Source organism: Scyliorhinus canicula, chromosome 17 (genome assembly GCF_902713615.1).
Source record: "Scyliorhinus canicula chromosome 17, sScyCan1.1, whole genome shotgun sequence".
Taxonomy (NCBI): Eukaryota; Metazoa; Chordata; class Chondrichthyes; order Carcharhiniformes; family Scyliorhinidae; genus Scyliorhinus; species Scyliorhinus canicula.
In genome coordinates, this window is record NC_052162.1 from 104,959,598 (window position 1) to 105,031,686 (window position 72,089).

Consider the following 72,089-nt stretch of genomic DNA (forward strand, 5'->3'; position numbering starts at 1 on the left):
CCTGATTAGTGGCCCAATCAAGGAACCCCTTTTGTGTGTATAACCGGGAGTGTCAGATCCTCTGCACTGACCAGCAGAATGGTCATGGTGGTTCAGCTGTTGGGTTTGTAAATTAAAGGAATTCTGGTGACGGGACTTCTGCCTCCGTGGACTTATTACAGACCCAAATCTCCACTTTTTTTTTTGACCAGATCTTCTGCAGGGGGATCTGAAGAAGAAATTTTACAAACCGTGGTACTGACTGGAATTTATACTCAAAAGATCGCTGATATCCAGGTCCTGATAAATCGAGTGATATTTTTGCCAGGTTCTCATCTGATCATAGAATAGAATCCCTACGGTCCAGCGACTGGTTTGAGTTTCCATTTTGCAAATCCACTTCTAACCTCCTGCAAAAGAAGTTTACAAAATACATCACAGTAAGCGCAGGATAGAAAATAAGAGACAAACATTTCTCCGGTTTTGAGTTTTCTGTGTGTAAACGCTCCCCTTTCCAGTTCCCAATAAAAGGAGTTTCCAAAATCCATCAGTGTCAGTCCAGGATGGAAACTCATTCCCTCCTCCCTGCGGCCTCCAATTCAGGCAGCTGTTGCCGCGGCCCTGTTTGCTGCGAACACAGCACCGATCTGCTCTTATTTGGGACTTTAAACATCCCCTTGGTCTTTCTGACGGTTCCCCACCCACTCCGCCGCCTCCATTATCCTCTCATTATCGGCCGTTTTTCAACAGTTACAGAGTCCAAATTTTCACCATTCGACAGTTGCAGTGTTCACAGCGCGCATGCTCCATTTCTCCTCATCGCCGCTGCGTCTGCGCAAATTGCTCCTGTTGTGAAGATCGGGCACAATCTGACTTGCTTTGAACGCTGGGGAATTAACCTCCCATTGGAAATAGCATGTATTGTGATTCACCTAAGACACGAGAGAAATTATAAATACAGCAACCAAAATTCTCAAGACAACATAGTTTTATCCTGGATGTAATTGACAGCAGAATAAAGTTTTACAAGTAAATATGAACTCACTGGAGACTCAGCTGGTGTAACAAACACTTATTTTTTTTCTCCCAGACAGAGAACATTCAAACTTTGGGCGAGATTCTCCCATATGGGGAGAAATCGTAAGGCTGGCGTCAAATCCGGGCGGGTTTGACGCCAGCCCCCCCTTCCCGACCGGGAACCGATTCTGGTCCCCGGTCGGGGCTAGCATCCCGACGCCGTAAACTCCGGCATCGCGGGCTTAACGAATTTCGTTAAGTCCGCTTGCCAGAGTTAGCGCCGGCTGACGCGTCATATGATGTCAGCCGCGCATGCGCGGATTGGAAGACTCCAACCTGCGCATACGCGGATGATGTCATCGCGCATTTGCGCGAAACCCGCGCATGCGCGGGCCGGGATGCCCCTCAGCCGCCCCGCGAATGGATACTGCGGGGCGCCGGAAGGACAAAGAGTGCGCGGGCATCGGGCCCGTGGTACTGCCGTGCCAATCGGTGCCATGGTTTTAAAAATCGACAGTTTACGGCCGTTTTTACGAACGGCCAGACCAGGTGTGTTTGCCGTTCGTAAAAACAGCCGTAAAGGGCTGGGAACTCGGCCCATCGATTAGCTGAGAATCTCTGCCGGCCGTAAAAAAACGGCAGCAGCGATTCGTATCGGGAGTCGGGCGTGGGGGGAGAATAGCAGGAGGGCGTCGGAACAGCGTGGCCGTAAAATTTTACGAGCCACGCTATTCTCCGCACCGTCAGGAGTGCGGAGATTCTCGCCCGTTGTCTTGACAATAAGAATGCGCTGATTGTGGATTAAATCTTTAAACTTTTAAAGCTGCACTCTTAACAGATGGAGAATCTGAATGGTCTCTTTCTGGTGCAACTGCTGCTGTGTAAATGGGGTGACTGAGTGAATCTCTTGCCACTTTCACCTGGTGAACATTCATACCCCTTGATTTCCAGCTCAGACGTGGGTCTCAAGCATTCTCGTGATGGGTTCCACATTCACACCACACTGCATTTGGTACTGAACACTCTGGGCGCGATTCTCCGCACTCCCGACAGTGCGGAGAATAGCGTGGCTCGTAAAATTTTACGGCCACGCTGTTCCGACGCCCTCCCACTATTCTCCCCCCCCCCCCCCCCCCCACGCCTGACTCCCGATACGAATCGCTGCCGCCTTTTTTTTACGGCCGGCAGCGATTCTCAGCTGATGAATGGGCCGAGTTCCCAGCCCTTTACGGCTGTTTTTACGAACGGCAAACACACCTGGTCTGGCCGTTCGTAAAAACGGCCGTAAACTGTCGATTTTTAAAACCATGGCACCGATTGGCACGAAATTCGTTAAGCCCGCGATGCCGGAGTTTACGGCGTCGGGATGCTAGCCCCGACCGGGGACCAGAATCGGTTCCCGGTCGGGAAGGGGGGGGGGCTGCCGTCAAACCCGCCCGGATTTGACGCCAGCCTTACGATTTCTCCCCATATGGGAGAATCGCGCCCTCTATCTGTGGAAATAGAGAAACTCAATTTGTGATCTTTCATCAGAAATTCACAGGACCACAGCTCAGACCTGAAACGTTAACTCTTGTTCAATACACAAATGTTGCCACATCTGTGTATTTAAAGCATTTTCTTTTTTTTTTTTTAAATCTCTCGTTGCTCCTGAATTGTGCATTAAACTTATTGGTAACTAACTTACTTTTTTTTTCCTCCAGCTGCAAATGAAAATATCTTGCACATCGACACTGACAAATGCTTTCATTATCTGAAAGGTGGTAATCAGGTCATCCCACTCGCTCCAGAGAATGTGCTCAATCATTCTTTGATGGGCACAACCTTTAAATGAGCAAGTTTTGGTAATGTTTCTGCCCAGTTTTGAACTGTGCAATTTCTGAGCGAGGTGACCATGGTCCCCAGTCCCCTACTGAAACTCTGCTCTGTGAAGAACCCAATAGAGATGGTCGATAGCTTAAAGTTCGTTGGGGTTATCATCACCAACAATTTGTCCTGATCCACTCATGTTCATGCAACAATCAAGAGAGCCCAACAACGTATCTACTTCCTACGGAAGCTAAAGAAACTTGGCATGTCTGCATCAACTCTCTCAAACTTCTATAGATGTGCCAGAGAGAGCATCCTATCCGGCTGCATTACAGCCTGGTATGGTAACTGCTCGGCCCAAGATCGCATGAAACTGTAAAATGTGGTGAACTCAGCACAACGCATCACACAAGCTTGCCATCCTCCCATTGATTCTGTCTACACTTCCCGCTGCCTCAGGAAGGCGTTATCAGAGACCCCTGCCACCCAGGCTTTGCCTTCTTCCAGACCCTTCCATTAGGCAGAAGATACAGAGGTCTGAAGACCCGCACATCCAGACATAGGACCGGCTTCTTCCCCACAGCTACTAGATACCTCAACAGCTCTCCCTCGGACTGATCTGTTTCCCTGTAAGAATACTATTCACAACGTCTCTGGCTCATGTTTGGCCCATTGTTCCGCACAGTAACCAATCACTGTTTGTCGATGTACCATTTGTTAATGTACTTTGTTGATTTTATTCTTTTTTTTTGTCTACTATGTATGTACTGTCTACCAAAGCAGAGCTGTGTGGAATATTAAACTGTGATCATACAACAGCCCTTTGGATTTTTATTGAAGACAAACTAATTTGGTTGTTCTTATTACGAATGCTGGACGCAGACTTCCATGTAGTGAGTGGTCGCACATAGGGCGGCTCCTGTTTGAAGCTGGGTTTTTTTTTGCCATTTTGACCCCTGTTTTGGGTAGATTTCAGCAAAAAAAGTGGAGCGAAGAAGGGAAAGGGTTCTCCCCTGGATGGGCATGTTTTATGGGCTATCAGAACTGGCTGAAGACAGTGAAGGACCTGGCAAAAGAGTTGGAGGAGACTAGTGGTGCAGTTCCAATATGAAAATGGTGGAGGGGGGGGGGGGGGGGGGGGGGGGATCATCAATGGTGGGAAAGCTGCAGATGGAGCAATTGATGGGCTTCATTAAAGAGTGGTTTCGGCAGCAAAGGAAGGAGATGCAGAGCAACTGGCCATAGGAGATGGAGGAGGCAGTGGCACCTTTTCACGGGACCCTGGAGCAGTTGGGAAAAGTGCCTCTAAACACAGGGTATGGCAATCCGGGAGGCAAAGATGGTGGTGTCCGACCAGAGTGATTGTATTGTGTCTTTGGAAGCAGAGGTGACCTGGGGGATCTGTGCAAGTCACTGCAGATGAAAGTGGAGAACGAGGAGAAAAGGTCCAAGTGACAAAATTGATTTGTGGGTCTGCCGGAGGGTGTGGAGGGACCCAGCGCCTCAAACTACATCGCGAGGATGTGGGCCAGGTTGGTGGAGGTGAAGGCATTGGAAAAGGCCCCAGAGGTGGACCAGGCCCATAGGTCGTTGAGGAGCGGGAGAGCCGCCACAGGCAATGATTGTGCAGATGCTCAGGTTTCTGGATAAAAGAACCTGAAGTAAGCCAAGGAGAAACCGGTCTGTGAGTGGGAGGGAAATCGCATGTGGATTTATAATGACATTGGAGCGGAATTGGCCAGGATTCAATAAGACCAAGGCAGTGCTGTACCAGCGACAGATTTGATTTGTGGTGTTACACCTGGCCAGACTTTGGATAACCTATGATTGCCAGGAATATAACTTTGGGATGCCAGAGCAGGTGAGTGACTTTATCGGGGATCATAAGCTTTGCCCCACCCCTTGCTAATACCATTTATCGGGAGATCTTCTGTGTTTTTTTGATGATTTGTTTTTGTAAGGGTTGTACTGTTGGGGCTTAGAACATAGAACATTACAGCGCAGTACGGGCCCTTTGGCCCTCGATGTTGCGCCGACCCGTGAAACCATCTGAAGCCTATCTGACCTACACTATTCCATTTTCATCCATATGTCTATCCAGTGACCACTTAAATGCCCTTAAATTTGGTGAGTCTACTACTGTTGCAGGCAGGGCGTTCCACACCCCTACTACTCTCTGATTAAAGAAACTGCCTCTGACATCTGTCCTTTTTCTACCACCCCTCAATTTAAAGCTATGTCCCCTCGTGTTGGTCATCACCATCCGAGGAAAAAGACTCTCACTGTCCACCCGATCTAACCCTCTGACTATCTTATATGTCTCTATTAAGTCACCTCTCAGCCTTCTCCTCTCTAACGAAAACCACCTCAGGTCCCTGAGCCTTTCCTCGTAAGACCTTCCCTCCATACCAGGCAACATCCTAGTAAATCTCCTCTGATCCCTTTCCAAAGCTTCCACATCCTTCCTATAATGTGGTGACCAGAACTGCACGCAGTACTCCAGGTGTGGCCGCACCAGAGTTTTGTACAGCTGCAGCATGACCTCGTGGCCCGAAACTCAATCCCCCTACTGATAAAGGCTAGCACACCATATCCCTTCTTAACAGCACTATTAACCTGGGTGCAACTTTCAGAGATTTATGTACCTGGATGCCGAGATCTCTCTGTTCATCTACACTACCAAGTACTCTGCATTCCTGTTACTCCTTCCAAAGTGAACCATCTCACACTTTTCCGCATTAAACTCCATCTGCCACCTCTCAGCCCAGCCCTGCAGCTTGTCTATGTCCCTCTGTAACCTATAACATCCTTCAGCACTGGTCCTTCGTGTCATCTGCAAATTTACTAGCCCATCCTTCTACACCCTCTTCCAGGTCATTTATAAAAATGACAAACAGCAGTGGCCCCAAAACAGATCCTTGCGGTACACCACTAGTAACTGAACTCCAGGATGAACATTTGCCATCCACCACCACCTTTCTTCTTTCAGCTAGCCAATTACTGATCCAAACCGCTAAATCACCTTCAATCCCATACTTCTGTATTTTCTGCAATAGCCTACCGTGGGGAACCTTATCAAACGCCTTACTGAAATCCATATACACCACATCAACCGCTTTACCCTCATCCACCTGTTTGGTCACCTTCTCAAAAAACTCTAAGGTTTGTGAGGCATGACCTACCCTTCACAAAACCGTGTTGAGTATCGCTAATCAAATTGTTCTTTTCAAGATGATTATAAACCCTATCTCTTATAACCTTTTCCAACATTTTACCCACAACCGAAGTAAGGCTCACAGGTCTATAATTACCAGGGTTGTTGCTACTCCCCTTCTTGAACAAGGGGACAACATTTGCTATCCTCCAGTCTTCCGGCACTATTCCTGTCAACAAAGACAACATAAGGATCAAGGACAAAGGCTCTACAATCTCCTCCCTGGCTTCCCAGAGAATCCTAGGATAAATCCCATCTGGCCCAGGGGACTTATCGGGGAATGGGACGTTGCAGGTATGGAGGATGTGTGGTCATGGGCAGGGTGGGAGCCATCTTGGATGGGCCCGGTTCTGAGTGGAAATGGGCGGGACAGGCCACAGGATGGCCGTTACTAGAGGCGGGGTGGATGTATAAGTCTCCGGTGGAATTGTGGCATGAATGTCCAGAGGCAGAACATACTGGTCAGGCGAACCAAGGTGTTCGCGCACCTGAAGAGCTTGAGGGCAGAGGTGATTTTCTTGCAGGAGATGCATCTTTGAGTGACAGAACAGATGAGGCTGATTGCGTAATGGAGCTGAGGGTGGATTGGTCATGCTCTCAGTCGATGGGAAAGTCAAATGGCAAAAGAGCTGGGAGAACTCATGGAAAGGATAGGGATAGTGGATCCATGAACATTTAGGAAACCGGGAGGAAAGGAATACTCCTTCTCGCTTGTGTATAGGGTGTATTAGAGGATTGGGTTTTTTATTTTTGTGGTGAGCAGGGCGGTGCTGATGGGGATGATAGGGGCAGAATATGCATGGATGGGGCAATAAGGTGGCTCAGTGGTTAGCACTTTTGCCTCATGGCACCAAGGAGCCGGGTTTGATCCCAGCTCTGGGTCACTGTCGATGTGGAGTTTGCACATTCTCCCCATGTCTGCATGGGTCTCTCCTCCAAAACCCAACGATGTGCAAGGTAGGTGGATTGGCCACGCTAAAATTTCTCCTTAATTGAAAAAAATAAGATTTGGGTACTTTTAAATAAAAAAAGAATAAGCAGGGATTGTGAACTCAGACCATGCACTGCACTGGTTAGATGTGAGGTTTTGTTCGGGACAGGTGCAGAGGCCGGGGTAGAAGTTGGACTTGGGAATTTTGGCCGATAAGGAGTTTTGTGGGAAGGTGAGTGACAATTAAGAACTGTGAAGCTGAACCAGAACAGTGAGGTATCAGCAGCTACGTTTTGGGAGGCCTTGAAGGCGGTGGTATGAGAGGAAATTATTTTGTTCACGGCCCACAGGGATAGGATGAGGAGGGAAGAGCACTGGCAGCTATTGGATGAGATAGTTGAGGTGGACAGGAGATACTCTGACTCCCCATGAGGGTGCTGTTGGCAGAGAGGAAGAGGTTGTAGGGGCAATGTGATCGGTTGACGAGTAACGTGGTGGGGCAGCATAGAACATAGAACACTACAGCGCAGTACGGGCCCTTCAGCCCTCGATGTTGCGCCGACCTGTGAAACCATCTGAAGCCTATCTGACCGACACTATTCCATTTTCATCCATATGTCTATCCAGTGACCACTTAAATGCCCTTAAAGTTGGCGAGTCTACTACTGTTGCAGGCAGGGCGTTCCACACCCCTACTACTCTCTGAGTAAAGAAACTGCCTCTGATATCTGTCCTATATCTATCACCCCTCAATTTAAAGCTATGTCCCCTCGTGTTGGTCATCACCATCCGAGGAAAAAGACTCTCACTGTCCACCCTATCTAACCCTCTGACTATCTTATATGTCTCTATTAAGTCACCTCTCAGCCTTCTCCTCTCTAACGAAAACAACCTCAATTCCCTGAGCCTTTCCTCGTAAAACCTTCCCTCCATACCAGGCAACATCCTAGTAAATCTCCTCTGGACCCTTTCCAAAGCTTCCACATCCTTACTATAATGTGGTGACCAGAACTGCACGCAGTACTCCAGGTGCGGCCGCACCAGAGTTATGTACAGCTGCAGCATGACCTTGTGGTTCCGAAACTCAATCCCCCTGCTTATAAAGGCTAGCACACCATATGCCTTCTTAGCAGCCCTATTAACCTGGGTGGCAACTTTCAGGGATTTATGTACCTGGATGCCGAGATCTCTCTGTTCATCTACACTACCAAGAATCTTGCCATTAGCCCAGTACTCTGCATTCCTGTTACTCCTTCCAAAGTGAACCACCTCACACTTTTCCGCATTAAACTCCATCTGCCACCTCTCAGCCCAGCTCTGCAGCTTATCTATGTCCCTCTGTATCCTATAACATCCTTCAGCACTATCCACAACTCCACTGACCTTCGTGTCATCTGCAAATTTACTAACCCATCCTTCTACACCCTCTTCCAGGTCATTTATAAAAATGACAAACAGCAGTGGCCCCAAAACAGATCCTTGCGGTACACCACTAGTAACTGAACTCCAGGATGAACATTTGCCATCAACCACCACCCTCTGTCTTCTTTCAGCTAGCCAATTACTGATCCAAACCGCTAAATCACCTTCAATTCCATACTTCCTCAGCTGGGGTCGATGGGGATGCAGTATGAGTAGGGGAAAAGGCAAGTCGTATAATGGCCTGTGCAGCGTCAGACAGTGTCCAGGAGGTTTTGCCGGTAAAAGCGGAGAAGGGGGAGCTGGTGTTGCAGCCAGAAAGGATAAATGTCATGTTTGAGGCTTCCTCCAAGGGGTTGTATAGAGCTGAGCCAGTGGGCGAGGCGGAGGATATGGGACGGTTCCTGGATGAGTTGGAGTATCAGAGTCAGAGGCGGGGAAGAGGCAGGCATTGGGGAAGCCAATGGCTTATGGTTAAGGGAGGTGATGGAATGCATTAGTAGGATCGAGGAAGGCCCCGGAGCCGGACAGCGTTCCGGCAGAGTTTTACAAGCAACTTGCAACGGATTGGTCATTCACCTGGTGGATATGTTTAGTGAGGAAGTGGAAAGGGGGGGGGGGGGGGGGGGGGGCGCCGGCTACGTTAGAGCAGGCATCAATTTAGTTGATTCCGAAAAGGGGGAAGGACTCATTGGAATGTGGGTCCTACAGGCCCATTTTATTAAACACGAACGTGAAAGTCCTGGCGAAGGTGTTGTTGTGTAGGTTGGAAAGGTGCATCCAGGAGTTGGTTTCTGAGGAGCAAACTGGTTTTGTAAAAGTGAATCAGCTCTCAGGTAACATTAGGAGGTTGCTGAGTTTGCTGAAAGTAATTATGATTGCATCAGGGGACGGGAGCTGGAGGCGAATGTGTCCATGGATGAGGAGAACGCATTTTACTGGGTCGATTTGGAGGTATCTGTTTGAAGTTCGAGCAAGGTTTGGACCAATATTTATGGCATGGGTTCGACTGTTGTATGCATCCCCAGTGGCTAATGTTCGAAGAAACACCACAAGTTCAGGGTATTTTGGGTTGCATAGGGGGACAAGGGAGGGGTGGCCGCTGTTGCATTAGCTTCGAGACTTTGGAGTTGGCCCTTCAAGCGTTGGCAGAATGGGGAGGGATTCACTGGGTATCACGGTATGCAGAAGACATGTTGCTGTTTGTGTCGGACCCATTGGAAAGTATGGCCAGAATTATAGGCTTGTTGGAGAGTTTGGGACATTTTCCAGCTATAAATTGAACATAGGAAAGAGTAAGGTGTTCGCAGTGAGGGCGCTACCATTTCAGGTGGCATGGGAGCGATTTTTAGGTATCTGGGGATTCGGGTAACACATGAGTAGGCCACAGGTGGAATGTGACAGGCTTAATGGAAGAGGTTGAGGGGGACTTTAAAAGGTGGAATACATTTCACTTGATATTGACAAGAGGGTGCAGGTGGTAAAGATGAATGTGCTGCCAAGGTTCCTGCTTATCTTTCAGTCCCTCCTGATTTTTCTTTCTGAGGCTTTTTTTCGGAAGACAGAGTCGCTGGTCTCGGAATTTGTGTGAGCAGGAAAGTGCCAAGGGCCCTGCTACAAAGGCGGCGGAGGCAGGGAGGGGGGTTAACATTCCTGAACCTGGTGCATTACTACTGGGCAGCGAATGTGGAGAAGATGAGGCGGGAGGGGCAGAAGGCGGAGTAGATCAGGTTGGAGGAGAAGTCCTATAGGGGCTCAAGTTCGAGGGCCCTGGTGATGGCCCCTTTGCCGCTGGCAGTATACGGGGAGTCCGGTGGTGAAGTTGACTTTTAAGATCTTTTGATCTAGAATGAGTTGAGGAGGCACATTAAATTCGGCAGCATGTTGGTACTGACACTACAGTACCAACTGGGATGAACAGGCAGTGGAGAGAGGAAGGGTTGAAGTTGGCCAAGGATATGTTCTCGGAGGGGAATCTCACTGGGTTGGATAAGCTGTTGGAGAAGTTTGAGTTACCAAGCAGGAGTGAGTTTAGGTACTGGCACGTGTGGGACTTTGTGTGTAAGGAGCTCCCAACATTCCCCCAACTACCAAAGTAAACGCTGTGGAGAATCTGCAGTTCCCAGATGAGGTGAGGGTGAACAAGATAGAGGACATATGAGTGGTTGGAAGAGCAGCGTAAGGTGCTGCTGGAATGGGTTCTGGTGTGAGGCGAGTGAACTCAACCTCCTGCTGTGCCAGAATGAGCTTTGATTCAGTTTAAAGTGGTGCACAGGGTCGACATCACTCTGGCTCGGATGAGTGAGTTCTTCCCGGGGGTAACATGGGTGGGGGCTGGCGAATCATGGTCACATGTTTTCGGGTTGCGAGAAGTTGGAGAGCTACTGGGAGACTCTGTTTCATAGATCATAGCCTTTACAGCACAGAAGGAGGCCATTCGGCCCATCAGGTCTGCACTGGTCCTTGGAAAGCCCATACCTCCACCCTAACCCAGTAACCCCACCTAACCTTTTTGGGACACTAACGGCAATTTAGCATGGCCTGCACATCTTTGGACTGTGGGAGGGAACCGGAGCACCCGGAGGAAAGCCACGCAGACACGGGGAGAACATGCAGACTCCACCAAGTGACCCAAGCCAGGAATTGAACCTGGAGCTGTGAAGCAACTGTACCAACCACTGTGGTACCGTGCCGCCTAATTGGGACCTATTCGAGGATAGTGGGAGCCGCCAAGGTGAAGACGGACCCATGATGGTGATATTTGGGGTTTCGGAGCTGCTGGAGCTGCTGGAGGGGGAATGAAGGCTGATGTTATGGCCTTCGCCTCCTCTGATTGCCCGACAATGGATTCTTTTGAATTGGAAGTCAGAGACGCCACTAGGCGTTGCGGCCTGGCTGGGAGACCAGTACGAGTTTCTCCGATTAGAAAGAATTAAGTTGGTTTTCAACTTCTGGCAGGGGAGGAGGGCGGTCGCGGGCAACGGAGCTCCTCCGGCAGTCGTGTCCGGATCCACAGGGTGAGGGGAAAAGAAACACACAAACTGGCCGGGGGTCCCACACGGCAGGAGAATGCGGGACATGACGAGCGGCAGCCCGGACCAAAGCAGGGATAGAGCCAGCGGCAGGGACCGACCAGCGCCCCCACCCCCACAGCAGTGACTACAAGGCAGGCGGCAAATCAAAGGAGGACTCCCGGCACGACCGGAAGCCCCTCTCTCTCTCTCTCTCGCCCTCCTGACCCGCTGTTTGGGTGAGTGAGAGAAAAAAAGAACGTCCCCCTCTTTTTTCAGACTTTTTGGAAACTTTTTGAAAAAGACTCTTAAAGAGAAAGAACCCTTGTTGTTTTACTTTTTTTTTACCTTTTTTGAAAAAGGGGCTTAAGGGGGGGATAAAAAGGGTTAAAGGAGAGAAGGGAGGGAGAAAAAACCCCTGGAGGTTCACCCAGGAGAGGAGGAGTTCTCCTTCTTCTCCCCAGTGCACAATGTATACACCAGAATTGACTTCTTTGTGATGGGGAAAATGGTGCTTCCGGGGATAGACAAAGTGGAATACTCTGCAATTGTAATATCCGACCACGCTCCACACTGCATGATCGTGAGGCTGGAGATGGGCAGGGCCCAACGCCCCACATGGAGGTTGGACATCGCCCTACTAGCTGACAAGGCCTTCAACAAAAAGATATCGCAGGCTGTAGCAGAGTACACTGAGAACAACCAGAACGGGGAGGACTCGCCCTCCACGTTCTGGGAAGTGCTAAAGGCCAGAAAGAGGGGAAATTATCACTTTATCGCTTTCAAAGTGCGAAGAGATAGGGAGGAAAGGGCAGCTAGGCAGCAGCTGGTCGACTCCATACTGGAGGTAGACCGTAAATACGCCGAGGCCCCGACCATAGAGCTCCTGGCGGAGAGGAAAGAGCTACAAATGAACTCTGATCTGCTCTCCACCAGAAAAGCAGTGCACCAACTCCGCCAGGCATGTGGGACCCTATACGAACACTGCTGTTTACACCAGTGATTGAGAATGTGTTCCAGATTATCATAACTCACTAAGTAAAATAATCACGTCTCATCCCCATCCTGGTTGTTTTATCCAATTATTTTAAAGCTGTGATGTGTGGTTACCAATCATCATGGCAATGGAAACAAATTTTCCCGATGTGGATGAAAGCACCTCAGCAAATCCACACATCAATTAAATCCATAACTTTCTCTGCTCTAAAGAGACCAATCCCAACTTCTCCAGTCTCTCCACAAAACTGAAACCCCTCATCCCTGATATTATTCTGGGAAGTTTTCCCTGCACCCTCTCCAAGGCCTTGACAACTTTCGTAAAGTGAGGGGCTCAGAATTCAACACAATATTTCAGCTGAGGCTTAATCAGTGATTTATAAAGATTCCATATAACTTCCTTCCTTTAATAATCCATATCTGCATTAATAATCTGAGGACCCTATTAGTTTTATATATAAACAGCCTGATCAACTTGTCCTGTCAAATGCAAAGATTTGTGTCCATACTCCAAGTCACTGTGTTCCTGCGCTTTCTAAAATTGGACCATTTCGTTTATACTGCATCTCCTCATTCATCCTTCCAAATTACATCAATGATTGTGAATCACTTTGCAATGTTCTGAGTGGGTGAAAAATGCTGCATGAACGCAAGACCTTTCTTTCTACTTTAGTGCTGATTTAAAGTTGTAGATTTTCCTCCAAAGATTAAATTGGGATTGATATTCAAAGATAAACTATTTTACTGCAGAAGCAACTTCAGCTGGGAGTCAGTGAATGAAGAGGAAAGATCCCAGACAGCGTTTCTTCAAGGTACACTGCAGGCCTGGCAGCTCAATCAGCTCCACTCTCTGCTCAGGAGAGCTCAACAACTCCACATACTGTCCACAGTGGAGTTCTCCTGATGCAGTCGGACCAACATTCCTGTTTTAACTAACACCATCAAAACCACTGGATTATTTGGTTAGACTGTTTGCTGGTTGTGTAATCTTACTGTACACAAACTGGCTGTCATGAAACAGAAAGAACTTGCATTTCTAGAACCCGTTTAATGTAATAAAACATCACAAGGTGCTTCAGAGAAGTTTCAGAAAGAAGACATTGACATGGATGAGCAAAAGTCATCACATAGGATAATTGGACACAGCCTTGATTGTAGAGGCAGATTTTAACAAATATCTTTAATCAGGAGAGAAAGTTGAGGTTTAGGAGGGAATTTCAGGCTTCACACTGAAGCACAGCCACCAATGGTGGAGTAATCATAATCCGGGATGTTCAGTAGGCCAGACAGATGAGTGCAGATATCTCAAGAGGGTTGTGTGATTAGAGATAGGGAGGGATGAGGCCATAGAAGGATTTGAAACCAAGGATGTGAATTATAAAATCGAGGCATTGCTTAACCGAGAGCAAATGTAGGTCAGAGCACAAGGGTGATGGGTGAACAGGACTTGGTGTGAGAAAACACATGGGCAGCAATGATCTCCTATTTCCTTGCGTGGGTGTAGATGCCAGGTATTCTCCTGTGCAGCTGTATTCATCATTTATATAACATGCCAATGTGTTAAGTGCATCAAGAACTATTCGCTAAACGCAGGGGACCAACTGTCAGAATGGTTCAAACTAACCCAACTGCACCCCTAATTGATGAATTTGAGATGAAATACTATTGTTGAAATGTTACTGATCAATCAATTATATGACTGTATTATTAACATATTGTATAATTTATTAATACTGAATCAGTAGTATCACATTTGATTAATTTATTAATTGTTATTTTATAATTCTTTCAGAATTTTAATGATTATTGTTGAAATGCTTGTTGCAATGCTAAGTATCCAGTCTATTGTTTGAAACTGCAATGACAATATGAATAAGTTATTCTTTGCGCTTTTACCTATCCTATCGCATTAATGATGTCTTTTATTCTGATATATCTCACTTAATCTTTCGATTTATCAAAGGGCTGAACTGTAGAAGCCAGGTATTTCTAATACACCTAATATAGGTAAAAGATAGCTGTTTAAGGTAAATATTAAGTTCCAGTTTTAAGGATTAAAAACACATTCTGCAAATTCATGTAATCATTTTCTCCAACACAACTTTTAGATACATAGTTGAAAAGAAACACGGAAGGTTGATAAAACAAGCACTCTTCACTACATTTCTCCAAGGACAAGGGCTGAATCCATGGCAACGAGGTGACAAGAGCCCAATAACGTAAAGGCTCTATTGTTCTCATTTCAGGCCATTAGTGATAACGCCTGAATCACATTCCATAACTTATACAGGCTGAAACATTCTAGACTATGCTGGCTTGTTTTTAATAAATGGGCAGTTAGAACATCGAATCAAATATATTTGATTCCAACATTCTCAAAACATAACAATTTCATAGAAGCAGCATAATTCACTTTACTAGATTAAAACAGACAGTTTGATTTACATTTTCAAGTCATTGTCCAGCATTACATGACAAGATAACATGAAGTCTCCATTGTTACAATAGCCAAGTCATCAGAAAACCAGTTTCTGCTGGCCTTGATAAAGCACAATATCGCATTCTTTAACATACACAAGTAGGCAGAGACGAAACAATTAGAAGTAATGTTACATATTAAAGATGGACGGCATGCCGTCAAATCAGATGTCTTTGAGTCTAACCCAAACCAATTAGGATTATATTGGGGTGTGATTAGATGGCTTAAGACAGATATGAAACAGTATAACTGAAGAGTTTTGTTCTGCCATTTTGTAGGTAGGTAGATAAGTAGGTTGGTTAGTTGGTTGGTGGTGTTGGTTTGAAGCTGAAGATTAGCTGGATTTCTCTCTCTCTTTTTCTTGAATCGTCTATACTTTGATCTGAATTATTCACTGTCTCCCTGTATTCATATTTCATTTTCAGACTTTGACTTTTAAAATTATTGTCGAACTGTTTGCCGAAGCAAGAAGATAATTCATGTGATTCTTTGAAAGCGGCAATTTGTCTACAAATTGCCTTTTAAATGACTTTCAAACTGTAATCAATAGAAGACAAATAAAACAATTCTTATTTGCACCTGAAGTTTTAACTTAAATTTCTACTGGGTTCCAGTAATCGCAAAGTGCTGCTGGTAACCAAATGGTTAAATCCTTCAGGTGAATATGTGAAGTTGGCCAGGAATGCATTGGAATCGTCAAGTCTAAAGGTAACTCGAACATGCTTTAAGCAGGTGATGAGCTGGGATGGGAAGGAGACAGGCGACATCATGGAGATTGATATATCTGGTATTACTTATGGTGTGGATATGTGGTCAGAAACGCATACTGGGGTCAAATATGACATGGAGATTCTGAAGAGGAAAGTTCAGCCTCAGACAGTTCCCAGGGAGAGGCATGGACTCGGTAGTTAAGGAACGGAATTTGTAATGCTGCCCGAAGATAATGGCTTTGGTCTTCCTAATTTTTAACTGGAGGAAATTTCTGCTCATCCAGTACTGGATGTGGGATAAGTAGTTTGATTAATTAGTACCAGTGGAGGCATGGAGAGGGATGGTGGTGAGGTAGAGCTGGGAGTTGACCGTGCACATGTGAAAACTAACACGGTGCTTTTGCATGATGCCACCTGATGGCAGCATGTGGGTGAGAAAAACGAGGGGCCAAGGATACCTCCTTGAGGGACACCAAGTACAAGGACTTTGGAGAGAAAAGGGAGTTTTTTTTTAAGGCGAGTAATGATGGTGGATTTACAGTATCAGTAAATAAATGAAAATAAAAATCGCTTATTGTCACAAGTAGGCTTCAAATGAAGTTACTGTGAAAAGCCCCTAGTTGCCACATTCCAGCACCTGTTCGGGTAGGCTAGTACGGGAATTGAACCGTGCTGCTGGCCTGCCTTGGTCTGCTTTAAAAGCCAGCAATTTAGCCCAGTGTGCTAAACCAGCCCCTAGCTGGTTTATAAAAGAGAACCATTAACAACGTTATTGAACATGGGGAAGTTGGGTGTTCAGCAGTTTAGTGAGAAAAGAGTCAAGGGAGCAGAATGGGGACCTCATGGACAAGATGAGTCCTGAGAGGACATGGAGAGACATCTGAGAGAAACTGGAGAAGGATGTGGACTTCAGGCTCGGACAAGGAAACTTTAGAGATAATTTGGTCCGGTGGGTTCGTGAAAGGGGAGAAAGCAGCTGATCAGATTGTCTCAATCTTAGTGACAAAGAAGCTCCATGAGCTCCTCACACTTGTTGTTGGAAGGAAGGATGGAGGAGGTAGGGGAGAGAACTTTAAAGGAAACAAACTTCTTAGTGATATTGGAAAAGACCAAACACTCTGTATTTAATAGAAACCCGATTTATTTGATTTTCATGCAGAATATTAGTCACTGCAACCTGGTTGGTGTTTATGAACATCAGCAGAAACAGACCCTAATGAACACATTTCTGTCCTAGATTGGAGTAGCTACATAAAACCCTGTTCCAACTCCACGTGAGTACAGTGAACAGTTCTGGGTGCTGCATTTTAGGAGAGATATTTTGGTCTTGGAGGGAGTGCAACCTCGTTTTACAAATATAATACCTGGACAACAGGGGTTATGTTAAGAGGCGAGATTAATCAAATGAGACCTGTTTTCCCCAGAATTTAGACAGTTAAAGGGTGATCTGATCAAGGTATTCAAAATATTAACAGGGAAAGACAGGGTAGGTAAAGATGAACTATTTTCACTGGATGGAAATTCTAAAACTAGGGAGCATACTCTAAAAATTAGGGCTGGACCGTTCAGTAAAGATGTTCGGAAACACTTCTTCAGTCAAAGGGTGGTAGAGGTTTGGAATTCTATCCCACAAAAGCAGTTGAAGGTAGATCAGTTGAAAATTTTCAAACTGAGACAGATTTTTGTTCTGCAAAGATATTGAGCCTGCAACATATTTATGGAGTTAGGTCACAGATCAGCTATGTTCTCATTAAACGGCAGCACAGGCTCAAGGGCAGAATGGTCTACTCCTGTTCCTCTGTTCCTGTGACATCCTGTTCACTCGGAATCCCAGGATGGAGAATGGGGACATCCTGGCCGGGATTCTCCGACCCCTCCCCACACCCTTTGCCGGTTTGGAGAATCCCCCGGGGGGGGGGGGGGGGGGGGGGTCCAAAACCAGCACGGTAGCACATGTGGATAGCACTGAGGCTTCACAGCGCCAGGGTCCTAGGTTCGATTTCCCCGCTGGGTCACTGTCTGGGCGGAGTCTGCACGTCCTCCCCGTGCCTGCGTGGGTTTCCTCCGGGTGCTCTGTTTTCCTCCCACAGTCCAAAGACGTGCAGGTTAGGTGGATTGGCCATGCTAAATTGCACTTAGTGGCCAAAAAGGTTAAGAGGGGGTATTGGGTTACGGGATGGGGTGGAAGTGAGGGCTTAAGTGGGTTGGTGCAGACTCAATGGGCCGAATGGCCTCCTTCTGCATTGTATGTTCTATGTTCTAAAATATTTTTCCTCAAGATGTAGTGCCCAGATCTGTTCAGGGTACTCACGTTGAGTCAGACCAGGGTTTTGTATAGCTGCAGCATAAATCATGTATCTTTATACGCCAATCCCGCTGCCGTATTCGTGGGCGCCGGCAGGATTCCCGCCATGCCGGTCGGGGGCCGTTAACAGCACCCCCCCCGCCCCGCGATCTCCGGGCCCCCCCGGCGATTCTCCGGGCCCCGATGGGCCGAGTGGCCATTCAGTTTTGGCCAGTCCCACCGGCTTGAATTACTCACCTCATGCACGGCATGACCTGGCAGGTGAGTCTGGGGGGGGGGGGCGGGGAGAGAACAAGGAGATTCGACCTCGGGGGAGGGCCACCACGATGGCCTGGCCCGCGATCGCGGCCTACCGATCCTGCAGGTGGGCTGTTTCCGTGGAGGCCTTCTTTCCTCTGCACCGGGCCCTTGTCGGGGTTCGCGCATGCACAAACACGCGCCGGCCCTTCGGCCCCAGCTGCAGCAGCGGGGACGACTCCGGTAGCAACTTAGCCCCCTACAAAGGTAAGAATTCCTCACTTTGGGGGGCCGTTGATGCTGGCGTCGTTGGCGCTGGATTTGCCGCCGGCGTGAGGACATAGCCCCATTTTCAGAGAATTCCGCCCCGTTTCCATTACAGCCCATCCTATTCTCACTGAAATCCCAGTGTTTGGGAGGTAACAACACATTCAAACGGTGTGTGGACATGAGAGGGGGATTGGAATTAGGGTGGTACTTTGCAATGCCATCACCGTCAACATTTAGTTTTTGAACATGAGTTTAAAAGGGGCTGGTTTAGCACAGTGGGCTAAACCGCTGGCTTGTAATGTAGAACTAGCAGCGAGGGTTCAATTCTTGTACCGCACCCCCGAACAGGCGCTAGAATGTGGCGACTAGGGGCTTTTCACAGTAACTTCATTGAAGCCTACTTGTGACAATATGCGATTATTATTATGATGACAGATGGCAGGCAGAGACGGACAGTACCTGGAGAATGGGACCGTTAACAATATCAATGAACATGGGGAAGTTGTGTGATCAGCATTTTAGCGGGAACTGGGTCGATGGAGCAGGAGGTGGGTCCCATGGACAAGTTGAACTGAAAGGGCATGAGGGGAGATGGGAGAGAAAGTGGAGAAATATGTGAGTTCAGAACTCTGACAATGGGAAACTTTAGAGACAGTGTCCCGGAGAACTACTGGAAGGGAGAGAAGCAGCTGAGGCAGCTGATCAGATTGTCTCAGTCTTAGTGATAAAGAAGCTCCATGGCTCCTCACACTTGTTGTTGCAGGTGAGGATGGAGGGAACTGGGAGAGTTAAGAGTCCTTCAAAAGAAGCTAACTTGTGTTTGAGGTATTAAAAAGATTCAACACAATGTTTAAGATAAAGCTGATTTATTTCTGTTTTATCCAGAATATTAACACCTATAAGTGGGATGGTGTTTATTAACATCAGCAGAAACAGACCCCAATAAACATAAATTAGTTCTAGAGCAACATCACATCATTGCTGTAACTTGTGAACCTGCTGGTGTCTCAGCAAGGTGGAGGAGTGAGCAAATTCCTTAAAACAGACAGCACAGGTGAACGGCTTCTCCCCACTGTGAACACGCTGATGCTCCAGAAGGTTGGTGGAGGTAGTGAATCCTTTCCCACACTTGGAGCAGGTGAATGGCCTCTCCCCAGTGTGAACCCGGCGGTGCGTCAGTAGGGTGGATGACTGAGCAAATTTCTTCCCACACTCGAAACAGGTGAATGGTCTCTCCCCGGTGTGAACTCGCTGGTGTACCATGAGATCCGACGATCGCTTGAATCCAGTCCCACAGTGAGTGCACCTGAATGGTTTCTCATCAGTGTGAACACGTTGATGACGCATCACTTCCCGAGAGGTTTTGTAGCACTTCTCACAGTCTGGACATTTGAAAGGTCTCTCATCAGTGTGAACTCGCTGGTGAGCCAACAAGTTGGAGGATTGAGTGAATCCCTTCCCACACTCAGAGCAAGTGAACAGCCTCTCCCCAGTGTGAGTGCGCCGATGAGTTTCCAGCTCAATTGGGTAATCAAATCCCCTTTCACAATACCCACATTTCCATGATTTCTCCTCACTGTAACTGCATTTGTGTTTTGACAGGCCCGATGATCGGCTGAAGCCTCGTCCACACACAGAGCACGTGTATGGTTTCTCCCCAATGTCAACGGTGCTATTTCCTTCCATGTTCTAACTCTTATTAGGACTCATTGGGCGACTGTCAGATCCTGATGGAATGTTTGCTTTCAGTTTGCCAATTGCAAATCTTCCCCTTCTAACACCCTGTGCAATTGATTTAAAACAGAAAAAAGAGAGTGAGAGAGAAGACACAAAAACACAAAGACAGGTTGTGAACTTGAGCTGAATTAATCGGTAATTTGTGGGGCCGACACAAGGAAATAGTGACCATGATTGCTGGATTGTTGTTAAAAACCCAACTGGTTCACTAAGGTCCTTCAGGGAAGGGAACCTCTCACCCCGTCTGGGGCGACACAAGACTCTGGCAACTATTAGAGGAGCGAAGTAGATGGTGAGAGTTAGGAGAGGTAGGATGTGAAGGAGAATGATTTGCTTTATCTATAAAGTATAAATGTTATTGATTTGAACACACGTCGTCCTTCTGCCTCATCAATAAAACATTGTAACTCAAGTGTGAAGCAGTTTGACGGGACAGGTTGTTCCCATTGGTTTTTTGAAAAGATTGTCCCACCTTTATCCCAGGGTGGCACAGTGGGTCATACTTTGCTTCACAGTGCCAGGTTCGATTCCCAGGTTGGGTCACTGTCTGAGGGGAGTCTGCACGTGCTTCCTATGTCTGCATAGGTTTCCTCTGGGTACTCCAGTTTCCACCCACAACTCCCGAAAGACGTGCTGTTAGGTAATTTGGACATTCTGAGTCCGTGAACCCAAACAGGCGCCGGAACGTGACACCAGGGGCTTTTCACAGTAACTTCATTGCAGTGTTAATGAAAGCCTACTTGTGACAATAAAGATTATTATTACTTTGTTTGGGTGGGGCGCAGTGAGTGGAAAGTGGCTGATGTCAAAGGTTTTTTATTGGAACAGATGGTTGGAGGGGAATGACAGTGGACATCTTGATGGGACCAGGGTGGTGGGTGAGACAGGGGCCTCGAGGAGTCCACTGAAACTTGGATATGGTTGGGGGGAGGGGGGAGGGGGGGGAGGGGGTGGGGGAGGGGGTGGGGGAGAGCATTGAGGCCCCCAACCGGATTGAATCATAGAATTTACAGTGCAGAAAGAGGCCATTTGGCCCATCAAGTCTGCACCGGCCCTTGGAAAGAGCACCCTACTTAAGCCCAGGCTTCTACCCTATCCCCTTAACCCAACCTAACCTTTTGGACAATAGGGAGTAATTTAGCATAGCCAATCCACCTAACCTGCACATTTTTGGACTGTCAGAGATTGTGGGGGTGGCCCCGAGCCCGTGGGTGGCGAGATTCAGGGTATTGGAGGATGCGGGAGTCGAGGTGAGGAAAGGTGCTGATGTGTTGACTTTTGCCTCCCTGATAGTCTGGAGGCTGATCTTGTTATAGTGGCAGGCTCCTGAATCACCCAAGGCGGCAGGGTGGGTCAGTGACCTGGCGGAATTTGCCATGAGGCGGTCGGAGGAAGGTTTCTTTTCGAGTTGGAGGTTGTTCACCACCTTCTTTAAGAGTAGACCTCAGCTGGGGAGGGACATTTATTTTGTTATGGGATATCGTTGTTTTACATTATATTTATAAAGTGGAGCATGTGGGGTATTCAGGGAAATGAGGGGGGGGGGGGGAGTTGTTTGCAATGTGGCAAGTGTATAAAGGGGATTGTTTTCCATGTTCTGTATGTCAATTGAAAATACCCAAAATATTTTTTTTAATTGATCCAACAAAAATGGCGGATGCGCATGCGCTCTGTCGTATATTGTTCCTGAGAAACATGGCGTCGTTTTTAATAGGAAAAAAAAACCTGCGGTTCCTCCCAGTGTAATCGGAAAGCTCTTTTTCGATTTTTACATTTCATACAAGTTTACGAAGCCTCGGCACCGGCCGGCTGCTTTTCACTATTCGTCTCTGCTTTTTTTCACTCACCGATTTCGTTTCGAAGAAGCATCATCCAATCGCCATTACTCACACTGCGCATGCTCCATCCCTGCCCCGCCTCATTCGCAGATTGGTTGGACGACCAGCCGCTCCGCCGCACGCTCCTCTTGCCCCGCCTCCTCTCTTCCTATTGGTCCGAAGCCGCCGTCAATCAGACAGGCGTTGTGACGATCAAAAGGGTGGGAGCAGCCTGATTTGCTCATTATTGGCAGCATTTTCTGTTTGGGAATTAGAGCTAGAGATGGATGGTCAGTTCCCCTCTGTGGGGGTAGGCATCTTTGTCGATGTAGATGATTCATAATATTACAGAGCGGCTCATTGGATTTGCCCATTTGACCTCCGCTTATTTCCAGTTGACAGGAAAATGGCTGAAATAGAGTATGGTGAATAACAGTTGGAAGCACTTGCCCTCCCTTCCCCTGTGTTACAGTGCCATCAAAAGAGGGAATTTAGGCTGTAATGTCATTGATGTCCTCCTAGTTGGCAGCACTGCCTAGGGGCAGCACGGTAGCATTGTGGATAGCACAATTGCTTCACAGCTCCAGGGTCCCAGGTTCGATTCCCAGCTTGGGTCACTGTCTGTGCGGAGTCTGCACATCCTCCCCATGTGTGCGTGGGTTTCCTCCGGGTGCTCCGGTTTCCTCCCACAGTCCAAAGACGTGCAGGTTAGGTGGATTGGCCATGATAAATTGCCCTTAGTGTCCAAAATTGCCCTTAGTGTTGGGTGGGATAACAGGGTTATGGGGATAGGGTGGAAGTGTTAACCTTGGGTAGGGTGCTCTTTCCAGGAACCGGTGCAGACTCGATGGGCCGAATGGCCTCCTTCTGCACTGTAAATTCTATGATCTTTGATAGTTTGAGGAAGGACGTTCTTGCTATTGAAGGTCTTCATCCGACTAATTGCCGGGATGGCAGGACTGACATATAAAGAAAGACTGGATCGACAGGGTTTGTACTCACTGGGGTTTAGAAGAATGAGAGGGGACTTCATTGAAACATATAAAATCCTGACTGGACCGGACAGGTTAAATGTGAGAAGAATTTTTCTCCACGTTGGGGATGTCCAGAACGAGGGGTCACTGCCTAATAATAAGGGTCTGAAATGAGGAAGTACTTCTTCTCTAAGAGCACCTAAATGCTGGGGACCAGATGAGGGCAAGGAAAAGCTGGGTGGGTCAGGCATACCAGGCATGCTTCAAGGAAGGTATTCAGCAAGAGGGTAACCTTCATGACAACCAACACGTTGACGGTCCTGGATGGGGCATTAGTGCATTAGATCATAGATCATAGAATTTACAGTGCAGAAGGAGGCCATTCGGCCCATCGAGTCTGCACCGGCTCCTGGAAAGAGCACCCTACCCAAGGTTAACACCTCCACCCTATCCCCATAACCCAGTAACCCCACCCAACACTAAGGGCAATTTATCATGGCCAATCCACCTAACCTGCACACCTTTGAACTGTGGGAGGAAACCGGAGCACCCGGAGGAAACCCACGCACACACGGGGAGGATGTGCAGACTCCGCACAGACAGTGACCCAGGCTGGAATCCTTGCCAACAAGGCTTTTTGTGCTCAACTGATCATAAGCTGCAGCCAGAATGGGGAGGTTTCTCCCTCCACATTGTGGGAGGCAGTCAACGCACTAATCAGGGGGAAAATAATAGCTTTCAGGGCTCAAAGAGACGGGAGAAAAGGCAGCCAAGCAGTAGCTGATCAGCTCCATGCTGGAAGTGAAAGGGCGGTACTCTATGGCCCCGACCGTGGAGCTGCTAGCAGGAAAAAATATTTGCAAATGGAATTCGACCCGCTCTTCACTGGGAAAGCAGTCAGCCAACTCCACCGGACTTGGGGATTCCTTCTATGAACACAGGGACAAGGCCAGCCACCTACTGGACCGAAGGGCCTGTTTACATGCTGTAAACATCTATGACTCTATTTTGTCCTTTAAAAAGCAGTTAGACAGTCACATGGCTTTGATCTTTGGGTCCTCACTGTCCACGGGGATAGTGCCAGAGGACTGGAGAGTGGCGAATATTGTTCCTCTGTTCAAGAAAGGGAATAGGAATGACCCTGGTAATTATAAGCCAGTTAGTCTTACTTCGGTGGCCGGTAAGTTAATAAAAAAGGTCCTGAAGGATAGGATTTATGACCATTTGGAAAGATGCAGCTTAATCTGGGATAGTCAACACGGATTCATGAAGGTCAAGTCTTGCCTCACAAATTTGATTTAATTTTTTGAGGAGGTAACTAAGTGTGTAGATGAAGGTAGAGCAGTTGATGTCGTATACATGGATTTTAGTAAGGCGTTTGATAAGGTTCCCCATGGTCGGCTCATGAAGAAAGTAAGGAGGTGTGTGATAGTTGGAAATTTGGCCAATTGGATAAGTAACTGGCTATCACATAGAAGACAGAGGGTGGTGGAGGATGGAAAATTTTCAGACTGGAGACCAGTTACCAGTGGTGTACCACAGGGGTCAGTGCTGGGTCCACTGCTATTTGTGATTTTTATCAATGACTTGGAGGAGGGGGTTGAAGGGTCGGTCAGTAAATCTGCTGATGACAGATTGGTGGAGTAGTTGATGAGTTGGAGGGCTGTTGTAGGCTGCAAAGAGACATTGATAGGATGCAGAGCTGGGCTGAAAAATGGCAGATGGAGTTTAACCCTGATAGGTGTGAGGTGATTCATTTTGGTAGAAAAAAATTGAATGAGGATTACAAGGTTCTGAGGAATGTTGAGGAACAGAGAGATCTTGGGGCTCATGTCCACTGATCTCTGAAGGTTGCCACTCAAGTGGATAGAGCCATGAAGAAGGCATATAGTGTGTTAGCATTTATTAACACGGTTATGCCGCAACTGTACATGACCCTGGTGAGACAGCATTTGGAGTATTGTGTGCAGATCTGGTCACCTCATTATAGGAAGGATGTGGAAGCATTGGAAAGGGTGCAAAGGAGATTTACCAGGATGCTGCCTGGTTTGCAGGATAGGTCTTATGAGGAAAGGTTGAGAGAGCTAGGGCTTTTCTCTCTGGAGCGGAGGAGGATGAGAGGCGACTTAATAGAGCAGTGTTCTTCAAACTTGTTTTCCGGAGACCCATTTTTACCAACCGGCCATCCTTCGGGACCCAACCTGGCCGGCCTTCGCGACCCACGCCGGCCAACCTGAGCGGCATTCAGAGAGGAGATAGGGAGCACAGAGTCTCTCTCTGTGCGGATGACCTGCTTCTCTGCACCCTAGCCAGCATAGGTAAGATAATACCTAACCTGAGCATGAGCAAATTCTTCTCGGTGAACCCCCCAGGAGGGGAGAACAGGGCTGGGAATGCTGCTGTTCAAACTGGCCCAAATTAAGCTCAGATACCTCGGGATCCTGATAGCCTATAACTGGACCCGACTCCAGAAGTAGAACCTGTCTCGTCTGCTGCAGGAGGTGAAAGGGTACCTGCGGAGGTGGGACTAACATCATTCCCCCAGTTCCCCAGACACACCCTCCTCGACAGACTGTTAGCACAGGATGAATTAGTGGAGGGAAAGTGTGCAGACATATACGGACGGCTGCTGGAAGAGGTAAGGGCCCCACTGGATGAAATGAGAGAGGTGAGAGGAAGTACTGAGCATCGAGATAGGGGAGGACCCTGGAGTGAGGTATTACACAGGGTGAACTCCACCTCTTCATGCGTGAGACTGAGCCTGACACAGGTGAATGTGGTACACAGGGCACACCTGACCAGGACATGCATGAGCAGGTTCTTCCCTGAGGGGGAACACAGATGCGAGCAGCATCAGGGGTTCCGCCAACCACTTCCACACTTTCTGGTCCTGTCCCAGACTGATCGGATTCTGGACCACATTCTTCGAGACCATCTCCAAGGTCATGGGGATTAGGGTGGAGCCATGCCCATTAGTGGCAGTCTTCGGGGTCTCAGAACTGCCAGAACTCTTCGAGGGAAGGGGGGCTGATGCCCTAGCCTTTGCCTCCCTGATAGCCTGGCAACAACTCCTGCTCGCATGGAGAGTTGCAGACTGGCTGACCAAGCTGGCAGAATTCCTGAGACGCGAGAAGATCAAATTTGCCATCAGGGGGTCGGATGAAGGATTTTACTCCAGGTGGAAGCAGTTCACCGACATCTTCAAAGACCTGATCATGACCAGCAGCTAAGGGGGAGGGGAGGAGTTAGGGGTGTGGGGGTGGAGGGAAATCCAGAAGAGTGGGTCGAGAGACTGGGGGTATCACCCACACTGCTATAAAGAAAAACAAATTGCACTGCACCCGCTAAACAGGTGGTTACCAGTGGTATTACTGTGACGTTGCATAGAATTTCTGTGTTTTCCAATGTGCTCCTTTGTAAATATCCCTTTTCCCGTGTTGTCATTGTAAATTTTGTTTGTTTTGTATAAATGAAAATCTTCAATAAAAATATATATTTTTTAAAAATCAGTAATGAATGTGGACTTCCCTGGTTAGGCCAGCATTTTTTGCCCATGCCTAATTGCCCTTGAACTGAGTAGCTTGCTAAGGCATTTCAGAGGCAGACACGTTGCTGGGATCTGGAGTTACATGTCGACCAGGACATTATAGTGAAGCAGGTGGGTTTTTAGGACAATTGTTTCCTGGTCATTTTTTAAAATTTCAGTGGGATTCCCACACGGGTGCCGAAAGCATTACTCACAGTTTCTGAATTATTAATCCAGTAGCCAATAGCACAACCTCATTGGCCCTCCCATTAGACAGGCTTGGGCTATGACTCATCTTTCATTCTCACTCCACAGTATAAATAGTCCCCACATTCTCTGACTGTTAGCTTTGACAAAGGGTCACCTGGACTCGAAACGTCAGCTCTTTTCTCTCCCGACAGATGCTGCCAGACCTGTTGAGATTTTGCAGCATTTTCTCTTTCGTTCAGATTCTAGCATCCGCAGTAATTTACTTTTATGGAATACTCAAGGATAGTCAGCATAGGTTTGGGAAAGTGGTGTCATGCTCACGTTTTTTTTAATAAAGATTTTTATTCTCCTTTTTCACATTTTCATCATATTTACAACAAATAATTAACAATAACAAATACAATGGCAATCCCCTCATCCCACCCAGCCTCAAACAGCTCCCAACATTTTGAATATAAAACACCAATGAAAAAGAATCAGCATTAACTTATACATTCCAAACCCCCCCAACTTCATCTCTAATGTTCAATATCATCCAATTCATGAAAGTGTATGAAGAACAAGGCCCATGAGTTGGAGAAACCTCCCCCTCAACTTAAACTTTACTTTCTCAAGCGTTAAGAACTCCAGCAGATTCCCCCTGTCATGCCGAAGCAGAGGACGGGGAAACAGACCTCCACCCCAACAGAATCCGCCTTCGGGCGATCAGCAAGGTGAAGGCTAAGATATCTGCCTCTGCACCCGCTTCCAACCCCGGCCGATCTGACACCCCGAATTTGGCTTCTGGGGTACCTGATTCGAGTCTCACATGCACCACCAATATCCCTCCAGTTTTGGGCAGGACCAAAACATATGAACTGATTTGCTGGACCCCCCCACCCTCCCACAGTGTTCACAAACATCCTCCACTCCCTCAAAAAGTCGGCTCATCCTTGCCCTTGTGAGGTGCGCCGTATACAATGTCTTCAACTGTATTTGGGCAGCACGGTAGCATAGTGGTTAGAACTGTGGCTTCACAGCGCCAGAGTTCCAGGTTCGATTCCCTGCTGGGTCACTGTCTGCGCGGAGTCTGCATGTTCTCCCTGTGTCTGCGCGGGTTTCCTCCGGGTGCTCCAGTTTCCTCCCACAGTCCAAAGACGTGCACGTTAGGTGGATTGCCCATCCTAAATTGCACTTAGTGTGCAAAAAGGTTAGATGGGGTTAAGGGGATATGGTGGAAGTAAGGGCTTAAGTGGGTCGGCGCAGACTCGAAGGGCCGAATGGCCTCCTTCTGCACTGTATGTTCTATGTATCAGCCCAACCTTGCGCACTAAGTTGACGCATTCACCCTCCGTAGCACCTCAAACCACAACCCCTCCTCCATGCCCTCCCCCCAACTCTTCCTCCAACTTTGCCTTAATCCCATCCAGTGATACCTTGCCTTCTCCCAGAACAACCCCATAAATTGACGACACCTTGTCCAATCCCCCGCCGTCAATATCTCTTCCAGCAGTGTGGGGGCCCGTGCATTCGGAAAGCTCTGTACCTCCTTCCTGGCAAAATTTCGGACCTGCATATTCCTAAACATCTACCCCTGCCCCAATCCATATTTCTCCCCCAACTCCTCCAACTTCAGAAACCGTCCTCCCAGAAACAAATCCTTTAATAACCTAACTAACTCCTCTCTCATCCCATCTCCAAAAATTCCCATCCCACCTTCCTGGTTCAAATCTATGATTCCCTCGAATTGGCATTTCCCTTGATCCCGCACACAACCTAAAGTGCTGGCGTAACTGCCTCCAGATCTTGAGCATTGCCACGACCACCAGACTCCCTGAGTATTTCCCTGGGGCCATCAGGAGCGGCACTGTTGCCAAAGCTCTCAACCCCGACCCCCTGCATAGACTCTCCTCCATTCTAATCCACTGGAAGTCCCCTCCTCTTACCCAGCTCCTCACCTTCTCAGCATTCACCGCCCAGTAACATTACAATAAATTTGGGAGCCCCAACCCCCGACTGCCATCCTCTCTGCAACGGTGCCATGCTAACTTAACTGAAATGTTTGAACAAGTAAGAAGGAGGCCTGATTAGGGTTCTGAGGTGGAAGTAGTTACTATAATTTTACTAAGGCACTTAACAAGGTCTCACGCGGCAGCCTAGTCAGAAAGTTGAAGGTGTGAGGTGGATCCAAAATTGACTCAGTGACGGGAAACATGGACAGATGTTTTTGTCAATTGAAAAGCGTTTCCAGTGGTGTTCCTCAGGGCTCAGTGTTGTGCCCCTTACATTTTGTAGATTGCATTCATGATTTGATCTTAAATCTTAAATTTGAAGAATCGGCATGTAGTTGATATTGAAGAGGATAGCTGTGGACTCCAGAATCATCTTAATGGTTTGTTTGAGTGGGAAGAATAGTGGCAAATGGATATTAAACTGTTAACGCAGTGTATCGGGATTGGACAAAAGACAAACACTGTGGTCACTTAAAAACTGAAATTAAAACATTAATAGCTGGAAACCCTTGAAGAATCAATGGCGAGCGGAACAGAATAAACATTTCAGGTCAGTGAACAAGTGAGAAGCCGAGATGGGATGACAAACTAAAGGAAACTGCAAACGACTGGTATGCAGGAATAGCAAGTAATTAGGAACAATAATAGAATGCTATTGTTTATTGTCAGGGGAATTGAACATAGAAGTAGGGAGGTTATGCATCAGTCGTATAGAATATTGTGATGCCATGTCTGGAGTATTGTGCAGATGTTATGGGCCAGGGTTGAGAGAACCCCAAAGTGTATCATGGAGTTCACCTGACCCACAACTTTTAATACATTGTGGTATGGGGAGCACATGGCCCACTCTACATGTGTGGTACAGCAGAAATGGAAAAGTAATTTTTAAAGCAAAATAATGTTTATTCTATGGACTCAAGTTAATCTTTTCGAAACATACAGTGACCACCTTAGCAACCATCAATTCAAATACAACCCCCAAAGAATACAACACTAAGTAATCCTTAATAACTTCACAAACAACATCTAGAAGACCGAAGACACACCTTTTAACAGAAGCACATCAGGTTTACATTCACAACTGAAAACATTTATAATTCTGAATTCACCAAATGATCAAGAGATCGTATTTTCATGGCAGAGAGATCAACAGTACACCTGCTCTGTCTGGCTTCAGCTCCAACACTGAAAACAAAACTAAAACACACCCTGCAGCCAACAGCCTAAAACGAAAGTTGAAAGCTGACGGACAACCCAGCTCCACCCATTCTCTGATATCACTGCAGTAGTAAACACCCATTTCTTAAAGGTACTCTCACTACAGATATTTATATACACACCCATTTATAAACACCCATTTTTTAAAGGTACTCTCACATGACACCTCTCCCTAAGGAAAAAAAATAAGCCATCAATTTCACGATGGTTTCATTGTTCACCTCCTCACTATCCTTTCAGAAATGCACACAGTAAATATACTTTTTCGTTTAAAAAAAAACAACATACGCAAACAGGTATAATAATATAGTCCATTTTCTTCATACTTCTTCCTCCAACTGAAATCCTTCCTCATTGACAGTCTCTTTGAACAAGAAGGTCTCTGCACGATCCATCCATTTCTCTATGCCTCGGCATTTCTCTTTAAAGCCAGATACTTTAGTTCAATCTGATTACAGAGTCCCTTGTAATTCTCCAACACAGGAGCATTGGTTATCACAGCTTTCAGGCCGTCAAATGCCTGTTGAAAGTCCGCTGTCCACTGAAATTTTCGACGTTTCTTCAGCAAGTCCATCAGTGGAACAATCACGCTACAAAGCATTTTCACAAATGTTCAATCAAATCCACTCATGCCAAGAAGTGGCATTATTTCCCTTTGTCTTGAGAGTATCGGAAACTCCTCACTAACTGTTGGTCCAATTATATGGCCGAGGAAAGTGACTTGGGCATTTCCAAATTCACTTTTGGCTAGGTTTATCACTAAACCCACCTCCTGAAGGCAATCGAATAACTCCATCAGATGTTTTAAATGTTCTTTCCATGTCTGACTGAAAATTACCAGATCGTCGATGTTCCGCACAATTGGGTAATCCTGAAAGGACTTTGTTAGTTAACCGTTGAAATGTGGCTGGTGCATTTTCATGCCAAATGACATAACTTTGAATTGGTGTATATACCATCTGGAGTCACAAAAGCTGAAATCTCCTTCTCCCTTTAAAAGGTACCTGCCAGTAACCTTTAAGTTAAAAAAGCTGATTGTCCCACTTTCTCAGTGCAGTCCTCCAAACGTGGGATAGGATAAGAGTCCATTCTTCTAACTCATATATGTCAAACTCAAGGCCCGCGGGCCAAATCCGGCCCGCGGTGGAATTATCTTTGGCCCGCGAGATAATATCTAATTACTTTTTTTTAAAAATTTAGATTAGCCAATTATTTTTTCCAATTAAGGGGCAATTTAGCGTGGCCAATCCACCTACTCTGCACATTTTTGGGTTGTGGGGGCGAAACCCACGCAGACACGGGGAGAACGTGCAAACTCCACACGGACAGTGACCCAGAGCCGGGATCGAACCTGGGACCTCAGCGCCGTGAGGCGGTTGTGCTAACCACTAGGCCACCGTGCTGCCCTAATAATATCTAATTACTATTAAAGCTGGCCCCAGCAATTGAAGCGCCTATGGCGTATGATATGGCTGATGCCGAGTTTATTCAGGTACAGTGTGAATCACAAAGTGTTGGCCTGTGGAAAAATGTTTTCATTAGAAATTACTGTGGAGAGACTTCCGGTGGCTGTGATGGATCAGTAAGCCACACATCTGGGAGCTCCTGTTTTAAAGAGATTTTTCGGCTCTTTTGAGAGCCCAAAACGGAAATTTTTCGACATCTCCCGGTGGGGGAAGGTGTGCTGAACGACTTTCCCTGCAGTCCATGACTCGAACTCGGATTGGAAAGGGGGAAAAAACAGCAGCAGCTCCTCAGAAAAAACGGGGGAAGGGATCCAAGATGGCCGCTGACAGAGCTCCAGAGGAATGGAGACTCTGGGCCCAGGAACAACAAACTGATCTCCTGCGCTGCTTTAAAGAATTCAAGGATGAAGTACTGAGCTCTCTGCAGGAAACGAACAGAAGGCTGTCAGAGATTCAGTCCACCCAGGGTGCTGCCATCAAGAAGTTGCAGACGCAGGCCATTGAACGAGAGGAGGAGGCCGTGGTCCTCGTGAGTAAGGTGGAGGGGCACGAAGCACTCCACAAGAAGTGGCAGGAATGCTTTGAGGAGCTGGATCACCGCATGAGGCGGAAAAACCTGCGGATCTTGGGCCTTGCAGAGGGGCTGGAGGGATCAGACCTGACAGCCTATGTGGCTGTAATGCTGAATTCACTAGTGGGGGCCGGATCTCTCCATCTGCCCTTGGAGCTGGAGGGAGCGCACAGGGTGCTGGCCAGGAGGCCCAAGGACGATGAACCCCCGCGTGCGGTGCTGGTGAGGTTCCACCGGTTCAGTGATCGGGAGTGCGTGCTGCGCTGGGCCAAGAAGGTGAAGAGCAGCAATTGGGAGAATGGGGTAGTGCGGATCTACCAGGACTGGAGTGCGGAGGTGGCTAAGCGGCGGTCCGGATTTAATCGGACGAAAGACGTGCTTTATAGAAAAAAGATAAAGTTCGGAATGTTGCCGCCCGCGCGCCTGTGGGTAACTTATTCGGACCGGCATTATTATTTCGATTCCCCGGAGGAGGCGTGGGCCTTCGTGCGGACGGAGAAACTGGACTTGAACTAGGGGTTGAGGGTTGCGAGGTCGGCTGTAAGATATTAGTGCTGGATTCTGCTGTTGCTGTGTTCTCTTTTTCTTCTGTTGTTTTCTTCTTGTTTTAGTACTTTTGCAATTTTGATATGGTTATTTACGGAGGGGTTGTTCTGCTATGTTTTTGTTTTTGTGCTGTGGGACATTGTCTGGGCTGTGTATCTTGAGGGGAGGGTCGGGGGGGTATGTTGTATTCTATGCCGGAGTGGGGGTATGGAGTGGGGCTGATATTTGGGAGCTGCGTCAGAAGGGTGTGGTGGGGCAGTGCAAAAGCGCGGGCTTTCCTCTGGTTTTCCGTGCTGCGGGGCTGGGGGGTGGAGATGGTGACGGGGGAGGCGGGGCCTTAACTGGTTATTCCCCGCGCTGGAGCAGTGCCAGGAGGAGGGATAGATTGGGGGATGATCCCACTTCGGGAGGGGTCGGGCTATTGGCGGGAGTTTCCGGGGTCAGCAGAAGTTAGCTGACCCACGGAAGTACAATGGAGGACGGTTCGCTGCTGGGAGGGTTCCTAGCCTGGGGGGGAAGGGAGGGGGGGAAAGGGGAATACCGGGTTGCTGCTGGTAGGGTCAAGAAGGAGCTGGTGGGGGCTGGGGGGACAGAGGTGAGGGGTTGTCGCTATGGGGACGGGGTCGAGCAGGGGGGGCTGGCCTGGGGCGGGCAGTCAACGGGCTATGGCTAGCCGACGGGGGAGGGGGGCGGGACGCCCTCTGATCCGGTTGGTCACCTGGAATGTGAGAGGGTTGAATGAGCCGGTGAAGCGGTCGAGGGCACTGGCTCACCTGAAGGGGCTAAAGGCGGATGTGGCAATGCTTCAGGAGACCCACCTGAGGGTGGCGGACCAGGTCCGCCTGAGGAAGGTATGGGTGGGGCAGGTTTTCCACTCGGGGTTGGATGTGAGGAACCGGGGAGTGGCGATTCTGGTGGGGAAAAATGTGTTGTTTGAGGCATCGGAGGTGGTGGCGGATAAGGGGGGTAGGTATGTGATGGTTAGGGGCAGGCTACAAGGAGAGAAGGTGGTACTGGCTAGTGTGTATGCCCCAAATTGGGACGATGCGGGCTTTATGAGGCGTATGTTGGGACGGATCCCGGATCTGGAGGCGGGAGGTCTGATCATAGGGGGGGGACTTTCATACGGTGTTGGATCCTTCACTGGATCGGTCCAGCTCTAGGACGGGTAGGAGGCCGGCGGCGGCCAAGGTACTGAGAGGGTTTATGGACCAGATGGGTGGGGTGGATCCATGGAGGTTTGTAAGGCCGAGGGCACGCGAGTACTCTTTCTTCTCCCACGTACATAGGGTCTACTCTCGGATAGATTTCTTTGTGGTGAGTAGGGGACTGATTCCGAGAGTGGAGGAGGCCGAGTATTCGGCCATTGCAATCTCCGACCACGCTCCGCATTGGATAGAGTTGGAGATGGGAGAGGTGCGAGACCAACGTCCGTTGTGGCGGTTGGATGTGGGGTTGTTGGCGGAGGAGGAGGTGTGTAGGAGGGTCCGGGCAAGTATTGAGGGGTACCTTGAGGTGAATGATACGGGGGAGGTTCAGGTGGGGATGGTCTGGGAAGCCCTGAAGGCAGTAATTCGTGGGGAGCTGATATCCATCCGGGCACACAGGGAGAGGAGCGAGAGGAGTGAGAGGGATAGACTGGTGGGAAAGATGCTGGAGGTGGACAGGAGGTATGCAGAGGCACCAGAGGAGGGACTGTTGGGGGAGAGGCGCAGCCTGCAGGCTAAATTTGATTTGCTGACCACTAGAAAGGCGGAGGCACAGTGGAGGAAGGCACAAGGGGCAGTGTACGAACATGGTGAAAAGGCGAGTAGGATGCTGGCTCATCAGCTGCGTAAGCGGGATGCGGCTAAGGAGATTGCTGGAGTGAGCGACAAAAGTGGGAATGTGGTGCGGAAGGGGGTAGAGGTGAATGAGGTCTTCAAGGATTTTTACGGGGAACTGTACCGGTCGGAGCCAACGGGGGAGAGGAGGGGAATGGAGAGGTTCCTTGACGGGCTTTCTTTCCCGAAGGTGCAGGAGGAGAAGGTGGAGGGGTTGGGTGCGCCGATTGAGCTGGAGGAGCTAGTTAAGGGGATCGGGCAGATGCAGTCAGGGAAGGCACCGGGGCCGGATGGGTTCCCGGTGGAATTTTATAAAAAGTTTGTGGATCTAGTGGGCCCCTTGCTGGTGCGAACACTCAATGAAGCGTGGGAGGGGGGGACTTTGCCCCCGACGATGTCACGGGCGCTGATCTCGTTAATTTTAAAGAAGGACAAGGACCCCCAGCAGTGTGGTTCATACAGGCCCATATCTCTCCTCAACGTGGACGCTAAGGTGCTGGCAAAAATCCTGGCCACCAGGATAGAGGACTGTGTGCCAGGGGTTGTGCACGAGGACCAGACAGGTTTTGTGAAGGGAAGGCAGCTGAACACGAATGTGCGGAGATTGCTGAATGTCATTATGATGCCGGCGATTGAGGGGGAGGCAGAGATAGCGGTGGCACTGGATGCGGAGAAGGCCTTCGATAGAGTGGAGTGGGGGTACCTATGGGAGGTGTTGGGGAGGTTTGGATTTGGTGAAGGGTTCATTAGATGGGTAAGGCTGTTATATGAGGCCCCGATGGCGTGCGTGGCTACGAATAGGAGGAGGTCGGAGTACTTCCGGCTTTACCGAGGGACCAGGCAGGGTTGCCCCTTGTCCCCCTTGTTGTTTGCACTGGCAATCGAGCCGCTGGCGATGGCATTGAGAGATTCAGAGAGGTGGAGAGGCTTGGTGCGAGGTGGAGAGGAACATAGGGTGTCGTTGTACACCGACGACCTGTTACTGTATGTGGCGGACCCGGTGGGAGGGATGCCGGGAGTGATGGAGTTACTAGCCGAGTTTGGGACCTTCTCAGGTTATAAATTAAACTTAGGCAAGAGCGAGGTGTTTGTGGTGCACCCTGGAGACCAGGAGGAAGGAATTGGTAGGCTCCCGCTTAGGTGGGCAGGGGAGAGCTTTAGGTACCTGGGGGTGCAAGTGGCCAGGGACTGGGGGACTCTCCACAAGCATAACTTTACCAGGCTGGTAGATCAGATGGAGGAGGAGTTCAGGAGGTGGGACATGCTGCCATTGTCGTTGGCGGGGAGGGTGCAGTCCGTCAAAATGACAGTGCTTCCGAGGTTCTTGTTCCTTTTTCAGTGCCTGCCCATATTTATCCCCAGGGCCTTCTTTAGGAGAGTGACTAGCAGTATTCTGAGTTTTGTGTGGGCACATGGGACTCCGAGAGTGAGGAGGGTGTTCCTGGAGCGAGGAAGGGATGGAGGTGGGCTGGCACTGCCCAACCTTCTGGGGTACTATTGGGCAGCCAATGTGTCAATGGTGCGTAAATGGGTGATGGAGGGGGGAGGGGCGGCGTGGAAAAGAATGGAGATGGCGTCATGTAGAGGTACGAGCCTGGGTGCCATGGTAACGGCACCGTTGCCGCTCTCCCCTAAGAGGTTTACCACGAGCCCGGTGGTGGCGGCGACCCTAAGAATCTGGGAACAATGGAGACGGCATCGGGGGGAAACAGGGGCCTCGATGGAGGCTCCACTGGGTGGCAAACATCGGTTCATCCCGGGGAACACGGATGGGGGATTCAGGGGGTGGCAAAGGGCGGGCATCAGCAAATTGAGGGACCTGTTTATTGGCGGGAGGTATGCGGGCCTGGGGGAACTGGAAGATAAATTTGGCCTTCCCCAGGGGAACATGTTCAGATACCTGCAGGTAAAGGCATTTGCTAGGCGACAGGTAGAGGGATTCCCTTTGCTGCCCTCGCAGGGGGCGATGGACAGAGTGCCTTCGGGGGTGTGGGTAGGAGAGGGGAAGGTGTCTGACATCTATAAGGTAATGCAGGAGGTGGAGGAGTCGTCAGTGGAGGAGCTGAAGACTAAATGGGAGGAGGAACTCGGGGAGCAGATAGAGGACGGGACCTGGGAGGATGCCTTGGACAGAGTCAACTCTTCCTCCTCATGTGCGAGGCTTAGTCTCATCCAATTTAAGGTGCTGCACCGGGCCCACATGTCCGGGACTAGGATGAGTAGGTTCTTCGGGGGTGAGGACAGGTGCACCAGATGTTCGGGGAGTCCTGCGAACCACGCCCATATGTTCTGGGCATGCCCAGCACTGGAGGAATTCTGGAAGGGGGTGGCGGGGACGGTGTCGAGGGTGGTTGGATCCAGGGTCAAACCAGGGTGGGGACTCGCGATTTTTGGGGTTGGGGTGGAGCCGGGAGTGCAGGAGGCGAAAGAGGCCGGTGTCCTGGCCTTTGCGTCCCTAGTAGCCCGTCGAAGGATTCTGTTACAATGGAAGGATGCAAGGCCCCCAAGCGTGGAGACCTGGATCAGTGACATGGCTGGATTTATAAATTGGAAAAGGTCAAATTTGCCCTGAGAGGATCAATACAAGGGTTCTATAAACGATGGCAGCCTTTTTTGGACTTCCTGGCTCAGAGATAGGTAACTGGGTCAATAGCAGCAGCAACCCGGGGGGGGGGGGGGGGGGGGGGGGGGGGGGGGGGGGGGGTGTGGGGGGGGGGGGGGGGGGGGCGGGGGGGGGGGGGGGGGGGGGGTGCATTATTGTAGTGTTTATTCTGTAACTTTATAGTGTGTTAATATGCGTTGTTGTTAAAATGCTGGGTTGTTCATGGGGATGGGGCGAATGTATATGATTGTTAATATTATTGTTATTTTTGGTATTTTACTAAGGTGCGTCAATGTTGTATAAAATCAAAATTTCTCAATAAAAATGATTTAAAAAAAGAAATTACTCTGGAAAAGCTCCAGATAATGCAATAAGAAATAAATGCAACTAATTTTTTTATTTATTTAATATTTAATGTTGTTTTTATAGGCAATAACCTAAGCTTTATTAGTTCCCGGTTCAATAAGTTCATTTCAATAAGTTTTGCAAAAAAACATTGAACCAGTCCGGCCCTCGACTTGTCCCGATTTTTTAATTTTGGCCCACGTGTATTTGAGTTTGACACCCCTGTTCTAACTGCATTAGCCTTTCTCTAGTCCACACACAACCATTGGGTACCGTCTGGTTTAGGCACCATCACTATGGGTGAGCTCCATTGGCTGCAACCAACTTCAATTATGCCATTTGTAAGCATACTCTCAATCTCTTTGTTAACCTGTGCCAATTTTAAATGGTTAAATTTATATGGATGTTGTTTGATCAGAACTGCATTTCCCACATCTACATCATGTATAGCCACTTTAGTACTTCCCAATTTATCTCTGCAAACTTGCCCATGTGATATCAATAACTCTTTCAGGTCAGTCTGTTTTTCCTCTGGACGGTAACTCAACAATTTATCCCAATTTTTAAGAACATCCTCATTTTCCAATTTAATTTGAGGTATGTCAAATTCACAGTTATCTGGATTGGTTTGTCACTTTGAGTTAGAATCATTAAAATCTCCTCCTTTTTCACTCCTTCCCTTTCAAAGTACCTTTTAAACATATTCACATGACACACTCGGTGAGTCATCTTTCTATCCGGTGTTTTACCACATAATTCACCTCACTTAATTTCCTTTCAATCTGATAAGGTCCACAAAACCTAGCTTTAAAAGGTTCACCTCCCACTGGTAACAACACAACACAACTTGATCTCCACTGGCAAAACCACAAACTTTGGATTTCTTGTCCGCAACCCATTTCATCACATTTTGTGCAGCTTTCAAATGTTGTTTAGCCAATTCACCTGCTCTATTTAATCATTCCCTAAAATTTGACATATAATCCAACAATGTAATTTCTGATTTCTCACTCACCAATTTTTCCTTAAACAATTTAAGTGGTCCTCTTACCTCATGACCAAACATTAGTGCAAAAGGACTGAATTTGGTTGGCTCATTAGGTGCATCCTTAATCGCAAACAGTACGAATGGAATTCCTTTGTCCCAATCCTCTGGATAATCGTGACAATAAGCCCTCAACACAGTCTTTAATGTCTGATGCCACATTTCTAACGCTCACTGTGATTCTGGATGGTACGCAGTTGATTTAGAACATAGAACATAGAACAATACAGCGCAGTACAGGCCCTTCGGCCCTCAATGTTGCACCGACATGGAAAAAACTAAAGGCCATCTAACCTACACTATGCCCTTATCATCCATATGCTTATCCAATAAACTTTTAAATGCCCTCAATGTTGGCGAGTTCACTACTGTTGCAGGTAGGGCATTCCACGGCCTCACCACTCTTTGCGTAAAAAACCCACCTCTGACCTCTGTCCTATATCTATTACCCCTCAATTTAAGGCTATGTCCCCTCGTGCTAGCCACCTCCATCCGCAGAAGAAGGCTCTCGCTGTCCACCCTATCTAACCCTCTGATCATTTTGTATGCCTCTATTCCTAAGCAATCCATAATTTGATCCTTGATCCGATTGTATTTCTGTGGGTAGTCCATATCTAGTAAAGAATTGATGTAACTCCTCCACAATCTTTTTAGCTGTATTATTACATACTGGAATGGCCTCTGGAAACCTAGTCGACACATCCGATTTTGTCAAAAGATATTGATTCCCACTTTTTGTTTTAGGAAGCAGTCCTATGCAATCAATTAGGACCCTTGTAAAAGGTTCCTCAAATTAAGGGCACTGGTTTTATCATTGCTTGAGGTATCCCTATCACTTGACATGTGTGATATGATTGACAAAATGTAACAACATCTTTATGTAATCCAGGCCAATAAAAATGTTTTGGGATTTTAGCTTGAGTTTTCCTTATTCCCAAATGACCTCCCACTGGTATCTCATGTGCAACTCACAACACCTCCTTCCAATACCCCACCGGCAATACGACTTGATGAACTTCGGCCCACTTTTCATCCGCCTGCATATGTAAAGGTCTCCATTTTCTCATCAAGACATTACATTACTGGTAATAACACACTGGTATGCACTCAGATTCCTCTTCCATGTATGCTTTATGATACATCTGTTTTATTTCTACATCTTTCTGTTGTAACTCCGCCAATTTTCCTGAACTAAAAATATACAAAGAACAAAGAAAAGTACAGCACAGGAACAGGCCCTTCAGCTCTCCAAGCCTGTGCTGAACATGTTGCCCGTCTAAACTAAAATCTTCTACACTTCCTGGGTTCGTATCCCTTTATTCCCATCCTATAATTTTGTAGACCTCTATTTTGCAGACCACCCCTCAACCTCCGTCATTCCAATGAGAACAAACCGAGTTTATTCAACCGCTCCTCATAGCTAATGCCCTCCATACCAGGCAACATCCTGGTAAATCTCTTCTGCACCCTCTCTAAAGCCTCCACATCCTTCTGATAGTGTGGCGACCAGAATTGAACACTATGCTCCAAGTGGGGCCTAACTAAGGTTCTCGTTCTCATCCTCCACCTGTTCTTGTTCTTTTTCAACCATTTGATCAAAAATCGTTTTTGATAATTGCACTTCTACTTCATCTTCCCGCTTTGATTTCCCCTCTTGTCTTAGCCTGTGATTTTGCGACCTTGTTACTACACAATCCGGAAAAATCCCAGGATTATCGTCCTTCAACACTTCAGTTGTCTGATTTTCTACTGGCTTATCAACCACAGTAGGCATTACTCCCACCTGCCATCCAGGTATATAATTACCCAAGATAAACTGTATTCCTGGAAAAGATAGTTTCTCTATTACTCCTACGACCATTTCACCACTCTTCACTGGACTTTCCAAGCTTACCTTATATAATTGAACACTACTCCTCTCACCCTGAATTCCACCTTTTCTGGCAACATTCTTCCCAAAGTACACACTCCTCATCTCTTACCATTAAAGACTGACTAGCTCCCGTATTTCTTAAAATTGTGACTTCTTTACCTGCTCTTCCTGATACACATGAGTAGACTTTACCCACACAAGTAAATTCTTTAAAGAGATCTGGCATCTTCTGATCAATCACCTATTGATCAAGCTGTACAATCTTTTGCAGCTCCTTCGCTTCACTTGGACTTTCCTTTACCACTTTAACAAACCCTTATCCTGTTTTACCACATCAGCCTTCCCAGTGCTTTTCTTCAACTACCAACACTGTGACTTTACATGGCCTAGTTTATGACAGTGAGAACATTTGAAACTTTTCTTTCTTTTCCGCCCTCCTGGATTTCTTTTTTAATCCGAGGTACGCTCTACTTATTATCAGATCACCTTTACTTTTACCACTTGAGTATTTCTCATGTCCCCAGTTTCAGTCCCTCACAGGCTGAAACTGATGTCGAAAACCAAGCTATGAACTAATTCATAATCATCTGCCATTTCTGTTGTTAATCTCTCAGTTTTAACCCTCTGCTCTTCCACATGAGTTCTCACTACATCAGGAATTGAATTTTTAAACTCCTCCAAAAGTATAATTTCTCTGAGAGCTTTATACATTTGGTCTATTTTCAAAGCCCTTATCCACCTATCAAAATTACTCTGAGCCTTTCAAACTCCATGTATGTTTGCCCAAATTATTTCCTTAAATTCCGAAACCTTTGTCTGTGGGCTTCAGACACTACCTCATATGCACCTAACATGGCTTTTTTCACCTCCTCATACGTCCCAGATATCTCCTTTGGTAGTGATGCAAACACTTCACTAGCTCTACCTACCAGTTTTGTTTGAATCAGTAATACCCACATGTCCTGTGGCTATTTCATTTGTTTAGCTACCTTCTTAAATGAAATTAAAAAGGCTTCTACCTCATTCTCATCAAACCTCGGCAATGCTTGGACATATTTAAATAGATCCTCACCAAGCCTTCGACTATGGCGCTCTTTCTCACTATCCTCATCACTATGCTCCAACTGTGCATTTCCCTTTACGCCTGCCAATTTTAACTAACTGTTATGTTTCATAGCCATTTTCTGAAGTTCAAACTCTCTCTCTTTTTCCGTTTCCTCTCTATCTCTCTCTTTTTGTTCTGCTAGGGCTATTCTTTCTTTGTTTCTTTCTTCTCTCTCCTTTTCTTTTTCCTCGATCCTCCCTTTCTCTTTCTTTTCCTCGCACTGCATATTCAAGCTGCTTTAATTCTTTTTCATGTTCAAGTTGCTTAATTTGCAACTGAATCTTTGACATTTCTAATGAGTCAGACTGTATCTCAGGCAACTTTAAATGCTTAGCCACCACCATAATTACCTCATCTTTTCGCATTTTGTCAGGTAATGTTAACTACAATGTTTTTGCTCAATCTAACAGTCTGCTTTTAGTCTCTGTCTGTAAGGTACTGCGTGTGACTGTCTCCACCCCCAAAAACTTCAGAGCCTCTGAAAGAGCCATTGTCCATGACACACTCCCCACTTAAACTAGAATACCACACCTGAAAAGCAACCACAATATGCTCACCCCTTACTGTCTTTAAGTTCACTAAGGCAATCCAATAAATAGACTTTTATCCTCCTTGAGCCCCCAAGTTGTTATGGGCCAGAGTTTAGAGAACCTCAAAGTGTATCATGGAGTTCACCTGTCCCACAACTTTAATAGATTGTGGTATGGGGAGCACACAGCCCACTCTAAAGGTGTGGTACAGCAGAAATGGAAAAATATTTTTTAAAGCAAAACAATGTTTATTCTATGAACTCAAGTTAACCTTTTTGAAACATACAGTGACCACCGTAGCAACCATCAATTCAAATACAACCCCCAAAGAATACAACACTAAGTAATCCTTAATAACTTCACAAACAACATCCAGAAGACAGAAGAAACACCTTTTAACAGAAGCACATCAGGTTTACATTCACTACTGAAAAGATATATAATTCTGAATTCACCAAATAATCAAGAGATAGTATTTTCATGGCAGAGAGATCAACAGTACACCTGCTCTGTCTGGCTTCAGCTCCAACACTGGAAACAAAACTAAAACACACCCTGCAGCAAACAGCCTAAAACGAAAGTAAAAAGCTGACAGTCAGCCCAGCACCACCCACTCTCTGACATCACTGCAGTAGTAAACACACATTTCTTAAAGGTACTCTCACTACAGATATTTATATACACACCCATTTATAAACACCTATTTCTTAAAGGTACTCTCCCATGACACAGAGTATTGATTTTTTTTTAAGAAAGGAAGTAAATCTGTTTAATGCCATTCAGAGAAGACTTATTGTCGTAATACCAGGAATGGGCAGGCTGTTTTCAGAGGAAATGCTGAAAGGCTAGATTTATATTCACTGCAGTTTTGAAGAGTAAGAGGTGCCCTGATTGAAATCTTTTAAGTCCCTGAGGTGTCTTGACATGAAGGATGTGGAGAGATGGAAGATTCGAGACATAGAGGTTACATAGAACATACAGTGCAGAAGGAGGCCATTCGGCCCATTGAGTCTGCATCGACCCACTTAAGCACTCTCACTTCCACCCTATCCCCGTAACCCAATAACCCCTCCTACCCTTTTTTGGTCACTGAGGGCTATTTATCATGGTCAATCCACCTAACGCGCACGTCTTTGGACTGTGGGAGGAAACCGGAGCACCCGGAGGAAACCCACGCACACACGGGGAGAATGTGCAGACTCCGCATAGACAGTGACCCAGCAGGGAATCGAACCTTGGAACCTGGTGCTGTGAAGCCACAGTGTTGAACACTTGTGCTACATTGCTGCCCACTGTGCTACCATGCTGCCTACTTTAAAACTTTAAAAATTAACCATCACTGCCCCCCATTCAAGACAGAGATGCAGGGAATTATTTTCTTTCAGAATGTCATGAGTCTCTGAAATTCTCTTCCTCAAAAAGCTGCGGAAGCAGAACCTTTAAATATTTTAAAGACCAGTGGGAGATAGATTCTTGATTAGCAAGGGGATGAAAGGTTATCAAGGGTAGTTGTGAGGTTGCAATCAGGTCAACTGTGATCTTGTTACACGTTGGAGCAATCTTGAAGTGCCAAGTGGCCTACTTCTGCTCCTAATTCGTAAGTTTGTATACAAGTATTGTCATACATTGTACATGAAGCTACACCTACAATGAGTCCCTCATACTTTCAGTGATGTGGTGTGCAGTTTTCACTGTCACTTCCAATGGATTGAAAAACAGAGCTAATAAAGTTGCGCACAGATACAGGGCAATTCGATGAAAGGTCAAATGTAAACAATATTTCTCTCTTTAGAATTCATGCATTCGTAATGCCAAAGTGCAGTTTAAATGCTTTGTGTGTGTGGGAAAAGAAACGCTTATCCAAACAAGCTGCTGAGACTCCAGTCAGTTCACATCTGACTAGGGATTGTGGTGTTATTAACTACGCCCAGAAGAGAAAGATGGTAGAAGGTCCGTGCTCTTTAATTACAGTGTTAATTGATTCAATAATTTTATTCCTTTTTTCCGGACTTCCTGTGACGGGAATGTGCTGAGCAGTCGCACATCAGGTGGCTCTTCTCCAGAATACAGTAAAATAGGCATTTTTGGACGCATTCAGCCTGAAAATTCAAATTTACACGACCATTAAACAGAAAAGGAAGAGAAAAAGAGCAATATGCCAGCATTAACTCAAGAGGCTGCAGGGAAGCCAGAAGCAGTGGAAAAGGGCAGTAGCAGTGAGCGAGTGGGTTGGAGGACCCACGAGGCAAGGGGTCTCCGGCCAGCCCCAAGAGAGGGAGACCAATGACCTGGAAAATGAGCTCCCTCCCATCCCCCACGCGGAGAGGGATGGAAGACCTTCCTAACCAAGGAATTGACCGCGAGATCAAATTATAGATCCAGGTGGCGGTCAAGTTGGCAGAGGCATTGGTCAACATGCAGCTGGCGCTTGATGGAATGGGGAAGAAGCTGGTGGCTCAGGTGAAGACAATCCAGGAGCTCAAAAAGGATTCGACTGACCAGAGCGACAGGATCGTCACTCTGGAAGCAGAAATTTAAAAGGTTGGTGGTGACTCTAGGGTGCCTGAAGGGCAAAGTCGAGGATCAGGAGAACTGGTGTAGGCGGCAAAATATTTAAATAGTGGGCCTGCCAGAGGTGATCGAGGGCAGGGACCCGACAGACTATGTCGCCCAGGTGCTGGGCAACTTGGTCAGAAGTGACAACTTCCCAGAGCCACCAGAAATCAACAGGGCCCACAGGTCACTCGTACCAAAGACCAAGGCCAGGTAGCAGCCAAGGGTCACTGGTACCATGATCAGCAGAGGATCCTGCGTTGGGCACAGCTGACCAAAGTGAGCCAGTGGGAAGGACACAGAATATGGGTGTACTGAGACATTGGGGCAGACCCCAGTACAGGGCTGAGTTTAGCCAAGCAAAATGGGCCCTGTACAAGAACGGAATAAAATTTGGGATGTTATTCCCAGCCAGGCTCTGGGTGACATTCCAGAATAAACATTATTTCACCACCCCTGCACAGTCGGACGGGTTTGTGCGGGTGAATGGCCTAGAGAAAAGACAGACAAAGCTGCGATGAGGAAGACGCAGGGAGAGAAAAGAGAAGTCACAGACATGAACAATTTTTGCGCAGGACAGTAGTGCCTCGATTTGAGCAAGAGCACCAGCTCACAGGAAGGTAATTGAGCCGCTGCGAGATGCGAGAATTTGGAAGGGTATCTATCCGAAGAGGAGGCAGAGAGCAGAGTCTCACTCTATGTGGATGATCTGCTCCTCTACATCTCAGACCCACAAAATGGCATGAACAAAATCATAAAGCTCCTTGAAGAGTTTGGGACCTTCTCAGGCTGCAAACTCAACCTGGGCAAAAGTGAGATTTTCCCAGTGAACCCAAGCGGGGGAGGAGCAGAACTGAAGGTCTCCCATTTAAAATAGCCCAAAACAAATTCCACGACCTGGGCTCCAAGATAGCCTACAATTGGACATGGATCCACAAGTGGAATCTGACCAGTAAGGTGGAGGAAGTAAAAAAGGACCTACAGAGAGGGGGTGCACTCCCACTTTTCCTGGCGGGAAGGGATCAAGATGAACATACTGCCACGGTTCCTCTTCCTGTTTAGATCCATACCAATCTTCATCCCCCAAGGCCTTTTTCCAAAAAAATAGACAAAAAATTATGCCGTTTGTGTGGATGTGGGTGTGGAGGGGGGGAGGGGGGGGGGGGGGGGGAGGGAATTATCCAAGAATCCTTCCAACAACCCTGCAAAGGAGAAGGATGGAAGGCCTGGCTCTCCCAAACTTGCAATACTACCACTGGAAAGCCACAGCCAAGAGAGTGAGAGGATGGGTAAAGGAAGCAAACATGGGATGTGTGAGGACAGAGGAGGCCTCCTGCACGGGAATGACACTCCGAGCCCTCGCCATGACAGCGCTCAGCCCTCTGGCAAAACACTCAACCAGCCCAGTGGTAGTAGCAACACTAAGAACCTGGAAGCAGATGAGACAACGCTTCGATTTTACTAGAGACCAGAGGGCCACTCACAAAGCGCTAAGAGCAAAACAAACTATCTATGGTGAAGGGAAGGATAGGACCCAGAGACAGCAGAAAAGGAGGTGGAGCAGGGAGGGGAGAGCAGTACGAAAAGGAACGTTTAAATTGTAAATTATAACTGTTTCATCCATTTCTTGTAGTGTAAAAATGCAAACTTTAATAAAAACCTTTATTAAAAAATATATTTTTGCCAATCGTAATCACTCAGAAAACATAATTTTCCAATCAACAATGATGGAAGGGGATCTACCAGGATTCCCTGGGAATCGGAAGGTGCCCTGTTCTCACTGCAGAAGCTACATACTGAGGCTGTGACCAGTAGTTAATACGTAAGAGCATGTGCATTGCGGGCTGTTACTGGAACATGCGCAGTGCGATTAGTGCAGATGTGGGGCGGTGGATATCTCGACTCCTCAAACTGAGAAAAATGGTCGACTGAAGGAGGGTAATGGAGGCTGCGCAGTGGGTGGGGAGGCTTCATAAACACCCAGTGGATTGCGCAACACTCGAATAAGAACCGATCGGTCCCGCGTTCACACCAAATAGGGCCGCGGCAGCAGCTGCCTCAGTTGGAAGCCCCGAGTTAACGTCAGCCATCTTCACCGGGAGCAACGTGCAGCAGGGCGCATGCGCATCGTCCTGATCCAGGCAGCAGGCGGAGAAGATATTGTGAATTTCTATCTTGGACCCTGACGAGACAATTTACACACAAAGCCCAAACCAAGACAACTGTCTCTTAATTTTTTATTTTTTTTCGATTCACAATGGCTGCTTTTGCAGGATATTGGAAGAGCAGGATTTGAAGGCAGGAAACGAAAACCAAACATCAGGTCAAACTTGACAGTCACTCAGTTCATCAGAACCTGAAAAAAATGTATCTGTGGAAAAAATTCAAACATTTGTGTGACTGGAAGAGGAATGTCATTGAGGAATTAGAATTTAAATCAGACTGGAATCCCGACAGCGCAGAACATAGAACATAACAGCGCAGTACAGGCCCTCGATGTTGCGCCGACCTGTGAAACCACTCTGAAGACCATCTACACTATTCCTTTATCATCCAAATGCCTATCCAATGACCATTTGAATGCGTTTAGTGTTGGCGGGTCCACTACTGTTGCAGGCAGGGCATTCCATGCCCCTACTACTCTGTGAGTAAAGAACTTACCTCTGACATCTGTCCTATATCTATCTCCCCTCAATTTAAAGCTATGTCCCCTCGTGCTAGACATCACCATCTGAGGAAAAAGGCTCTCACTGTCCACCCTATGTGATCCTCTGATCATCTTGTATGCCTCAATTAAGTCACCTCTTAACCTTCTCTCTAACGAAAACAGCCTTAAGTCCCTCAGCCTTTCCTCATAAGATCTTCCCTCCATACCAGCCAACATCCTGGTAAATCTCCTCTGCACCCTTTCCATTGCTTCCACATCCTATTTATATACACACCCATTTATAAACACACATTTCTTAAAGGTACTCTCACATGACATCTCCCCCGAACAAAAAAAACATCAACTTCAGGGGCCTCACGGTAGCATGGTGGTTAGCATCAATGCTTCACAGCTCCAGGGTCCCAGGTTCGATTCCCGGCTGGGTCACTGTCTGTGTGGAGTCTGCACGTCCTCCCCGTGTGTGCGTGGGTTTCCTCCGGGTGCTCCGGTTTCCTCCCACAGTCCATAGATGTGCGGGTTAGGTGGATTGGCCATGCTAAATTGCCCGTAGTGTAAGGTTAATGGGGGGATTGTTGGGTTACGGGTATACGGGTTACGTGGGTTTAAGTAGGGTGATCATTGTTGGGCACAACATCGAGGGCCGAAGGGCCTGTTCTGTGCTGTACTGTTCTATGTTCTATGGTTCCATTTTTCACTGAGGAAGCCATTAGGCCCATTGAGTCTGCATCAACCCTTTGAAAGACCTAGGCCCAATCCACCATCCTTGGGGGCAATTTAGCATGGCCAATCTACCTGACCACATCTTTGGACTGTGGAGGAAACCAGAACATCTGACAGTAACCCACATAGACATGGGAGAATGTGAAAATTCAACACAGTCACCCGAGGTTGGAATCAAACCCAGGTCCCTGGTGCTGTGAGGCAGCATTGCTAATCACTTTGTCACTATATGGAAGAGAAGGATGAGAATTATAAATTGAGTTGCTGATTAACTGGGAGTCTGTAGATCAGTGAGGATAGGTTGATAAGTGAGTGAATGGAACTCAGAGCAGAAGATATTTGGATAGCATCTTGGTTATCTCAATGGACTGATTCAGAGGCCCAGGCTAATGCTCGGATGCATCCCGCAAACAGATTTTTTGAATTAAAATTTTCTGAAATATTGAATCTGGGAGGCTGGCAGAGGTTTGATGGGATTGTCAAAACTGGTGGTCACAAAAGGTTGGATATGGGATTCAGAAAAATGAACTGAGATGGGGCAAAGTCGAGAGACGGTTACTGTGGTGGAAATAGGCTGGTACAAAAGGTGAAGTCACACAGAATCAGGGGTGAGCTGGCAAGGTAGATACAGAACTGGCTAGGTCATAGAAGTGGAGATGCCAGCGTTGGACTGGGGTGAGCACAGTAAGAAGCCTTACAACACCAGGTTAAAGTCCAACAGGTTTGTTTCAAACACAAGCTTTCGGAGCGCAGCTCCTTCCTCAGGTGAATCCTGAATATTCACCTGAGGAAGGAGCTGCGCTCCGAAAGCTCGTGTATGAAACAAACCTGTTGGACTTTAACCTGGTGTTGTAAGACTTCTTACCTAGGTCATAGAAGGCAGAGAGTAGCAATGGAAGGGTGCTTTTCTATTTGGAAGGCTGTGACTAGTGGTGTTCCGCAGGATCAGTGCTGGGACCTTTGCTGTTCGTAGTATATATAAATGATTTGGAGGAAAATGTAACTGGTCTGATTAGTAAGTTTGCAGACGACACAAAGGTAGGTGGAATTGCGGATAGCGATGAGGACTGTCAGAAGATACAGCAGAATTTAGATTGTTTGGAGACTTGGGCGGACAAATGTGAGGTAATGCATTTTGCAAGGTCTAATGCAGGTAGGAAGTATACAGTGAATGGTAGAACCCTCAAGAGTATTGATGGTCAGAGAGATCTAGGTGTACAGGTCCACAGGTCACTGAAAGGGGCAACACAGGAGGAGAAGGTAGTTAAGAAGGCATACGGCATGCTTGCCTTCATTGGCCTGGGCATTGAGTATAAGAATTGGCAAGTCATGTTGCAGCTGGGTAGGGGCAGCAGGGTAGCATGGTGGTTAGCATAAATGCTTCACAGCTCCAGGGTCCCAGGTTCGATTCCCGGCTGGGTCACTGTCTGTGTGGAGTCTGCACGTCCTCCCCCTGTGTGCGTGGGTTTCCTCCGGGTGCTCCGGTTTCCTCCCACAGTCCAAAGATGTGCGGGTTAGGTGGATTGGCCATGCTAAATTGCCCGTAGTGTCCTAATAAAAGTAAGGTTAGGGAGGGGGGGGGGGTTGTTGGGTTACGGGTATAGGGTGGATACGTGGGTTTGAGTAGGGTGATCATGGCTCGGCACAACATTGAGGGCCGAAGGGCCTGTTCTGTGCTGTACTGTTCTATGTTCTATGTATAGAACCTTAGTTAGGCCACACTTGGAGTACAGTGTTCAATTCTGGTCGCCACACTACCAGAAGGATGCGGAGGCTTTAGAGAGGGTGCAGAAGAGATTTACCAGTATGTTGCCTGGTATGGAGGGCATTAGCTATGAGGAGCGGTTGAATAAACTCGGTTTGTTCTCACTGGAACGATGGAGGTTGAGGGGCGAACTGATAGAGGTCTACAAAGTTATGAGGGGCATAGACAGAGTGGATAGTCAGAGGCTTTTCCCCAGGGTAGAGGGGTCAATTACTAGGGGGCATAGGTTTAAGGTGCAAGGGACAAGGTTTAGAGGAGATGTACGAGGCAAGTTTTTTTACACAGAGGGTAGTGGGTGCCTGGAACTCGCTGCCGGAGGAGGTGGTGGAAGTAGGGACAATAGTGACATTTAAGGGGCATCTTGACATACATGAATAGGATGGGAATGGAGGGATACGGGCCCACGAAATGTAGAAGATTTTAGTTAGACGGGCAGCATGGTCGGCACAGGCTTAGAGGGCCGAAGGGCCTGTTCCTGTGCTGTACTTTTCTTTGTTCTTTGTTAGGCAGCCTTGGAGATGGCACAGGTTTGTGGTCAGAAACAGCTGGGGGTGAAATATTTCATCCTGGGACTCATTGACTAGGGAGTGGAATTTGTAGTCGGGACAGAAGACAATGGCTTTGTCTTTCCAACATTTAAAATGATTATTTCTGTTCAACAGTATTGGGTATCCGCAAGCTGTGTGACTTACAGGGGAACTTGGAGCTGTTTACATTCACCTGCCACCCTCGTCCTTTTAGGGGATGGAGATTGAGGTTTTGGAGATCCTAACAAAGATGTGGTTGAGCTGTAGATTTATAAAATCTCTCTCCTTCATCGCCTGCTGCTAGCACCTCTCTTTTTCTGCCCTACCACAGGCACCACAGACCTGTGCAGGCCCAGAGCGGGCGGCAGGTTACCTTCCATGAAGGATGTTAGTGAACCAGTTGGGTTTTTACAACAATCCAGCAGCTTTTATGGTAACTTTTTCCTCGTGCCACAAGTTACCAGATTCATTCAGCTCAATTTCACAATCTGCCTTTGTGTTTTTGTGGGCCTCTCTCACTCCCTTTTTTCTGTTTTACATCAATTTCACAGGGTATTAGAAGGAGACGATTTGCAGTCGGGAAACTGAAACCAAACATCACATCAGGATCTGACAGTCGCCCAATTTATCATAACCTGAATATCATCGGATTTTGAACATGGAAAGAGAAAGCATCGTTCACAGTGGGGAGGTACCGTACACATGTTCTGTGTGTGGACGAGAATTCAGCCAATCATCTGCCCTGTCAAGACACAAGCGCCGTCACAATGCGGAGAAACCATGGAAATGTGGGGACTGTGGGAAGGGATTTGGTTCCCCCTCTGACCTGGAAACTCATCGACGCAGTCACACTGGAGAGAGACCATTTATCTGCCCCACATGTGGGAAAGGATTCAGTCATTCATCCACCCTGCTGAAACATCAGCTAGTTCACACTGATGAGAGACCTTTTAAATGCCCAGACTGTGAGAAGTGCTTCAAAAGTTCTGGGGAACTGTTGCGCCATCAACATATTCACACTGAAGAGAGACCGTTCAGGTGCTCTCAGTGTGGGACTGGGTTCAGGCGATCAGCTCACCTCACTGTACACCTGCGAGTTCACACTGGGGAGAGACCATTCACCTGCTCTAAGTGTGGCATGGGATTCACTCAGTCATCTCACCTGCTGAAACACCAGCGGGTTCACAAGCAACCTTAGTATATGTATGTTGCTGTTAATGAAATCCAGAATTGAACCATGTTCATTGGGGTCTGCTGATGTGTTAATTTCTGATAAGAGTCAAAGAAATCAGCTTTGTGTTAATTGTATTTATGAACTGGAGCACAAGCTAGTTTCTTTTGAAGGGTTCTCCCTGTCTCCTCCATCCTCATATCCAAAAATCGCGAGGAGCTCATGGAGCTTCTTTGTTTCTGAAGTTGGGACAATCTGATCAGCTGCCTCTGCTCCTTCCCTCCCTTCCACTAGTCCACCAGGAAATACTGCCTCTTGTCCAAGCCTTGAACCCACATCTTTCTCCAGTTTCTCTCCCATCTCCCCATGCCCTCACAGCGCTCATCTTGCTGTGAGATCAACCTGCTGCTCCATCGACCCGATTCCCACTATACTGCTGATCATCCAACTTCTCCGTGTGAGCATAGCATTACCTTCTTTCTCCTCTAGTACTGTCCCTCTCACCATTAAATCCATAAACATCGCCCATCCTAAAAAAGAAATGACGCCATTATCTTTCCAAACACTTAGCCCATCTCCAGCCTCCCTTTCCTCTCCAAAGTCCTTGTACTTGGTGTCCCCTGAGGATCTATCCTGGGCCCCTCCTATTTCTTATCTCAATGCTGTCACTAGCCCAAAAGCACTGTGCTAATTTCCACATCTACACTGACAACGGCCATCTCTACCTCACCACCTGTTGGAGGCTGAACCACACTTCACAATCTCGATGTTTAACCCCAGGATGAGTTTCCGACCACATAGCTGCACCATCACTATTTTTTTAAAATTTAGAGTACCCAATTCTTTTTTTCCACTTAAGGGACAATTTAGCGTGGCTAATCCACCTAGCCTGCACATCTTTGGGTTGTGGGGGTGAGACGCGCAAACATGGGGATAATGTTACACTCCATCACTAATTAATGGCCGGCACGGTAGAACAGTGGTTAGCACTGTTGCTTCACAGAGCCAGGGTCCTAGGTTCATCCCAGCTTGGGTCACTGTGCGGACTCTGCACGTTCTCCCCGTGTCTGCGTAGGTTTCTTCCGGGTGCTCCGGTTTCCTCCCACAATTCCCGAAAGACATGTTGTTAGGTAATTTGGACATTCTGAATTCTCTCCCCATGTACCCGAAGGGCCTGTTCCTGTGCTGTAATTTTCTTTGTTGTAGGAGAGAGAGGTGGAGAGGTTTAGGGAGGGAATTTCAGAGCTTCACACCGAGGCACGGCCACAGTGTAGTGTAATTAAAACCAAGGATGGTCAAGAGGCCAGACCGAGCAGTGCAGAGCTCTCAGAGGGTTGTGTGCCTGGAGATTACAGAGATAGGGAGGGACGAGGCCATGGAGGGATTTGAAAACCAGGATTTGAAAACCAGCCGGAATGTGGCGACTAGGGGCTTTTCACAGTAACTTCATTGCAGTGTTAATGTAAGCCTACTTATGACAATAAAGATTATTATTATAAATACTAGCTATTTCAATCTCAGTAATGCCGATTGTCTCCACCCCACCCCAACTCATCTGCTGCTCAAACCCTCATTCATGACCATATGGTTCCAATACATTCCTGGGCAACCTCTCACATTCACCCCACCCCACACAAGAACATGAGAGCATCCAATCACCCCTGCTGCCCGTGTGCTTTCTCACACCAAGTCTCAATCACCCATCACCCCTGACATACATTGGCTCTCTGGGCTAAGCAATGCCTCGATTTTAAAATTCACATCCTGGTTTTCAAATCCCTCCATGGCCTCGTCCCTCCCTATCTCTGTAATCTCCAGGCACACAACCCTCTGAGAGCTCTGCACTGCTCGGTCTGGCCTCTTGACCATCCTTGGTTTTAATTACTACACTGTGGCCGTGCCTCGGTGTGAAGCTCTGAAATTCCCTTTAGATTTTTTCCATGTCGGTGCAACATCGAGGGCCGAAGGGCCTGTACTGCGCTGTATCGTTCTATGTTCTATGTTCTAAACCTCTCCACCTCTCTCTCCTACAACAAAGAAAATTACAGCACAGGAACAGGCCCTTCGGCCCTCCCAGCCTGCGCCGATCCAGATCCTTTATCTAAACCTGTCCCCTATTTTCCAAGGTCTGCTTTCCTCTGTTCCCCGCCCGTTCATATATCTGTCTAGATGCATCTTAAATGATGTTATCGTGCCCGCCTCTACCACCTCTGCTGGCAAAGCGTTCCAGGCACCCACCACCCTCTGCGTAAAAAACTTTCCACGCACATCTCCCTTAAACTTTCCCCCTCTCACCTTGAAATCGTGACCCCTTGTAATTGACACCCCCACTCTTGGAAAAAGCTTGTTGTTATCCACCCTCTCCAGACCTCTCATAATTATGTAGACCTCAATCAGGTCCCCCCTCAACCTCCGTCTTTCCAACGCAAACAATCCTAATCTACTCAACATAGAACATAGAACGATACAGCGCAGTACAGGCCCTTCGGCCCACGATGTTGCACCGACATGGGAAGTCAAAAACTAAAGGCCATCTAACCTACACTATGCTATTATCATCCATATGCTTATCCAATAAACTTTTAAATGCCCTCAATGTTGGCGAGTGCACTACTGTTGCAGGTAGGGCATTCCACGGCCTCACCACTCTTTGCGTAAAAAACCTACCTCTGACCTCTGTCCTATATCTATTACCCCTCAATTTAAGGCTATATCCCCTCGTGCTAGCCACCTCCATCCGCGGGAGAAGGCTCTCACTGTCCACCCTGCCTAACCCTCTGATCATTTTGTATGCCTCTATTAAGTCACCTCTTAACCTTCTTCTCTCTAACAAAAACAACCTCAAGTCCATCAGCCTTTCCTCACAAGATTTTCCCTCCATACCAGGCAACATCCTGGTAAATCTCCTCTGCACCCGTTCCAAAGCTCAAGCTTCCACGTCCTTCCTATAATGAGGCGACCAGAACTGTACGCAATACTCCAAATGCGGCCGCACCAGAGTTTTGTACAGCTGCAACATAACCTCATGGCTCCGGAACTCAATCCCTCTACCAATAAAGGCCAACACACCATAGGCCTTCTTCACAACCCTATCAACCTGGGTGGCAACTTTCAGGGATCTATGTACATGGACACCAAGATCCCTCTGCTCATCTACACGACCAAGAATTTTACCATTAGCCAAATAGTCCGCATTCCTGTTACTCTTTCCAAAGTGAATCACCTCACACTTCTCTACATTAAACTCCATTTGCTACCTCTCAGCCCAGCTCTGCAGCTTATCTATGTCCCTCTGTAACCTGCAACATCCTTCCACACTGTCTACAACTCCACCGACTTTAGTGTCGTCTGCAAATTTACTCACCCAACCTTCTGTGCCCTCCTCTAGGTCATTTATAAAAATAACAAACAGCAACGGCCCCAGAACAGATCCTTGTGGTACGCCACTCGTAACTGAACTCCATTCTGAACATTTGAAATCAACCACCACTCTCTGTCTTCTTTCAACTAGCCAATTTCTGATCCACATCTCTAAATCACCCTCAATCCCCAGCCTCCGTATTTTCTGTAATAGCCGACCGTTGGGAACCTTATCAAACGCTTTACTGAAATCCATATACACCACATCAACTGCTCTACCCTTGTCTACCTGTTCAGTCACCTTCCCAAAGAACTCGATAAGGTTTGTGAGGCATGACCTACTCTTCACAAAACCATGCTGACTATCCCTAATCATATTATTCCTATCTAGATGATTATAAATCGTATCTCTTATAATCCTCTCCAAGACTTTACCCACAACAGACGTGAGGCTCACCGGCCTATAGTTACCGGGGTTATCTCTACTCCCCTTCTTGAACAAAGGGATCACATTTGCTATCCTCCAGTCCTCTGGCACTATTCCTGCAGCCAATGATAGCATAAAAATCAACGCCAAAGGCTCAGCAATCTCTTCCCTGGCTTCCCAGAGAATCCTAGGATAAATCCCATCAGGCCCCGGGGACTTATCTATTTTCACCTTGTCCAGAATTGCCAACACTTCTTCCCGACGCACCTCAATGCCATCTATTCTAATAGCCTGGGTCTCAGCATTCTCCTCCACAACATTATCTTTTTCCTGTCTCGCTTATCTCCTCAGCCTCCACACACAACTTCCCACCACTGTCCTTGACTGGCCCTACTCTTACCCTCGTCATTCTTTTATTCCTGACATACCTATAGAAAGCTTTTGGGTTTTCCTTGATCCTACCTGCCGAAGACTTCTCATGTCCCCTCCTTGCTCGTCTTAGCTCTCTCTTTAGATCCTTCCTCGCTTCCTTGTAACTATCAAGTGCCTCAACTGCAACTTCAAGCCTCATCTTCATATAGGCCTCCTTTTTCCTCTTAACAAGAGATTCCACTTCTTTGGTAAACCACGGTTCCCTCGCTCTACCCCTTCCTCCCTGCCTGACTGGTACGTACTTATCAATAACACGCAATAGCTGTTTCTTGAACAAGCTCCACATATCCAGTGTGCCCAACCCTTGCAGCCTACTTCTCCAACCTACACATCCTAAGTCATGTCGAATGGCATCATAATTGCCCTTCCCCCAGCTATAACTCTTGCCCTGCGGGGTATACTTATCCCTTTCCATCACTAACGTAAAGGTCACCGAATTGTGGTCACTGTCTCCAAAGTGCTCACCTACCTCCAGATCTAACACCTGGCCTGGTTCATTACCCAAAACCAAATCCAATGTGGCCTCGCCTCTTGTTGGCCTGTCAACATATTGTGTCAGGAAACCCTCCTGCACACGTTGTACAAAGAACGACCCATCTAATGTACTCGAACTATATCTTTTCCAGTCAATATTTGGAAAGTTAAAGTCTCCCATAACAACTACCCTGTTACTTTCGCTCTTTTCCAGAATCATCTTCGCCATCCTTTCCTCTACATCCCTAGAACTATTAGGTGGCCTATAGAAAACTCCCAACAGGGTGACCTCTCCTTTCCTGTTTCTCACCTCAGCCCATACTACCTCGGAAGAAGAGTCCCCATCTAGCATCCTTTCCGCCACCGTAATACTGTCCTTGACTAGCAGCGCCACACCTCCACCTCTTTTGCCCCCTTCTCTGAGCTTACTAAAACACTTAAACCCCGGAACCTGCAACAACCATTCCTGTCCCTGCTCTATCCATGTCTCTGAAATGGCCACAACATCGAAGTCCCAGGTACCAACCCATGCTGCCAGTTCCCCTACCTTATTTCGTATACTCCTGGCATTGAAGTAGACACACTTCAAACCACCTACCTGAACACTGGCACCCTCCTGCGAAGTCAAATCTGTGCTCCTGACCTCTATACTCTCAATCTCCCGTACCCCAAAACTACAATCCAGGTTCCCATGCCCCTGCTAAATTAGTTTAAACCTCTTCAACGTTTCTTCATAGCTAGCACGCTCCATACCAGGCAACATCCTGGTGAACCTCCTCTGCACCCTCTTAAAAGCATCCACATCCTTCTGGTAATGTGGCGACCAGAACTGCACGCAGTATTCCAAATGTGGCCTAACCAAAGTCCTACACAACTGTAACATGACCTGCCGACTCTTGTACTCAATACCCAGTCCGAAGAAGGCAAGCATGCTGTATGCCTTCTTGACCACTCTATCAACCTGTGTTGCCACCTTCAGGGTACAATGGACCTGAAACCCCAGATCTCTCTGTACATCAATTTTCCCCAGGACCCTCCCATTGACCATATAGTCCGCTCTTGAATTAGATCTTCCAAAATGCATCACCTCGCATTTGCCTGGATTGAACTCCATCTGTCATTTCTCTGCCCAACTCTCCAATCTATCTATATTTTGCTCTATTCTCTGACAGTCCTCCTCGCTATCTGCAACTCCACCAATCTTAGTATCATCTGCAAACCTGCTAATCAGACCATCTATACCTTCCTCCAGATCATTTATGTATATCAGTACTGCGCTGTAATGTTCTATGTTCGATCACAAACAACAGTGGTCCGAGCACAGATCCCTGTGGAACACCACTAGTCACCGTTCTCCATTTTGAGACACTCCCTTCCACCACTACTCTCTGTCTCCTGTTGCCCAGCCAGTTCTTTATCCAGCTAGCTAGTACACCCTGAACCCCATATGACTTCACTTTTTCCATCAACCTGCCATGGGAAACTTTATCAAACGCCTTACTGAAGTCCGTGTATATAGAACATAGAACATTACAGCGCAGTACGGGCCCTTCGGCTCTCGATGTTGCGGCGACCCGTGAAACCATCTGATCCTATCTGACCTACACTATTCCATTTTCATCCATATGTCTATCCAGTGATCACTTAAATGCCCTTAAATTTGGCGAGTCTACTACTGTTGCAGGCAGGGCGTTCCACACCCCTACTATCTGAGTAAAGAAACTGCCTCTGGAATCTGTCCTATATCTACCACCCCTCAATTTAAAGCTATGTCCCCTCGTGTTGGTCATCACCATCCGAGGAAAAAGACTCTCACTGTCCACCCTATCTAACCCTCTGACTATCTTATATGTCTCTATTAAGTCACCTCTCAGCCTTCTCCTCTCTAACAAAAACAACCTCAAGTCCCTGAGCCTTTCCTCGTAAGACCTTCGCTCCATACCAGGCAACATCCTAGTAAATCTCCTCTGAACCCTTTCCAAAGATTCCACATCCTTCCTATAATATGGTGACCAGAACTGCACGCAGTACTCCAGGTGCGGCCGCACCAGAGTTTTGTACAGCTGCAGCATGACCTCGTGACTCCAAAACTCAATCCCCCTACTGATAAAGGCTAGCACACCATACGCCTTCTTAACAGCCCGATTAACCTGGGTGGCAACTTTCAGGGATTTATGTACCTGGCTGCCGAGATCTCTCTGTTCATCTACACTACCAAGAATCTTGCCATTAGCCCAGTACTCTGCATTCCTGTTACTCCTTACAAAGTGAACCACCTCACACTTTTCCGCATTAAACTCCATCTGCCACCTCTCAGCCCAGCTCTGCAGCTTTTCTATGTCCCTCTGTAACCTATAACATCCTTCAGCACTATCCACAACTCCACCGACCTTCGTGTCATCTGCAAATTTACTAACCCATCCTTCTACACCCTCTTCCAGGTCATTTATAAAAATGACAAACAGCAGTGGCCCCAAAACAGATCCTTGTGGTACACCACTAGTAACTGAACTCCAGGGTGAACATTTGCCATCAACCACCACCCTCTGTCTTCTTTCAGCTAGCCAATTACTGATCCAAACCGCTAAATCACCTTCAATCCCATACTTTCGTATTTTCTGCAATAGCCTACCGTGCGGAACCTTATCAAACGCCTTACTGAAATCCATATACACCACATCAACCGCTTTACCCTCATCCACCTGTTTGGTCACCTTCTCAAAAAACTCAATAAGGTTTGTGAGGCATGACCTACCCTTCACAAAACCGTGTTGAGTATCGCTAATCAACTTGTTCTTTTCAAGATGATTATAAACCCTATCTCTTATAACCTTTTCCAACATTTTACCCACAACCGAAGTAAGGCTCACAGGTCTATAATTACCAGGGTTGTCTCTACTCCCCTTCTTGAACAAGGGGACAACATTTGCTATCCTCCAGTCTTCCGACACTATTCCTGTCGACAAAGACGACATAAAGATCAAGGACAAAGGCTCTGCAATCTCCACCCTAGCTTCCCAGAGAATCCTAGAATAAATCCCATCTGGCCCAGGGGACTTATCTATTTTTACACTTTCCAAAATTGCTAACACCTCCTCCTTGTGAACCTCAATCCCATCTAGCCTGGTCGACTGTACCTGAGTATTGTCCTCAACAACATTGTCTTTCTCCAGTGGAAACACTGGCGAAAAATATCAATTTAACGCTTCCCTTATCTCCTCTGATTCCACACACAACTTTCCACTACTATCCTTGATTGACCCTAATATGGCATTTGCAGCCCTTCCCTCATCAATTAACTTTGTCACTTTATCAAAGAATTCTATTAGGTTTGTAAGACATGACCTTCCCTGCACAAAATCATGCTGCCTATCACTGATAAGTCTATTTTCTTCCAAATGTGAATAGATCCTATCCCTCAGTATCTTCTCCAACAGTTTGCCTACCACTGACGTCAAGCTCACAGGTCCATAATTCCCTGGATTATCCCTGGTACCCTTCTTAAACAAAGGGACAACATTACCAATTCTCCAGTCCTCCGGGACCTCACCCGTGCTCAAGGATGCTGCAAAGATATCTGTTAAGGCCCCAGCTATTTCGACCCTCGCTTCCCTCAGTAACCTGGGATAGATCCCATCCTGTCCTGGGGACTTGTCCACCTTAATGTCTTTTAGAATACCCAAAACATCCCCTTACCTTATGATGACTTGACCGAGAGTATTTAAACATCCATCCCTAGCCTCAACATACGTCATGTCCCTATCCTTGGTGAATACCGATGCAAAGTACTCATTAAGAATCTCACCCATTTCCTCTGACTCCATGCATAAATTCCCTCTTTTGTCTTTGAGTGGGCCAATCCTTTCTCTAGTTACCCTCTTGCTCCTTATCTACGAATAAAAGGCTTTGGGATTTTCCTTAACCGTGTTAGCCAAAGATATTTCATGACCCCTTTTGGCCCACTTTAATGTGCGTTTGAGATTCGTCCTACTTCCTCGATATTCCTCCAAAGCTTCATCAGTTTTGAGTTGCCTCGATCTTATGTATGCTTCCTTTTTCATCTTAGCTAGTCTCACAATTCCACCCATCATTCATGGTTCCCTAATCTTGCCATTTCTATCCCTCATTTTCACAGGGACATGTCTGTCCTGCACTCTAATCAACCTTTCCTCAAAAGACTCCCACATCTCAAATATGGATTTACCCTTAAACAGCTGCTCCCAGTCCACATTCCCTAGCTCCTGCCGAGCTTTGTTATACTCGGCCTTTCCCCAATTTAGCACTCTTCCTAAAGTTTAGGACCACTCTCGTCTTTGTCCATGAGTATTTTGAAACTTACGGAATTGTGATCGCTATTCCCAAAGTAATCACCGACTGAAACTTCAACCACCTGGCCGGATCATTCCCCAATACCAGGTCCAATATGGCCCCTTCCCGAGATGGACTATTTACATACTGCTCCAGAAATCTCTCCTGGATGCTCCTTACAAACTGCTCCATCTACGCCTCCAACACTACACGAGTCCCATTCAATGTTGGGGAAGTTAAAATCTCCCATCACAACCACCCTATTGCTCCTACATTTTTCTATAATCTGTCTGCATATTTGTACCTCTACTTCATGCTCGCTTTTGGAAGGCCTGTAGTAAATTCCCAACAATGTTACTGCATCCTTCCTATTTCTTAGCTCTACCCATATTGCCTCAGTGCTTGAATCCTCCACAGTGCCCTCCTTAATCACAGCTGTGATATCATCTCTGACTAATAATGCAACTCCTCCACCCCTTCTACCTCCCTCTCGATCCCTCCTGAAGCATCTATACCCTGGGATATTCAGTTTCCAGTCCTGCCCTTCCCTCAACCAAGTCTCAGTAATACCAATAACATCATATGCCCAGGTACTGATCCAAGCCCTAAATTCATCTGCCTTACCTGCTACACTTCTCGCATTAAAACAAATGCACCTCAGACCACCTGTCCCTTTGCGTTCATCATCTCTTCCCTGTCTACTCTTCCCCTTAGTCACATTTAGTTTATTACCTAGTACCTTACTGGCTTTCGTTGCTGCCTCTTTACTAACCTCTAACTTCCTAATCTGGTTCCCATCCCCCTGCCACATTAGTGTAAAACCTCCCCAACAGTGTTAGCAAAAGCACCCCCTAGGACATTGGTTCCAGTCCTGCCCAGGTGTAGACCATCCAGTTTGTAATGGTCCCACCGCCCCCAGAACCGGTTCCAATGTCCCAAAAATCGGAACCCCTCCCTGCTGCGCCATCTCTCAAGCCACGTATTCATTCTGACTATTCTTGAATTTTTACTCTGACTGTCTCGTGGCACTGGTAGCAATCCTGAGATTACTACCTTTGAGGTCCTACTTTTTAACTTATCTCCTAACTCCCTAAATTCTGATTGTAGGACCTCATCCCGTTTTTTACCAATATCGTTGGTGCCTATATGCACCACGACATCTGGCTGTTCACCTCCCCCTTCAGTATGTCCTGTAGCTGATCTGAGACATTCCTGACCCGTGCACCCGGGAGGCAACATACCATTTGGGAGTCTCGTTTTCGACCACAGAAATGCCTGTCTACTCCCCTTACGATTGAATCCCCTATGACTATAGCCCTGCCAGTCTCTTTCCCGCCCTTCTGTGCAGCAGAGCCAGCCTCGGTGCCATTAGCCTGGCTACTACTGCCTTCCCCTGGTGAGTCATCTCCCCCAACAGTATCCAAAACGGTATACCTGTTTTGGAGGGAGATGACCACAGGGGACACCTGCGCTGCCTTCCTGCTCTTTCTCTACCTTTTGGTCACCCATTCCCTGTCTCCCTCACCAATCCTAATCTGCGGTGTGACCAATTCACCTTGCTATCCACGACCTCCTCAGCATCGCGGATGCTCCAAAGTGAGTCCATCCGCAGCTCCAAAGCCATCATGCGGTCTAACAGGAGCTGCAGCTGGACATACTTCCCGCACATGAAGGAGTCAGGGGCATCGGCTGTGTCCCTGAACTCCCACATTGACACGAGGCGCATAACACAGGTCTGGGATCTCCTGCCATTTTTACCCTTTACCTTAACTGACTGCAAATATAATATCAAATGATCAATAAGTGAAAGGAATAAAGATTTTACTTACCAATCACAATACTTACCAACACACGAAGAGTTAAATTTCTCCCAGCTACTGCTAATTGGAGCACTTTCCTTACCAGCCAATCGGGTCACTGCTTTGCTGTGATGTCACTCTTCAAGATAAGTTTTTAAAGTTTTGAAGAGGTAAACTTACCTTTCCAACAGACCCCTGGTTACTGCTCCTGCCGAAAATCTGAAGGCCGCTGCTCCTTATCACCACAGTCTTTTTTTTTTGGTTAGAGGAGGAGGGCGGGTGGGAGACACTACATGTGTAGTGTCTCGGGTTTAGCCGCTGCCCAAATATATCAGTTCACTCACCTTCCCAGAGCGCAATTCGACCACTCCCGCTCAGCTCCTCCCAAGCACTGCTCCTGCAAGGTAAGTTTGTAAAACAGGAAAACTTACCTTTCCAACAGCCCTCCTGATTAAAGATGTTTGCTAAAATCTGCCTCTCCAATCCAAGTTTTGTCTCATTTACCCTAATATTGCCCCATGTGACTCAGTGTCAAAGTTTTCTTTATGAAACTCCTCTGAGGCACTTTGGGATGTTTTATTACATTAAACATATTCTATATGAAAAATGAAAATCGCTTATTGTCACGAGTAGGCTTCAATGAAGTTACTGTGAAAAGCCCCTAGTCGCCACATTCCGGCGCCTGTTCGGGGAGGCTGTTACGGGAATCGAACCGTGCTGCTGGCCTGCCTTGGCCTGCTTTCAAAGCCAGTGATTTAGCCCAGTGTGCTAAACAGCCCCTAAATAAATACAAGTTATTCCTGTTTTATGACAACCGTTTGTGCACAGTAAGATTCCACAAACCGGAATCAGACTAACCGATCAATCTAGTTACTTTTGGTGATAGTTAAAGCAGGAATGTTGATCCCACTGCACTATGAGAACTCCCCTGTGGACAGCATCTGGAATTGTTGAGTTCTACTGAGCTGCAATACAGAAAAAGGATCTGGGGTGGGGGGGCTGCAGTTACCTTGAGGAAACACAGTATTTCACCTATATCTAATCCATTAGAAATTGAAGTTATTTTTGAAGTCAGAAAAGCAGCAATATTGCAGCCCCGCACTCTCCAATCCACCCACTGCCAGTAGAAAGTGATGCAGCTTCAATCAGTGAGCTACTGCTCATTCCTGGGACACAAGTTGCTCCAACCCGGTCAACCCTCCCAATACACTGAGCACGGGTCAGGAAAATACATGTAGGTTATATCCCGCTAGGTTAACCTCCGAGCAGCTTTTACACAATCCCCGAGTGAGTGAAACTCTCTGGGCTCCTGTGACTTTATGGGACTGAGTCAATTTAAAAAAAAATTTAGATTACCCAATTCATTTTTCCGATTAAGGGGCAATTTAGCGTGGCCAATCCACCTACCCTGCACACATTTGGGTTATGGGGACGAAACCCACACAAGCACAGGGAAAATGCAAATTCCACAGGGACAATGGCCCAGAGCCGGGATTGAAACTGGGACCTCGGCGCTGTGAGGCAGCAGTGCTAACCACTGGGCCATCGTGCTGTCTCCAAGAGAGGTTTTGTTAACATCTCATCCGTGACTTGAACCCAGAACTGGGAGATATTTCTGTGAATGTAAATGATAAAATCTGGCTTACCACCCAGATTTTACCTTGGATCAACATCTCTACCTCTTTACAGCCTATCTCTGTCCTTTTCTTCCTGCCTCTGTATTTGTTCTCATCCTGCTGCACGTGACATTTTATGTAAAACGACAAATGTCACTCCACTGATTCTGACAGAGCTGTTTTCCATTCGGAAGGATTTCCAGTTCAGTTAACAAAGAAAATTACAGCACAGGAACAGGCCCTTCGGCCCTCCCAGCCTGCGCCGATCCAGATCCTTTATCTAAACCTGTCTCCTATTTTCCACGGTCTACTTCCCTCTGTTCCCGCCCGTTCATATACCTGTCTAGATGCCTCTTAAATGATGATATCGTGCCTGCCTCTACCACCTCCGCTGGTAAAGCGTTCCAGGCACCCAGCACCCTCTGTGTAAAAAACTTTCCACGCACATCTTCCTTAAACTTTCCCCCTCTCACCTTGAAATCGTGACCCCCTTGTGACCCCTTTTCTTGGGAAAAGCTTGTTGCTATCCACCATGTCCATACCTCTCATAATTTTGTAGACCTCAATCAGGTCCCCCCTCAACCTCCGTCTTTCCAACGAAAACAATCCTAATCTACTCAACCTTTCTTCATAGCTAGCACGCTCCATACCAGGCAACATCCTGGTGAACCTCCTCTGCACCCTCTCCAAAGCATCCACATCCTTCTGGTAATGTGGCGGCCAGAACTGCACGCAGTATTCCAAATGTGGCCGAACCAAAGTCCTATACAACTGTAACATGACCTGCCAACTCTTGTACTCAATACCCCGTCCGATGAAGGCAAGCATGCTGTATGCCTTCTTGACCACTCTATCGACCTGCGTTGCCACCATCAAGGTTCAATGGACCTGAACTCCCAGATCTCTCTGTACATCAATTTTCCCCAAGACCCTTCCATTGACCATATAGTCCGCTCTTGAATTAGATCTTCCAAAATGCATCACCACGCATTTGCCTGGATTGAGCTCCATCTGCCATTTCTCTGCCCAACTCTCCAATCTATCTATATTTTGTTGTATTCTCTGACAGTCCTCCTCGCTATCTGCAACTCCACCAATCTTAGTATCATCTGCAAACTTGCTAATCAGACCACCTATACCTTCCTCCAGGTCATTTATGTAGATCATAAACAGCAGTGGTCCGAGCACGGATCCCTGTGGAACACCACTAGTCACCCTTCTCCCTTTCACCACTACTTTGTCTCCTGTTGCCCAGCCAGTTCTTTATCCATCTAGCTAGTACACCCTGAACCCCATATGACTTCACTTTTTCCATCAACCTGCCATGGGAAACCTTATCAAACACCTTACTAAAGTCCATGTATATGACATCTACAGCCCTTCCCTCATCAATTAACTTTGTCACTTCCTCAAAGAATTCTATTAGGTTTGTAAGACATGACCTTCCTTACACAAAACCATGCTGCCTATCACTGATAAGTCTATTTTCTTCCAGATGTAAATAGATCCTATCCCTCAGTTTGGTGGTCTGTACTAAACCTTCATTCTCTGACTGGGAATCGAACACGGGCAGCGGCGGAATACCAAATCCTAACCACTAGTCCACCAGGAAAACTGGTTAGCAGCCTTTGTAACGTGGCTTATCCTGAGGCCTTTGCCTTTTAGTTTCACTTCAGCTCTTTCATCAGAAACAAGTTTTTCTGACAAAATGCCATCTTCAGATGGAACACACGCAACCTCTTCAGCCAATGATCAACATTGATTGCTGTTCGCTGGAACATTAAATCAACAGTGATGTGAAATAGTCCCACAAGCTGCTCATGTGTAACTTTCAATTTTCAAAACCCACCAACCTAATCACTGCGGCTCCTGTGAAACCTACGGGGCTGTTGGGTTACTGGTATAGGGTGGATACGTTGGCTTGAGTAGGGTGATCATTGCGCGGCACAACATCGAGGGCCGAAGGGCCTGTTCTGTGCTGTACTTATCTTTGTTCTATGTTCTAACCCCTGGTTTACAAAACCAGTGCTTTAACCACTGAGCATCCAGAAGCTACCAACACAACAATGTTATGCTAAGTCTACCAGAATCAGTTTATGCAAGAGGAATTAGATTGTATCTCCGACTGAGTAACTCCATCTTGACCCCCTTTTTGTTGTTTGTTTCCTCGCTTTGACAAAATACAACCCCAAACTTCGGGGCCATTTGTATCATGCTTTTCAGTTTAGCTCTCACTGAGTACTAACCTTTGTCGTCCAGTAACACATTCTGCCATCTTATTTTCTGTAAATGTATTTATTGAAGTTTGAGAAACAAACATTAACCATATTATGAAAAAATCAAACAGCAAAGATTTAAAAGTGCAATGTCACAAATGTATATACAAATCTTTCATCGAAGTGGCAACATAAAACTTGACCCCACTATAAACCCCCTAACAGCTAACAGTATCTCAATCTTTAAAAAAGGAGATAAATGGTTGCCACCTCAGGTCGAACCTCCCCACAACCCCTTAATTTTTCCAAAATGCAGAAATGACAACAAATCACCCAACCAGCGAGATGCACTAGGAGATGTGGGAGGCCTCCAACTAAGCAATATTCACCAAGCCTCAAGAGGCAAAAGCGAGAATAACCGCCCTTATCCCCGAGTGAAATGCCAGTAAATCTGAGACCCCAAATATGGCTACTCGTGGACATGGGTCCAGAACAACCCGAAGGATCTCTGACATAGTATTAAAAAAGGAAACCCAAAAGCTAGCAAGTTTGGAACAAGATTAAAACATGAGGACGGTTAGGTGGCGCAAGTGAGCAATGATCACACTTGTCTTCCACATCCTGGAAAACCCCACTTATCCTCGTTTTGGACTAATGTAGTCATTTTCAAAGTCGGGGTCACAGCCTGCAGGTGGGTCGTGGGCGAGTGTCGGAGGGGTTACGGAACCATCCATGGTTACTGATGAAGCTTGAAGGGAAGCCCTCTACAGGGTGAACACCACTTATCCCTGTGCCTGACTGAGTCGAATTCAGTTTAAAGTATTACACAGAATGCATTAGACCAGTGTTTTTCAACCATTTTTTCCCGGGGACCCATTCTTACCAGCCAGCCAAACTTCGGGATGCATATTAATTGTTCCAAATTGCGGGAATTTATGTGCAGCAGCCGGGTTTTTTAAATGCCAGCTGTGACCGTCTTTAAAAATTATGGCTTCGACCAGCTTTCAGAATGTGGGCACGTGGCATGCGACCCCGCTCATCAGTGTGCATGTCCATGTCAGCACGCTAACCCAGGAGAAGAATTTTTTGAAATTCAATTCAGTCTTCCTGCCTGAAACGATGGCAGAGAACAGGTCGCGCGTCCCGAACACTAAAGTCATGTACTTTGGGCGCGATTGCAATTCCTCCATTTTGTTAGCAACAAACAAGAATCAGGACTGTAAAATTTAAAATGGATCGTTTTGTAATAAGGGAGAGAGGGCCAGAGACACAAACAGGCCAGGGTGTTAATGAAACCTGCTGCGGAGAGTGGCTCAGGAGAATCCACAGCAGGAAAAAGCGTGTTCAGGAGCGTCCACAACAGGACAAAACAGTGGTGGTGTGAGCTCCAGAACCTCTGATGAACAACCTATACAGGAATGTAACTCTGAATAACAAGGCAAGTGAGATTGTGAGGCTCACCTGTTGCATTAAAGGTAAGTGAAAATGGTGGGGCACAGGGTTCGGGCAGCATGGGTCGCGAAGGTTGGCCACTGTGGGTCACAACAGTCGGTTGGCATGTGTCACGAAGATGGGCTGGCATGGGTCCCGAAGGTTGGCCGGTTGGTAAGAATTGGTCCCCGGGAAAAAAAGTTTGAAAAACACTGGTTTGTGTAATACTTAAAACTGAATTAACTCAGTCAAGCACAGGGATAAGTGGCGTTCACCCTGTAGAGGGCTTCCCTCCAAGCCTCATCAGTAAGCACAGAACCCAGTTCCCTCTCCCTCACCTCATCTAAAGGGCAGGATCTGAAGAATCAATAAAGCCACACAGATCTGAAATAGACCTCTTATCAGGCTGCACCAAGGACAAAACCCTCCCCAGCAAGGAAGGAAAGAGCCGGGGCTAAAGGAAGCACTTATCGGAAAAATCATCGATTTGAAAGTAATGAAAGACGTGAGAACTGGGCAGTTTAAATTTGTCAGCCAACTCTTCAAAACTGGCGAATCTCCCCTCTACGAATAGATCCCCAAGACACAAAAGTCTCTACACTTTCCAAGACTTAAATAAAGGTCCATGCCCCAAGGCAAAAGTAGGTAATTATTACTATAGGGGTTAATGAAGACAGGGAGAGAAGTTTGAAATGTTGCTGAAACTGTTTCCAAATCCATTTTTGTTTATAAATTTTTTTCCAAGTAATGGGCAATTTAGCGTGGCCAATCCTCCTACCCTGCACATCTTTGCGTTGTGGGGGTGAGTCCCACACAGACACGGGGAGAATTAATACTCCTTTTGTCAAACGTGAACATGGCGTATTGGTTGCTGCAGGGAGCCAAGGAAGTGAGCAGCCTTCTTCGCTCACAGGCAATGTGCCCGCCAACACTGAGCATGCTGCCCCTGTACTCGGCAGGATGGGGGGGGGGGGGGGGTGCAACTGTGGGGTTCAGCCATGGTTGGGAATGGGCTGGCAAGGGAGCTGGGGTATCGAGGCTGGGGGAGCCCTGCGGGGCGGTTAGTGGGGGGGGGGGGGGGGGGGGGGAGAAGGTGCCCGGGTTTGTGATGCCAAAACCTGGATGATGTGTTCCCATATGGGGAGCAATCCCAACCCCTACCTGTCTGCTCCACTGACCACCCTTAACTGGCGCTGACTGCGGAGACCTCTGGCCGTGCAGCTGAAGACTATTGCTACTCAGGAATTGGCAATCATGGTTAAGTGAGCAATTCACATATTCCAAGTGGATACCTGCGCTGGGTGGGCCATGTAGTTGGTGAGGTCCATTGCCTAGCATCTCAATCACATCTTGATGCTTGAACATTGTGGGAGGCTGTGCCACAGATGCAGCAGCCAACGTTCGATCACCCAGAGGATAGGCCCCAGTCCTGGGCACATGTCTGCAGCCAGGGCATGTCGGTTGGGATTTGTGGTCGGCCCGCAACACGGAACAAAGAGCCTGAGGCGTCATGCTGGTTGTGATGAGGGTATTTTAATATTCCTCCTACAAGTGTCTACCACTGCCCCACTTTCACAATGGTGCCATCCCACTATTCCCACCATCCCTCCCTCAACCCCCAAAACCCCCACAATACTAGGCTTCCCCTCCCCCCATTATTCACTCTACTCCTTACCCCCCTCCACCTGCCCTCGCCCTCCAATGCCATCAGTGATCCTTAAAGTGCTTGACCTTCCTTGCGCCACTGCTTTGTCGAGGTGTTTCCCCAGGATGAACATCAGAGGTGGAGGAAGCCAGCTGCTTACCACATCGCCTGAGTGGCGTCATTTGGGGGCTATGGGGCCAGAGGGTCCTGGCGCACTTGTCAGTGGCACATGCACAACAGTGCCGCCCTTTTCCAGGTGCTGGCTGTGAGGCGCGTCCTCATCAGATGGGTGGAACTCCGGGGAGCTGTGGCCACCGTTGCCAGTCCAGGTTGCTACCCAGCGCTCCCTCCTACCGAGCGGTGCCCATAGGGTCCTCAGGATGAAGGAGCAGTTGGTTCGAGCCCTGGCTGTCCCTGCATCATCTGGTGTAGCCACCTGGATTAGCCACTTCCCGATTCTAAAATGGAGGTTCGTTAAGAATGCAGGGAGAAATGGACAAGCACAGGAAAGCAAGCAGATGCAAGGTTCCCTGTGTATTAGAACTTGCAGAAACCCAGACAGAGCTGAAACCAGCTACATATTGATGAGCAATCCCCGGGAACAATTGGCAACATTAAGAGTAATCGAGACTAAACCAGACTCCCTGGCACCAGCGGGAGCCAGGACAAAGGAAGGCCAACGGACACATAGGAACCACCCAGTGATCAGAGAACAGATCCAGTATTGGAGAAATCGATCCAAGTGATTGGAACTTAGTCCAATCAATTAGAACCAAGTCCGGGGTCCGCCCAAAAGGGCGCGAAACCCCTGGGGGCTATAAAATAGAGCCCCCAAGTTCAATTCTTCCTTCTTGGCAGCTCTCAAAGAACTCTTGACCATGACTCTCAACTCGGAGAGACTTGCCTAGCAGCTGCACCAACCAAGTAAGTGTCCAGTCAATGCACGCTACGAGATAGGCGCTCCTAGCTACTAGTCCATACAAGCTTGAAGCCTGCAGACTCAGAATCGAATGAAAGCCCATTGTTCCCTGACCTGGTGGGCCTTTCCAAAGCTAAGTATTGGCCTTTTAGTGTTAGAGATAGTCTAGTAAGTAGTGTTTTATGCATGAGTAGTGATTGACTGTGTATTTAATAAATATGTTTTGATTTGAAACTTACTAACTGGTGTATTGAGTTATTGATCAGCACTTGAACTTGAACCTCGTGGTGGTATCATAAAGATACCTGGTGACTCTAGAACAAGGTGATTAAACAGAGCCAATTAAGTACAAACACAATTAGCAACATTTAGTGGCAACTCCGCCGGGACTCGATTTAGAAGTGGCCCCCCACTCCGAGAGAACACGAAAATTTGAAATTAGAATCCAATTGGGAACAGAAATAACCACAAGTATTCAAGCAGTTCTGATCCATCCTCATAATTCGGAAGTGTGTCAATGCATGCGTAACTAACAGGGTTATGAGGTAAAACTGATAGATTTTGTTGCGAAAAACTGTCGTGAGTTTGTATTCCGGAAAATAGCGAAAGCCGTACCCGTGTTTACAGCACCGCCTTAGTACCCCTCGTTCCAAGTTTAAAAGGAGAGCACAGATAGGAAAAATGGCAATGAAGGCAATGGAACGCCTCATGAACCCTCAAGAATTCGTGGTGGCAGCGACCAGCAGCAGAGTAGGTCAGTGTCCCGTTTGGCAAGTTGAGATTAGAAGGTACCTCAAAGGGAAGGGATGGCCCCTTTGGAGTGACTTTTGTTCAAATGAGGAAACAGGTCCCGGGAGTATAGGACATACTTGGTGGGAGAACCTGAGCGAAATCCATAAGAAGAGCTTTGCGAAAGCTCGTAAGCCGATGGCAATTGTGTCCTGCCTGGCACAATTGCGAGGTACAGAGGAGGTCGTTCGGACGCTCCGCAAAGAGATAGAAGAGAGGAATCGAATGAGTAAGGTCGATGTTAGCGAGATAGAGAAAGAGAATATAGAGTTAAGAGGGAGGTTGGCAGCAAAGGACTGAGAGGTGGATGATGCCAAGAGACCAGTCTTGTCTAGCGCACCTGAGCAGCTTCCAAACCCAGTACGATAAGGCCTATCAGGACACACAACGTGCAGTCCTGGTAAGAGAAGAGACAGAGAAACAGGTAGAGGCATTGCAACAGCAGTGCAGCGATTTAAAAGCAGCGTTAAGAGCACTCCATGCTGCCACCACGGAGCAGAGACAAAGCTTAGTGGCTCATGCTAAATGCCGGAAGCAGATTGCAGAACTGCAGCCTTTGCTTTCAGTTCAAAACGGGTTTCAAAGCATCTTTGGATCCCAGTTAGATGAAGAAGACGGCCCTGATTGGCAAGAACTAAATGAAACCGTGCATAGATATGTACAGGGAACATGTGCGCAAGGAAAGCCCCAAAAGAGGAGAGCACCCCAACCCCCCACAGAACAGATAGATCAGGCACCCATGAATCCAGTGACCACGCACCGCAGAGCGGCGGAGGGAGACACGGATTTCATGTACACAACCCCCTTAACCGTGACCCAATTACGGGACACGTGCGAAAAGATCACACCGTTCCTCCCACCTCAGACCCCCACCAATTCTTTGCTAGAGTGAAGCAGCAGGCGACCATGTACAGACTGGATGAGCATGAGCAAGTGAAGCTCACAGTTTTAAGTTTAGACCCTTGTGTTTTAGCAGCCCTTCCCGACCCCCAGAACGTAGGAAGAGGCACCCTTGCAGAGATGCATACGGCGATCCTAGACGCGATCGGTTATAACAGAGGTGACCCCGTAGAAGGCCTGAATAAGTGCAGGCAGAAGAAAACACCGCACAGCGTTTGCTGGACGCCTGTGGATCCATTTTACAGCCGTTTTTGGAAACTTAGACTGCGCCCATTTGACCGCAGACAACACGGCCAAATGGACCTGAACCCATATCTCTCATGCCACAGAGGCAGGACAGAGAGCTTGTGCTAATTATGACCCCCTCAGAGCACAACGAAAAATGGGTTTTAAAAAGGTTGTCCCGCGCTTGGGAGCAATCTGTGCATAATAAACCCGCAGTTAGAAAACCCGAAGAGCAGGCAGAGGCAGATATTCAAGAAATTAAAGCACACCAGAACCCCGCATGGGTGAATGAAGGCAGCAACAGCCCCCACAGAAACCACAGGAGTGTTACAACTGTGGACATCCAGGACACTTTGCACGAGAGTGCAATGCCCCACAATAGCCACAG

General features: G+C 47.4%; 2 protein-coding genes and 1 long non-coding RNA gene across 5 annotated transcripts in view; 1 reads left to right on the top strand and 2 right to left on the bottom strand.

Annotated features, from left to right (window-relative positions):
• LOC119951965 (zinc finger protein 239-like) overlaps positions 1–812 on the bottom strand; it is a 7,651-nt gene extending 6,839 nt beyond the window's left edge. The window contains exons 1-2 of one of the 3 annotated variants that reach the window (XM_038775381.1): positions 751–812; positions 243–389 (exon numbers count right to left, since the gene is read on the bottom strand). The gene's annotated coding sequence lies outside the window, so the exon portion shown is untranslated. The other 2 variants (XM_038775379.1, XM_038775380.1) reach the window with 2 other exon arrangements.
• An 18,414-nt stretch (positions 813–19,226) lies between these two features.
• LOC119951966 (zinc finger protein 239-like) lies at positions 19,227–22,053 on the bottom strand. Its single transcript, XM_038775382.1, has 2 exons — positions 21,962–22,053; positions 19,227–20,159 (listed from the first exon to the last, which is right to left on the bottom strand). Exon 2 carries the CDS (start codon positions 20,061–20,063, stop codon positions 19,353–19,355), a length of 711 nt encoding a protein of 236 aa, XP_038631310.1. The 5' UTR covers positions 20,064–20,159; positions 21,962–22,053; the 3' UTR covers positions 19,227–19,352.
• A 24,122-nt stretch (positions 22,054–46,175) lies between these two features.
• On the top strand, positions 46,176–51,229 carry LOC119951461. Its single transcript, XR_005457635.1, has 2 exons — positions 46,176–46,953; positions 50,541–51,229. It is a non-coding gene; the product is annotated as an uncharacterized LOC119951461 (long non-coding RNA).
• Positions 51,230–72,089: the final 20,860 nt, after the last annotated feature.

Bases quoted from the DNA above. Each gene is read 5' to 3' on its own strand.
- LOC119951966 (XM_038775382.1), bottom strand. From the start codon at position 20,063: ATGGAAGGAAATAGCACCGTTGACATTGGGGAGAAACCATACACGTGC.